Source organism: Arachis stenosperma, chromosome 4 (assembly GCF_014773155.1).
Source record: "Arachis stenosperma cultivar V10309 chromosome 4, arast.V10309.gnm1.PFL2, whole genome shotgun sequence".
NCBI classification, from domain to species: Eukaryota; Viridiplantae; Streptophyta; class Magnoliopsida; order Fabales; family Fabaceae; genus Arachis; species Arachis stenosperma.
In genome coordinates, this window is record NC_080380.1 from 125,263,530 (window position 1) to 125,335,618 (window position 72,089).

General features: G+C 35.6%; 1 protein-coding gene and 1 non-coding gene across 2 annotated transcripts; one reads left to right on the forward strand and one right to left on the reverse strand.

Annotated features, from left to right (window-relative positions):
• The first annotated feature begins 23,077 nt into the window (after window positions 1–23,077).
• Window positions 23,078–27,234, forward strand: LOC130977005 (protein LURP-one-related 10-like). Its single transcript, XM_057901991.1, has 4 exons — window positions 23,078–23,322; window positions 23,713–23,949; window positions 25,889–26,122; window positions 26,800–27,234. The coding sequence occupies exons 1-4, from the start codon at window positions 23,122–23,124 to the stop codon at window positions 26,812–26,814; spliced, it is 687 nt and encodes a 228-aa protein (XP_057757974.1). The 5' UTR covers window positions 23,078–23,121; the 3' UTR covers window positions 26,815–27,234.
• Window positions 27,235–67,378: 40,144 nt separating this feature from the next.
• On the reverse strand, window positions 67,379–67,486 carry LOC130977820 (small nucleolar RNA R71). The gene has a single exon (XR_009085495.1). It is a non-coding gene; the product is annotated as a small nucleolar RNA R71 (small nucleolar RNA).
• Window positions 67,487–72,089: the final 4,603 nt, after the last annotated feature.

Sequence of the window (72,089 nt, forward strand, 5' to 3'; positions counted from 1 at the left end):
TTCAAGGTCCTTTCAGGTTCAGGATCAGCCTCAACAAGAATACTTTTGTTTTTGCTCCTGCTCATATGAAAGAGAAAAGAACAAGAAAATGTGGAATCCTCTATGTCACAGTATAGAGATTCCTTTAGGTGTCAGAGGAAAAGAAAAGTAGAAGACAGAAGTAGAAAATTCGAACTTATCAAAGAAGATGAAGTTCGAATTTTGCATTAAGGAATAGTGTTAGTCCATAAATAGAAGGATGTGAGAAGAAGGGAAGTAATTTTCGAAAATTAAGTAAAAGATTTTGAAAACATTTTGAAAAACACTAATTAATTTTCGAAAATAAGAGTGGGAAAGAAATCAAGTGATTTTTGAAAAAGATTTTGAAATTAGAAGTCAAAAAGATTTGATTGAAAACTATTTTGAAAAAGATGAGGTTAAGAAGATATGATTGGTTTTAAAAAATATGTGATTGAGAAGATATGATTTGAAAACAATTCTAAAAAGATTTGATTTTAAAAATTAATAACTTGGCTATCAAGAAAAGATATGATTCAAATATTAAACCTTTCTCAACAGAAAAGGCAACATACTTGAAATGTTCAATCAAATCATTAATTGTTAGCAAGTATCTTTGAAAAAGGAAAGAAATTGATTTTGAAAACATTTGATTGAAAAGATATGATTTGAAAAAGATTTGATTTTGAAAAACTTTGAAAACTTGAAAAAAAAAATTGCATTAAAAACAAAATCTTCCCTCTTGTGCCATCCTGACGTTAAACGCCCAGAATGGTGCACATTCTGGCGTTTAACGCCCAAAACTATACCCTTTTGGGCGTTAAACGCCCAACCAGGTACCCTGGCTGGCGTTTAAACGCCAGTCTGTCCTTCTTCACTGGGCGTTTTGAACGCCCAGCTTTTTCTGTGCAATTCCTCTGCTGTATGTTCTGAATCTTCAATTCTCTGTATTATTGACTTGAGAAGACACAAATTAAAAATATTTTTGGATTTTTAATAATCAGAATGCAACTAAAATCAAATAACAATGCATGCAAGACACCAAACTTAGCAGTTTGTATACTACTGACACTAATGAGAATGCATATGAGATACACAAAACACTCAAGTCAAGAGAATTTAAAGATTAGAATAAGAAATCATCAATAACATCTTGAAGATCCTTAAGACACATGAATGAATGCATGCAATTGACACCAAACTTAAAATGAGACACTAGACTCAAACAAGAAATTTTTGGATTTTATGATTTTGTAATTTTTTTGTGTTTTTTTTTTCGAAAATTAAGTGGAAAAGAAAATAAAGGTATCAAAATTCTTAATGAGAATTCCAGGAATCATGCAATGTTAGTCTAAAGCTTCAGTCTAAAGGAATTAGACATGGCCAGCCAAGCTTCAGCAGGACATTGCATTCAAGAGCTAAATTGATGAAAATCAATCAGCTTTGGTGATGATAAGAACATCACCTTGAAACACTAGAATTCATTCTTAATAACTCTGAAGAAAAATACCTAATCTAAGCAACAAGATGAACCATCAGTTGTCCATACTCGAACAATCCCCGGCAACGGCGCCAAAAACTTGGTGCACGAAATTGTGGTCACTACAACTTCGCACAACTAACCAGCAAGTGCACTGGGTCGTCCAAGTAATAAACCTTACGCGAGTAAGGGTCGATCCCACGGAGATTGTTGGTATGAAGCAAGCTATGGTCACCTTGTAAATCTTAGTCAGGCAAACTCAAATGGGTATAGATGATGAATAAAACATAAAGATAAAGATAGAGATACTTATGTAATTCATTGGTGGGAACTTCAGATAAGCGTATGAAGATGCCTTCCCTTCCGTCTCTCTGCTTTTCTACTGTCTTCTTCCAATCCTTCTTACTCCTTTCCATGGCAAGCTTAAGCAAGGGTTTCACCGTTGTCAGTGGCTACCTCCCATCCTCTCAGTGGAAATGTTCAACGCACCCTGTCACGGCACGGCTATCCATCTGTCGGTTCTCGGTCAGGCCGGAATAGAATCTAGTGATTCTTTTGCGTCTGTCACTAACGCCCCGCCTGCTAGGAGTTTGAAGCACGTCACAGTCATTCAATCATTGAATCCTACTCAGAATACCACAGACAAGGTTAGACCTTCCGGATTCTCTTGAATGCCGCCATCAGTTCTAGCCTATACCACGAAGATTCCGGTTAAAGAATCCAAGAGATATTCACCCAATCTAAGGTAGAACGGAGGTGGTTGTCAGTCACACGTTCATAGGTGAGAATGATGATGAGTGTCACGGATCATCACATTCATCAAGTTGAAGAACAAGTGATATCTTGGACAAAGAACAAGCGGAATTGAATAGAAGAACAATAGTAATTGCATTAATACTCGAGGTACAGCAGAGCTCCACACCTTAATCTATGGTGTGTAGAAACTCCACCGTTGAAAATACATAAGAACAAAAGTGATCATTGGTTTCGGCCCCAGAGAGGGAACCAGAAGAACCAAGATGAAAATACAATAGTAAAAGGTCCTATTTATAGGAAACTAGTAGCCTAAGAATTACAAAGATGAGTAAATGACATAAAAATCCACTTCCGGGCCCACTTGGTGTGTGCTTGGGCTGAGCATTGAAGCATTTTCGTGTAGAGACTCTTCTTGGAGTTAAACGCCAGCTTTTATTCCAGTTTGGGCGTTTAACTCCCATTTTGGTGCCAGTTCTGGCGTTTAACGCTGGGATTTCTGAAGGTGACTTTGAACGCCTGTTTGGGTCATCAAATCTTGGGCAAAGTATGGACTATCATATATTGATGGAAAGCCCAGGATGTCTACTTTCCAACGCCGTTGAGAGCGCGCCAATTGAGCTTCTGTAGCTCCAGAAAATCCACTTCGAGTGCAGGGAGGTCAGAATCCAACAGCATCTGCAGTCCTTTTCAGTCTCTGAATCAGATTTCTGCTCAGGTCCCTCAATTTCAGCCAGAAAATACCTGAAATCACAGAAAAACACACAAACTCATAGTAAAGTCCAGAAAAGTGAATTTTAACTAAAAACTAATAAAAATATACTAAAAACTAAACCAAATATACTAAAAACATACTAAAAACAATGCCAAAAAGCGTACAAATTATCCGCTCATCATTAATCCTAAGCAAAACTTACTATTCAACAGGATAATCAGTTAATCCAAATCTAAAATATTAAAACCTCATTCAATAGAAATCTCAAATTACATAAAGCCACAGATAACCAACCCCTTATAATATGCTATTACTCTAAATTTTCCTCTAGCATGACAATATGGGGTTCTTTAACTAGGAAATAGTTTTCCATGTAAACCATAACTCATAACCAATATGTCAAAAGTAAAGTAGAATGCAGAGGAATAATGAAATCAAATTAAGTCAAAAATCACAATACGATATTAAATGGTAAATAACTTGAAATTGAAACAAATCATAATCAAGAGGACAAGGAAATTAAAATTGAAAATTACCTTTAGTCCTGCTAACAGAATGGAATCTAAGTGACCACCAGAAGCACCTATAATATATTCATAGCCAAAAATGAATAAGCTCTGTTGCTTGTAATATACAGAAAATAAGAAGTTCATCACAGCAACAAAATGAGAACATGGGATGAGATTGCCACCAACTACATTCTCACAAAACAAATGAAGATCTGAATGCTATTCATAGAATATACAACCTAAAACTATTTAGTGTCACAATAAGATCAATATGAAACTGTGAAAACTGTAGTGAAGACCAAAAAGTGAATCATAGATCATAAAAGCAACATTGGTAGAACTCAAAATTGTGAAATTTGTTACTATTATCTCTTTGGATTGAAGATCCATGAATTCAATGCTGAAACTATCTTCCCTCTTATATTCTAACTCCAATGTGCCCTAAGTTGCTAGCAACCGCAAATTTGAAATCCTATGACATTTGCAGAATTAACACAAGTATTCACAAAATTAAAAGCGAAACATTAGCAGTAGCATTTTCAAATTTGAAAGCAACAACACTTAAAATTGCTGATAAATAAAATTAAGCTAGAAAGAGAGAGAGGAAAATTGGTGAACCTTGTTGCAAACAGCGGCGGAGTTTAAGGAGAGTGAAGATATGCAGATAGGTTGAAGATTGGAGAGTAAGGGCTCAAGTTTGCAATCGTCGCAGAGAGCCAAATGAGTGAGCATCTGATCAAGAACCTCCTTAACCTCCATGTTGGACTTTCCTGCCACCATTAATGATGCTTTTAAGATAGGAACCGAACCTAGCAATGGAGATCTGAGACACGAACGAACAAAAATAGCGATGCGGATCTGAGGGGGGGGGGGGGATGGAAACATGAATAGTGATCAATTTGAATGAGTGTGAATGAGTGAAGGATGATGGATGATTGTCGGCGATGGTAAGGCCTGCGGCGGTGGAAAAAGCTTGAGGAGTTTCTCTTTAGGTTACTTGATTTAGGTAACAGAGTTAATGGTCATCTAAATTAAGAAGATGAGATAATAAATATATAATAATTCGCGGTAATATTGATAATTACCACTATTGATTTAGAGAAAGTAGGATTAAAAATATAAAAAGATAATAATTTAGTGGCAATAGTAATAATTACCATTATAACATATAGCAATAACGGTAAATGCCACAAAAAGATATCTTAAATAAAAGAAATAGCAGCTAGTATTATAGCCGTTAAAAGTTTGTCGCTAAAACTAATTTTTTTTTTGTAGTGTGTGTTTAAATATGCCTCTAGTACAATTTTATTATTCTAATATTTTCTAAGCTTTAATGTGTTATTAACATATTTATAACAATATTTTGCATCCACTTTTGTAAAGTTTTCTCACAAGAATTTTTTTATGTATATTTGCTTACTATGATACATAGATATTTATGAAGAAAGACATTGATAGGTTCCAATTTTCTTGACCATTTTTTTGGGCTAGTATGAGATCCACACAACCAAGTGAGAGCATGCATTCATATTTTGATAAATTTTTAAATAACAAGAAGTTGTTGATTCAATTTGTCAAACAATATGACAATTGCCTTGGATGGAAGGAGCAACAAGAAAGGGAGGCTGATGTTGAAGACTATAAATTAATAATACCTTATGCTACTAATTCCTCAATAGAGAAACAATTTTGAAGATGCCTATACTAATGCAAAGTTAAGGAAGTACAAAAGCAATTTAGAAAGAAAGTAAACTATATTTTGCACCTTATGAAAGTAGTTTCTACATCTAAAGTGTATTCTATTTTGGAATATGCATCTACTTCTAAAGAGAGGGTTTATAAAGTTAACTACAATGTAAAAACGAATGATATTATATGCAAGTGTCAAACATTTGAATCAAGAGGTATATTATGCCGTCATAGCTTAGTTGTCCTAGGGCATGAACGTGTAAAAGAAATTCCAAGAAGATATATTTTGGATCGTTGGAGCAAACTTGTGAAACGGAGACATAGTGATATTAAGAGCAGCCATGATCCAAGTTTGTTGAACCCAAAAACAGAGAAATTTGATGATTTATGTTCCCATTCGAACAATGTTACTCAATTTGCATCTCAATCAAAGAAAACAAGTGATATCCTACATCGTTATCTTGATATGGCTATGGCAAAATGTCAAAAATATGTTTCTAACTCATATCTAATGCCAATGAATTAGATAATGTTCTTACATTAGAAGATGGTGGTAAAGATGCATTGTTCATTTTTGTAGGAGGCTATATAATAAGCATTTAAGATATTAAAAGCCCTCCTTATGTATCTACTAAAGGTCCTCCAACAAATACACTTGGATCTGAAAAAGACAAAATGATAAAAAAAAAAAAGAAGACCAAAGCAAAGAAGAGAAAAAGTGAGATAACTGAAAAAGAGGTAAATACATAAATCCTCAGTGGTCTTTTTTCTTCACAAAATGAAAAAAATTAACACAAATATGAAATATAAAAATTAATACAAATACATAGAGAGTAGTTTTGGTTTTACTCACCTATCTATATTTTGAAATTTTCTTTTTCTCAAAGAAGTTGTCACCATTTTTCCCAAAATCAGTGGAAAGAGGTACATAATTTTTTTTTCTTTTGGCCAAGTGTCTCCAATGTAAGAATATCTCTTCCTATATATAAAGATAACATTAGATTATAAAGTTTAAACACTCCAATTATGAAACTGGAAAAGTAGTTTATATACACACTAAAACAAAAGCATTCATGCAACAGACATCCAAATTAGGTGACCTTAATTTGTTGAAAAAAAAAGACCATATAATTCCGAACATGCATGTTATAATATAATGTTAGTTCTAAAACATAATACACATAAAAATATAAAAAAAATAGAAACATGTAATAGTGAAGAAATTTAACCATACTGTTTATCTGATGTCTTGGCAACATTGACATGATATCCTCCTTAACAAGCATTGCTCTAGGTATGTCTTTTAAGATGCATAAAGTCTCATCTTTGTTCAACCTATCATCTGTTGCCCAAAAGTATATCTTATCCTTATCTACTTCTGTTAACTCAATTTCCTATGTCACCTGTTCTTCTCCCTTATTTTGTTTTTCTCATCTATTACCTTTTTTTTCTATTTTGTTTTTCTCATTTATCACCTTTTTTCTTCCCCTATTTGTTTTCTTCATCTATCCTTAAGGAGAATGATGGAATTGATGGTCGCACACGTTCTTGTGTCTTCTTGATTGGAGAAGGTATATAAATATTCGAGTTTTCTATTTCTAAGAATGCTTGGACTGCGCTTTGCACTATTTCTCTCTATTCAAGTTTTATTGCATTATCTAAAGCATAAAAATAGACACATAAATTATATTAACATATGCATACAAAAATGAGATTCAAAATAGAGAGAAAGAGGAATCTAAATAATAGGAATATGGGTGCAAACTATGCTAAGTCATGTATGCAGAATCTCATTAAGGTGGGTACAAATTGTTTGATGTGTTGAGTGAGGTGTGCAAAATCTCATTAAAGTGGGTACAAATTGTCTGACACATGTGTGCAAAATCTCATTAAATTGGGTACAAACTATGCTGAGTAAGGTATGCAACATCTCATTAAAGAAGTTACAAAATCCCATATATAATCGCATAATTCACAGTCAAAACAATGTGGAATGCTCATAATAACAAGTAGTATTACTTAACAAAAATTACACTGAAAAATCAAAATAAGAAACAACAAAAACTAAGAACTATAATTTATACCCCTATTGCTAGGCCTCATTAATTTGTTTGGTTCAGCTTCTTCCACTAATTTTATTAGCGATCTCGTGCTGTTTTCATCTTTTTTATTTTCTCTTACCTATTAAATCAATACAAATAATAATTAGATTTTCACGACAAATAAAAAAAGAAATCATAACTTTAAAGAAGCACATACACTATTTTTACCTTGTTTTGACATCCTTCTCCCCATCTTGCTTTGCATCACTATAAAGAAGCACACACTCTATATTTTACTTTACATTCTCTTTTATCACAAAAGATAAGTCAAAATTAATTTTTATCTTTCTTTATTTTTTTTCTCATTTGACACATTGCCTTCTTCCTTTAATATTTTATTGTCATTATTTTCTTCATCAAATCTATAAACAAGAAATCAAACCAATCTAAATCTATATAAACTTAAAGGTGGTCTTAGAACAAAAATTACTTAGCTTTGAAGCTAGCATAAAGATAATTGAAAAATATTAGGAAAATTTAGTAGTACGAAAGGTTTAATTAGTGGTAATTATAAAGAGTGTTTGTAAGCTTCTGTCCTTTCATTTATAATACCCCAAAACTTTATTTGTTTACCTTTCTTTTTTCTCCTTAATTGTGTTATCATCTTTATTAATCTCCTTCGTCCCTCTTTTCTTAGTGAAATTAGTTGGTACTCTTGTTGTGTTCTTTGTAAATTTAGCATCAACAACACTTAACTAAAAGGGTAACAATATCTGACAATAATAATCACACAAATAAATATTTTGTAAGAAAAGAGAAGAATGTGACAAGATAAAAAAAAAGCTATATTGAATTAACAAGATAAAATAGATAAAACAAGCCATTGGCCTTTGCTTTGATGACTCATGTATCAACTTTTTGTCAAGTTTTTCTTTATCCCAATAAACAATCCATGGTGGTGGAGACCCCATATAATTTTTCTTATTTTCAAATGCATCTTTGTGGTAATAGATAATTTACAAGCAAAATAGTAAATGTAATGATTATCATCAAAAGAGAAATCGAAAAAGGAAAAAAAAAGATAAGTACAATAGATTGATTACCATCAAAACATATAGACAACCATCAATACTTAATGTATTTTTTATCTTGAATTTTTCAACCCCTTTCAAAAGCTCATCATGCACAAATCTTGCCCAATCTTGTGATGCTCTCTACATCAACAATGGCACGTAAGTATTTTCAGATGTGACAGGGCTACTTCTTATGCTAAAATGAGTTAATAATTGTAACACCCTAATATTCAAATCCTTATGCTCGAGTCATAAGTCAATGATACTACAGTGGTACGACTCTCAGGTAGATTTTTAATATATAAATATAGGTAATTTCGGAAAAAGTATTAATCGAGAAGCCTGAAAAGAGTATAAATAAAATCGCGAAGACGTATCACTCACATTTCGACAGCAAAAAGATAAATCGTGAAGGCGAAAGCGATATACGGACAAGGCATAAAGGAGATTAAGAGATAGATAACAGATAGATATATATAACATAAGTAAATAGCCACTAGTCGCGACCCGCGAAGTTTAGGCCGGCTAGGGTACAGTATGAAAGTAGTTAACAACAGTATATCCTAATCTCTCCCAAAGGAAACATGAGAACCTCTATAGGCAAGTTCAAAAGAGTTTAATACATAATATAATCTTTTCAAGACAAAGGTGGAGAGATTCTAAGCAAAACACAAAGTAGAGAAAATAAGGATCTTCGCCGTCTCTCAGACGACCCACAACTCACTTCTGAGCACCTGGACCTGTATCTGAAAAATAAGAGATATATACGGAATGAGAACCTCGGGCCCATGGATTTTCAGTACGGTAAAAGTGCCAAATAAATACAATGCACTGCAATAAAAACTCACTAAGCATCCTAAACTTCTTCACCAATTATCCATCCTAGGTTCTCGCTAATCCATGAATAGAAAACTGTCATAAGGGAGTGCTAAATCTAATTCATGTTTCACATGTTTTCCAACTCGCTGACTCTTCCACGAATCAGACTCAGAATCATAAGCAAAACCATCACCAATTGTTCTTCGTCAGTAATTCTATATCAATACATCATACCCTCACCTAGAGCTAGTGAAACCACATCATTGTGTCTACCCAGGGAGCTCAAATTATCTCATATAATCATCTTTGATCATCATTGATCATAACTTTTCCCCTTGCTTCATTTGCAAGTTACCACGTCCCCTAGCTCATTTCTCATTGCTAGGCATATCAAAATGATTTAATACATAAGGAGTGAGATCAGAGGCTTAGAAGTATGAGATTTGGCTTTTAAAACTCAAAAATCAACTTTGGCATGAAAACAAGGCCACGCGTACGCGTCCTCCATGCGCACGCGTGGATGGAAAAACAGCAAAGGGACGCGCCCGCGTCACCCACGCGTACGCGTGGGTGCGTTTGTGCCCCCACGCACAAAACTGGCACAACTCTGGCACAACTCTCGGGAAAAATGGCTCGGCATTGGGTGCAGCGCATCGACGCGCACGCACACACCACGCGCTCGCGTGGATGGTGCCTTCTTGAAAAGCAACGCGTACGTGTCAAGCACGCCTACGCGTGGAGGGCATTCTGCTAAAAATTTTTCTAAGTTAAAAGCTGCAGAATTCACATATTAAACCCCCAATATTTCAACGGACATATCTTCCTCGTTTAAAATCATTTTTTGCCCCTTCTTCGAACGGCATGGACACCCCGGATCCAATTTTATTTCTAAACAAGTTTGGCACAAAACAGGGATCTGGAGTCCAAGTTATGTTCCGTCAAAGTATGCCCAAAAACCATATTTTCATACAAAACTACAAAGTGCCATTTTCAAAACAAGCCATTTTCAACCCTTTTCAAAATCAACCAAAGCATGCCAATTTCAACCCTTTTTGAAATCAATCAAAATATACCAAAATCAACATCAAGCCTCCTTAACTAATGCATTAACACCTTACCACACTTTACAAAACTGCCATATAACCATTTTTACCCATTTCAAATAAATTGCTAAATTACAAACACATTAACATGTCATACATCCTTCCTCATCCCAATTTCCAACAATACTATTTCCAATCAATCATCATTATACATAATCAATATCATACTCACTATCACATGGTTTCACCCACAAATAAACCTTAATCATTCCTCAAGCATATATCACAATATACATATCTCTCATGCATCATCATACCATCAAGACATCAATAATCATAATCACATATATGACCACATAATATATCTCAACCAAAACCAAACATACCTCATCTATATAATTTCACCCAAAATTACCAAATTCCACACTTCAACTCCTCAAACCTTATTATTCAATAACCAACCCAATCATTCATATATTCATTATCTGAGATTCATCCAATCACTTGTGTCATCATACAATGCACACATCAACTTACCTTCCTTACCTCTTTCCGGCCTCCGACCCAATTTCACAATTTAAATGCATAAACCACAAATCAATACTCATTACCCAATACATCAAATTCTCAATACACCAAGCATACAAGGCCACACAATTCTCAACCCAATCATTAATTCACATTACATACCAACTATGCATATTAGCACCAACCATTTACACAATCCAAACTTAATCCTAGGGGCATCTAGCCTAGGAATTCTCATCACACCACATGGTACTTAAATGAAATTTAAACCGTACCTCTTGTAGCCAAACCAATTGAGCCTCTTCTATGGAAGTCTCCACCAACCCTTAGCTCCAAGCCTCACCAAAGCTCCATAAACAACACTAACCCCCCAATTGTCATCAAAATCACCAAATACAGTAACATAGCCAATTTCACATATATACATCAACCTAGAGCTCATAAAAATGACAAATCACAAGGGTTTGAGCACTTCTTATCTCAGTCCATATGAAGTAGGGATAGAACCCACTAAGAATCCATGTTGGAGTATCCCTAAACACCCAAAATCACAAGATTTCAACACTAACTACCCAAAAATGTGTAACAGTGGGGAATTTCAAAAACTGAAAAGAGATGAATGGAATACTCACCATAAAACTTAGATAGAATTGTAGAGGATGAGAAGAGCGATGCGTGGCCGCAAATGGCTCATCAATCGGAGCTTCGTAGCTTAAGTTATGGTGGTTTGAAGATCAAAGAGAGTTAGGTTTCCTCTCTTCTCTTCTCTCTTCTCAATTCAGCGCCCTTCTTCTTATTTTTAGGGTAAAATAAGTTGAAATACTCATAACTAATGTTTATATATGTTGGGACTTAGGCCTGGTTCACTTATTTTGTCCGTTGGTACAATTTTTTGGCCAAAACCCTTTAATATTAGCGCTCTAAATCGCACTTTAAATATTTTTACCTCCCCTAATTATAATTCCTCATTTCTTAATCTTATTTACTCATACTCAATTTTCTCAGCTGCAGTACCAAACAGATCTTAGCCAGTACTGCCGGTCAAAATTTCACTGCGCGCTTTTACGCAGAAAACTATGTTTTTCGACTCGAAAAAATTTACTGAATTCAAATATCATATTTAAATCATCAAATTCCAATTGTCAAATCTTCCAACCATATTCACTCCTATTTAATGTATTATTTAATTAATTTTAGTTAGATCAAGTATTACAATAAAAAACATTATAAATACTCTCCTAAAGTAATCTCTCTCGTTAGATGTTAAAATATTACATTCTCTTGAATGTAATATTTCTTGTAGCCATGGGCTTCTCACATACTTGAACAAGGAAATCAATCTTTCTGGCTCTGAAGTACATTCTTCTTCTTTCGGAAAGCTTTTACTAATTGAAGGTAATCCTAGAGCTATCCCAATTTTATTTGTTGTCACATTGATATCCCCCACCACTAATTCTAGTTTGCTTGTTGTTGTGTTATATGCTTTAGCAAGTGCGAGGAATAATCGTCTATCAACTTTTCAATCTTGAATAGTCTTCAAGGATGAGAATCACATTTTATCAACTTCAAGTTTTTGCTCTTTTGTAAGTGAATTTATTGTTGTGAAAACAAAATTGGAAGAACGACATTTTATCAATTTCTACAAATATAAAGTAAAAATTCTTCACCCAATTTAACCATGGGTTGTTTGAAAAATAATAACAATAATAATGACAACAATAATAATAATAATCATAATCATAATAACAGTAATACTCGTATTCAGATACAGATACAGATGGGTGCAAACTATGTTAAGTCATGTCTGCAAAATCTCATTAAACTAGGTGCAAACTATATGATACATGTCTGCAAAATTTCTTTACATTGGGAGCAAACTGTGATGAATAAGGTGATGTGCAAAATCTCATTAAAGTGGGTGCACACTGTCTGATTCATGTGTACAAAATCTGATTAAAATGGTTGCAAACTATCTAATTCATGTGTGCAAAATTTCATTAAGATAGGTGCAAAATGTGCTAGGTAAAGTGTGAAAAATCTCATTAAAGTGGGTGCAAAAGTATGAGCAATGAACTACTTCAAAAGTTATGAATATCACATATGCACGGATGAATTCCACATACACACTATCCAACATACATATAATTACATGTCAAAACCAAATAATTGAAACTTAAACCAACGAATTTACCTATCTAATTTTTTAATGTAATTCAAGATTGTACTCAGTTACACCAGACATAGATTAAGGGCCTTTGGTTTGCTTCCTTTCACAAAAACTCAGCTTTTTTTTAACTGACAAAAAAATTAGTTCTCACTTTTCACATTTTTGTGTAAATTTTATAAGTAGCAAGACAACTTGAGCCAGCAATAGCAGAAACAACAAAACTGGACTACAACCAATAATCAAGATCTTAATTATGAGAAATCTAAACATATCTAAAGACACAAGTTTACTGTAAAATTACTTTTCAAATAATAAGAAGCAAGCGCACCCTAAATAAGTCTAAGAATGGTTGCATATCATGCACCAAAGCTTCATTATTATAAATTGTCTGATAGATAAGTACAAATTGAAGAGAACAAAAAAGTAAAGAAATGTTATAAAATTAGATAGATAAAATTCAGTAGGTGCTAAAACAATAACTTTGCAAGTAATAAACACACAATATACCCGAGATGCTAGTTCTTCAAGAGTTTTCTTCTGTGCATTTTTCTTCTTATTCCTGTTTCGAATTTCTTTGTATTTATACTTCTTCGTGACATCTTAATATCTGGATCTTTTTTCATTTCAAATAATCACTATATATTAATCATGTTTTATGAAAGCACATAAGTCAATTGATTGGATGCAAAAAAGATTAATAGTCAATTGATGTATTGCTTGATTAACCAATAAAATGTATTATTAACACAAACACAAATAAAAAACCTAGTTACATTACAAATCAATTGTACATTTCCGACCAGAAGCATAACGCATCAGTAACAATTGCCAGTATTGCCACAACAAAGCTCTGCCAACAATAGCCATTGTCAAAAGTCAATTACCAGTTAAGTAATTGAGATAATGACATAATGAATTTTTTCAAAGATTTATAAATTAAAAGTACCTAAGTTTTATAAACAAGATATGATGAATCAAAATCAAAAGATATTTTTTATTATAGAATACTTAAAGATTTTCATGAATAGACAGGAAACGTTGAGCCATATTTTTTGGTGCAATTATGAGTTTTTCCTTGCATGTTTTGAATGGATACAAAATAATAACACCAATAATGAACAGATTATTTAGGATAGAGATTCAGAATTAAATACACAATAGAACTATATATATGTTAGTTTACAGCTGCCAAGTTTAAAGAGCAGTTCTATGACAATTCAAATTTGAGTTAAACAAAGAGATCAATATTACAATGATGCTAAGCCAGTCTGTTTTGGTTGTAGAATCCAACTTCCTGATGCAGTTTTTTCAGTTAGTTTACTGCATATAAAACATATGTCAAAGCTCAGATACACTAGAAATCAAAGTGAAAAGTAAAGAGTTGCAGAAAGCAATAATGAACAAAAATGAAAACTAATTAACCTTCACATTAAATATTTTCAGTAATACAAATTTTAACCTTGTAGAAGCATAATGCATTAGTAAAAACGAAAGAAAATGTATAGAGAGCTGAAAGATGCCACCAGAGAGAGTAATGCTGCAACTATTGAAGACGCTATTGGCGATGGACAGCGAACTCAAGAAGGCTAATTCATGTTGAGAACAAGAAAGAGGGCGCACTGCAAGAGTGTCAAGAGAGAGTGTGTGGGATTTTGCGAAGAAGAAGAGCGTGTGAGGTAAAGAGCGTGTATTCACGTTTTTTATATGCTGATGAAAAATACCAATGTTGATTGTTTGCAGGCTCAAAAATTAAAAATTTGCTGACCCTAAGCACTACTCTAGGAGCAATTCTAAAGACCTCTAAAAAATCTGTCTCGATAATATCCTTAAGTCGCACTCCCACGCTAAGATCAAACCCTTCCGTAACACAGAGCTCACAGTGGAAGATACTTCAAAACGGCAAGCATCTAGTACAAGCCTTTACTCACGTCCCCGCAGAACTCCTGATGATGCATCCATAACCCGCTTTACCCATCTCAGAATATACTTGAGTTCCCTCAAGAGGAGGTTTACAATTTATTGAAGTTGTATTTCTCTTGTGCCAAATTTCTAGCTTTAGTAACTACTTTCTCATCAGACAGGCATCTATTGGATTGAAAATATCATTTCTGTGTCTCCAGATCCAGCATAAGTCTGCGAAGATCAGAAAATTTTTCAGACAATAAAATTTCTTTGGCATCTGCTCCAACTATTTGCATTCCGAGCCATCTCTCTAATATGCTTTCACTTTCTTGCAATTAAAAAGGGCATGCAATACAGTCTCTCTATCCTCATAACACCTGATGGGGCAGATATATATCATAGTTCGTTAGACCCCTTCTAGCATGAAAAACAGCCATAGGTAGAGCTTAATGGATACAAAGTTAGACCGTAAATTTTATCTTCTCTGAAAATTTTGAGTGCCAGAGCCAATTCCAATTATAAGAACATCTCAAAAGTCAAAGATAGTCATCTCTAGCATTATAGCTCTTACTGGAATTAGAGTTTCATCGCCAAATATATATCACACAAAGGGAACCTCTAATTTCAAGTCCATCCACTTTCTTTGGAGAAATAAGATTTAAGAATTTTTATTCACTACTTGGTCTTGGACAAATTCTAAATCCGACTATAATTACTTATGAAGACAAAATTAATTACCATTGCACCATGACCTTAACCACTTATTTAGAATTCTATGATTCGTGTATTTCTGCCATCAGTTAGTTAGGGTTTTCCTTCCTGCGTATCCCAAGTTTGTGCCATCTATAAGAAGAGAAGAGGACGTAACACTTTATTAGCATTTTTTGTTTAAGAATAGCTGTTTATTTCAAAGTATTTCTTAAAGTATGTTTTTAAGCAATTTTATATGTATGTGTGAAATTATAGATATTACATTAAATATGTGTTCGGTTATTCGGGATCCGGACGGGTCGGGAGTGTCTCCTGAGTAGGAAGATGAGGATCAGTCTTGACCTGGGTCTGTGGAGTGAGTTGCGGGCGTAGCCGACTTCACGAGCTCTTGGTGATGCGAGGGGGTGCTACCTGCAAGGACACTCCGACGCTCAAGTCAAAAAATGTGCAGGCGATTATGAAGGAAAGAGTTATGGTGACGTACCTTGGGGGAGGGGTAGGACCCTCCCCTTATATACCCTATCAGTAAGGCGGGTCCCACAGGAGGAGGCCTCCTTTCTAGAAACTTCATTCCCCACAGCTGTCATGCAACTGGTAGCGGAGTTGTGTGTCCGAGTCACAGACCAGACAAGTTATGCGCGCTAACCCGACTGCACAGATCGAGTGGGCCACTGACCGCGTCGGTCATCGTGCCCAGCTGGACTGAACCGTAACAATATGTATAATAATTTTTTTTTATAATCAATACATGTACAATGATACAATGCTATGACTAAGTATTTTTTTTAATACAACAGATATTTGCTTAAAAAGCAAAACTATTTTTATTATTGCCCCTTTGACACCAATTATTTATATATAATTTATAAAAAAATTAACAATGCATAACAGGCAAATTAAAGTATCTAGCATGTATTAGTTTTTTTCTTAGAAAAATATCTTAATTGAAACCAAAATGAACACACATCTTAGAGAAAAGTAAAGATTTATTTAGAAAATTAATATTTAAATATCATTTAGAATATGTGCATTAATATAGATATACAATAAGTTTTAAATTGAATCATGTATATAAAGCTACAGTGATGAGAGAAAAAGAAAAGTAAATGGAATTGATTTTGAGTGATAAAATCAAATAAAAAGAGAAGTAAATAAATTGATAATTAAAACCAATAGATGAAAAATGTCTATCACTCATTGCAGCTTGTTGTTATTGTATATTCACAAATGACTCATGGAAACTAATTTAAATTGGTAGAGTAGTTAGTTTACTTGTCTGCTTAAATACGTGGTAAGAGTTTAAATTTTGACTTTTGCATGCAGTAACTTATTAGTGATGGACAAATTCTTATATGGAGTTCTGATCTGTAACAAATTAGTTCTTGACCAACTTAGGTTGATCGAGTAATAATTCACTCATCCACTTAAACAAGTGTCAGAAGTTCAAATTTCACCTTATACATTCAGTAATCCATTGACCGGCACATGATAAATGGTTAAATAGAGTTCAGATATGTAGTAGATTGATTTTTGACGTACTGGGTTGGGAGAGGAAAATAAAAACAAATAACACATTCTTAATGCATTTCTTTTACATTTTAGAAATTACATCATCTGTATTAGGGGTATAAAAGAAAATCAGTTATAAGTTAGTTAGACTGTTAGAGTGTAGTTAAGAGTTTAATTTGTTAGAATGGTTGTTAGTAGTTACATTGGATCTGTTGTGTATATATACCCTTGTATCTACTCTACATAATTTACATTCACTGACTCATTCAGTTTCTTAGCTCACAAGCTACAATAATTTTCAGTGAGCACACAATTCAAGAACAAGGTTCTTAACTGTGCAAGATTCTGAGAAGCATGGACGAGTATAATTTCAAAAGCAAGAGTGCAAAACTTGAAGTCACAATTGAAATAAGTAAGAAAGACAGGTACAATTACTGATTATCTAGCAAGAATCTATAAATTAGTAGATTCACTTTTTGCAATTAGTTATTAAATGCAAGAATCTAATGAATTCTAGATCTAGCTATAGGTTATACATCTATTTTGTGAATGTATATACAAAGTATTCTTATTTGATTTTACTTATTACTAACATGTATCAAGCATTAATCATGGTATGGAATTTAAATCCAAGGCCTTCACTACATTTTTATAACAACATGCTATAAGACAGAGAATGTCTTATCCATATAACTATCATCAACGAGGAAAGAAGACACAAAAGCATTGTTGAGATATGCCTTTCACTTCTAGCTACTGCCACTCTACCTATGATATTTAGGAAGACTCTTTTGTTATTTATCTTTTAAATAGATTACCTACTGCATCTCTTAATTTTCTTTCACTTTTGAAAAGTTATACAACAAGAAACCTGATTATAAACTTCTAAAGATTTTTTGTTGCAGTTGTTTTCCCTTTTTAAGGCCTTATAATATGCACAAATTAGAGTATAAATCAGAAAAGTGTCTCTTTCTTAGCTATGATAATGGCCATCATGGATACAAGTGTATGTTAAAGACTGAAAGAGTTTTTCAATCAAGATATGTCTATTTTAACGAAAATCACTTCCCTTATAATGAATTATTTCATACTGACAATCTAACTAGCAAACCCATATCTGCTAGTTGGTAAGGGATTTCATCAAATTGAAGGAGTAGACGATGATCAAATCCACTCACTAGTCATTAGACCATCTATAGTTCGAATTGTGTTAACAATTGTTATTACTCAAGGTTGGATAATGAGGTAATTTAATTTTAATAATGTCTTTCTGAATGGCATTCTTCAAGAGCAAGTTTTCATGAAACAAGTACAAGACTATGAGCATTTTGATAAATCTTTGGTATGTAAACTAAATCGTGCCCTATATGTCCTAAAACAAGCTCCAATAGCTTGGTTCATGACACTTAAAGCCACTCTACAGAGGTTTGGATTTACTAATACAAAGTCAGATATCTCTCTTTTTTTTAAACATAGTGATACATCAATTATATATATGCTTGTATATGTGGATGACATTGTTGTGACAGAAAACAATGCTCAAGAAATTGAAGAACTCAATGTTAAATTAAGCCCAGGTTTCATTTGAAGGATCTTGGAAAGTTTAATTATTTCTTAGGTCTTGAAGCAGCATATCAGCAAGATGGTAATGTAGTTTTATCACAAGAAAAATACGCTATTGAATTATTACTTATTAGAGAGCCAACATGTTGGGGCGGTGCTTAGTTAAGATAAGGAGAGGCTATGTCCCAAACTTTTATTAAAAAAAAATAGTAATAGTTGTTCAGAAAATCAAAAATAGTTCAGTTGGCTCAAATATTTTACTATGATTTAAAATATTAAAATTCAATATTCATCTCTTGCTTTTATTGTATAATAGTTTTTAGTTTTAAACATTCAAATCTTGTTGGATTTGGACTTCGCATTTCGCAGCTCTACTCTATTTAATAAGTAACATTCTTTCTACCTTTGAGCTCAAATATAAAAAATTAGGTATTTTTTATTTGTGTAATTTAATATTATTTTATATTTTACTGTTTATTTAATTTAATTATTTATATGATAAAAAAATATTAGAATATTCAATAAATATTGATATTATTGTATTTGTATAAATTGATAAAAAAATTCAATAAATATTATAAATTTTAATATTTATCCTTCTAATTTCTTTTTTACATATTTCACAGGATATATATTCAAATTTTTATATAAAATAATCATGAAAAATCAAAGAATTGATACATTTTTAAAAGGAAGACTAATATTCAAAAAGGAGAACATATAATTTTTACAATATCAACGCCTGTAAATAGTTCTTCTACTTTAATGAATCACGAAGAAAGTGAGATGCAACCTTCAAAAGTTCAAAAAGTTGCATCTAATGAGTTTGACCTTAATTGTTTAGAACGAGACACTGGACAACGGTTTTAAATTTGGCAATATCATCCAAATTAAAGAGATAAAATTAGACGAGCTTATCTTAAACGAGTCCATATCAAAAGCATCTTGACCATTATCTTCTATCTGGCTCCCCAAATTTTTATTTCAAGTTTCGCCACTGCCAACATGCTTGATGCGAATCCAATGCCAACTCCTACGATAGCCTCTCTAAAGATTCACAAGAATGACTCAAAATCGTTTAAAGATCCCAGGTTGTATAAGTCAATTATGGGGGCGTTGCAGTACCTCACAACAACTAGACCTGATCTTTCTTATTTAGTGAATTATGTCTCACAGTTTATGCAAGAGCCTACATTGCAACAATGAAAGGAAGTGAAGAGGATCTTAAGATTCCTCAAAGATACAATTTCACATGGTCTTGTGTTTACAAAAAATACTAATTAAGAAAAAAATCAGTTATAAATTAGTTATAGTGTAGTTAAGATTTTGTTAGAATTGTTGTTAGTAGTTACATTGCATCTGCTGTGTATATATACCCTTGTATCTACTCTGCATAATACATATTCAATGACTTTCAATTTCTTGCTACAATACTTTTCATTCCTTTCTATCTTCATCTCTTGCTGCTAATAATACGTATAACTAATGATTTGCTGGATTGAATTTAAAAACGTAAAATTGCTTAGAATTGATAACATTATTAAATAAAATCTGATAATAGATGATTATGTACATGTAACCGTAATAGCAATAAGTGGAAAAATTGTGGATTCAATTATTACAAGCGTGAAGCATCACGAGTTAAATATTAAAATAGATTATTGGAAAAATTACTCACTCTACATAATCATTAGGAAGATTTAATTACTAAAAAAAATTTTTAATATCAAAATTATTAAAAAAATTAATATTTGTAATATTTAAGAAAAAACTCAAACTTTTTTATAAAAAAAATAAATATATTTTTAATTATTTTTATTTATTTTTTATAATCTTTATATTTATGATTTTTATTTCTCCTAAAATTTTGTTCATTTTCATAATCATTTATTTTATTCGTTTGTTTTTTCATTTATATAATCTTTTATTTTTTTCTTTCTCATTAAAAATAAAAATTTAATATACAAACTCAACAGTTATGAACATCTCAGCAAAATAAAAATTATTATGAAGATTTACATCACTGAAAAATTAAACATGTTCCCTAGAAATAAAATTTTTTTGGGATATTTATTCTTCACCTTGATTGACAACACCAAATGATGGATCATTCTTATAAAATCTTATGGTTTTATTAATATACTAGAGTGAACCAAGAATTTCATGCATATGAGTCATGTGACTTTTGTCTTTTGATTTATGTTCGGTGTTCGCACCAATAACGTATCCAAGCATGATTTGTATATTAAATTTTTATTGTTGTATCTAATAAAAATAAAGATGAAAGATCACAAAAATAAGAGAATAAAAAATTAATAAAAATGACTAAAATTAAAAAAAAAATAAAAATTATTAATATAAAAATTAAAAAAATAAATAAAAAATAATTAAAGTAATATTTTTTATAAAGAAAATTAATTCTTTTTTTAAATATTATTAATATCAATTTTTTTAATAGTTTTATTATTAAAAATCTTTTAATAATTAAATCTTCGTCACCATCTTTTAAGTAAGTTTTTTTAAGATTATTACAGTTGATTGAGTCTATTCAAGTATTGACTTTATTGGCCAATAATATTATTGTCTTCCAAAATTTTTCCATAAGATAGCGACTCAGTTTTTAAAGTATATATCCGTAAGGGTAGGGCCTATTATAGGGTAAAAAATTTTAGATCTCCTATACATTTAAGTATTATTATTATTCAAGTTTAACTAAATTAATTTTACACCAACAAAAATCACTCTTACTAAAAAAAATATAATTATATGCACAAGATATGCCATTCTCTTCCTCCTCTTTGGCGTTCTTTCGTATTCGCATATTTTTTCTTTATCGTCATTTTCTTGTTGTTGCATTTTTTCTTTTCTTCCTCCTCTCCTTGATGATTTTGTAGTATTATGTGTTTTTAATTGTGCGAGACCAAATGCACCTTAACTTACTTAGAAATAAACTGAAATTACATTTAAAATGAACCAAAAATTAAATTTCGAATAAACCAAAATTACTTAATGATGACGATATACAAGCAAACTCATTTCAAAGCAAGCACAGACTAAATCAATTTTGAACAAAAATATATCCAAATCAATTTTGGATTAGACAATGTTATCAATATGACAAAAGTTCGATGATAATAATAACAATAACGACGATAACCATAACGACGATACGTAGTAAAAGAAGACAATGACGATAATGATGATGATCATAATGATGATGATAGAGGAGAAGGATGAAAACGAAAAAGGAAAAGAAATTCCAATAAAAAAAGAAGGAGGAGGAGGTGCTGTTGGTGCCAACAGTAATAAAATTGAAAAAAAAAATAAAAAATAAGGAGAAGAAGAAGATGACGTAGCATCAAGGTGGAGATGACGTAGCATCAAGGTGGAGAAGAATGTGCATGCGTAAATTTGAAACAAGAAGAAAAAGAGGAAGAAGAAGAAGACGTAGCATCAGCGTGTGAATCTAAAAGATTTAGATGGACTTGGTTAAATTACTTGGATGTGGAGCTTTATTGAAAAAATTTAAAAATTTTTTTATATATAAATTAAATAAATGTATTATTTACGGATATAAAAAATTTGCAGCGTTTTTACGAAATCGTATCATATTACTTATTTCGTTTACGGTGTAAACGAAATAATTTTGAATGTATTTTATTTACGCTGTAAACGAAATATGTGAAAATTTTTAAACACAAATTACGCGTACATACGTAATATGTGAAAGTTGACGTATTTCATGTATTTTATTTACAATATAAACGAAATAATTTTAAACGTATTTTGTTTACATTATAAACGAAATACGAATATCTGTAATTATAAAAAATTTAATTTTTATAGGTATAAAAATATCATTTTTAAAATAATAAAACAGTATTAAAAATATAATTTTGACCGATTTAAAAAATAAAATTTGACATATATTTATTAATGTTTAGATTTACCTTAATTAATTTATATTTTATATATATTTTAAAATTTATAATAATAATTTTCTCACGTTGTTACTCTATAAATAGAAACGTTTTAATTTATATACAAATAAGTGATAGATATGCTTTAACATTATATTTTTTCCATAATTTTTAAAATTATGACAGATACACAAATCAAATCCTCCGATTTGTATTTTAAAAAATTAAAAAAATTTGAGCACAAATCAAATTTTTCAATTTGTTTACCTCAAATATTTTTTAATTTTTAAACACAAATTGAACCTATGAAATTCTTTTAATTTTTTAAACATAAATATACAAAAATTAGAGGATTCGATTTTTGTATCAAAATTTTGGACGATTCGATTTTTATACTTTAAAAAGATCAAATAATTTGATTTCTACTATCTAAATTAAATCATTCCACATTTCAAAAAAAAAATATGCCACAACAATCCACAATTTAAAAATATACCATTATTAATCCAATATAAAAAATAAAAAGTGCCTATTATACCCGGATTTCCATTCAATTTCCTTGAATGTGACACTATTTTGGACTATTACCGTTTAGCAAGTAATATTTAATAACTAACTGGTAAGAACATTATTGTACACTCAAATCAAAAGGATTTACGCACTACTCATCATCACAGTAATTCTTCCCTTTTGATACAAAAATGGGAACTGAGCTCATCTCAATTATCAACACTAAGTATTGCAAACCTGCTCCTATCAATATAAAGATTGAAACTGACAAGGGTGTCGCATACATCAACAACGAAGTCATTTTTCGTATTCATGAACCTTCTTTCTCACTCGAGGACCGTCGTGTTATATACGATGTTTCTGGAAACCCTGTTTTCACTCTATCAAAGAAGGTTTATTTCAAAAATTTTAGACATAAAAGCTCCTTCAATTCATCAGCTATATATATTTTCTATATTTTAGCAATATATAGTTTACTTCAATAGTTCAATCTTCTCAAAAATGATCTTTTGTTATATCTACCATATAGTTTTACACAACTATATATTTAAACATTTTAATAGACATTTAAAATAGTACTTATTCATCAAATCTATTACATACATATTTACATGAATTCACTAATTAAATAGTAATCCCACATATTAATTCATTTCTGTATTGAAACGTGATACGTATATTTTTCACATAAAATATTTTACATATAACGGTATTATATATTTGTTTGTTTCTGTATCAAGTCGTATTATGTTCCATGTAACTATGATGTATTATTTTTGCAGATAATATCGATGCATGATAGATGGAGAGTTTTCAAAGGCCAAAGCACAAATTCCAGTGATTTGCTGTTTTCAGCGAAGCGATCAACGTTTTTAATCCCAGAAAAGAAGAATATTGATCTTAATGTGTATCTGGCTAAAAATACCAAAGAAAGCGTGTGGGACTTTAAGGTTTGCGCTGGTGCTGAGAAAAGGTCTTGCGATATTTGTGCTCATGGATCGTCTACCCTTCTTGCCAAGGTTAGTCAAAACTTGTTTAGAATTTATCAAAATAATTTTCTGGATAATTCCTGTTATGCTTGCTTACCGTCGAAACTCAGGCTTCGTTTCAGTGGGAACACATGACCATATCAGCAAGTTGTTAATTAATAGGTTGCTATAGACAATAGTAACAGTTAAGATCATCAACTCAGCACTTTGTTAACGCAAAATTATCAATGAATATAACAGCCACTAATATTATGTATTTTACTTTAGGTATCTTTAATTTCTAACAAAATAATCTTCTATTATTAGAATAATCAAATATTTTATTAGTAAAATAATTAAATTTATTACAATATGATAATTTAGGATAATTTTATGATAAAGAGTTTTTGTGTTGAAAGATTGAAAAATATATAGTATATAATTTATTTTAAGAAATTAATAAAAATAAAAATTATATTTTTGTAAATAAAAATTTAATTATTTATCAAAGAGAATCTTTATCTCTTTATCATAATATATATATGGTAAATTCTACCAAATTCTCTCCATTTTAAAAGACAAGTTATCCCTTATTATATGTCATAATATTATTAATTAAAATAAATTAATTTATTATGATTAAATTTAATTTTTTATTTAATCTAAATTTTGACAATCTAACTAATTAACTATGGTATATTTTTTTTGTAATTTATAAAAATTATTAAAAAATCATATTTTATAATTTATTTTTTCAAATCACATATTTATTAATCATTTTTAAAAAAAATCTCAAAAGATTAAAAAAACAAATAAAAAAATCAAGAGAAATAAAAAAAATTAAAAAAAGCTATATCTTGATAATTCTCTCTTACTTTTTTTCATATTTTTTAAAAAATCTTCTTCATATATAGTATATTTAGTAGTTAATTATTAAAAAAAATTTCCTTACAATAAAATTTATTTTTAACTACAGTTCAATTAGAATCTTATATGTTAAAAGAACTTATTGAATAAATAAATTGAGATATGTACAAGTACATAAAATCATAAAAAAATTTTAAAATAATAACACATTTTATAAAATAAACCCCTTTAATTTTATCCAATTAAATTTGAATTTTAAATCACGTGCAGATGGTATAATTTTTTTTTTCTTTTTTTTTCTGCCATCAACAATCCCGAGTTTAACACTTTCTTTTCTGAAATTGTCATTATTTTTATATAAAGAAGTTCTATACGAAAAATGATTTTTTTTTTTAAATACGAAGGAAGATAGAATTATCAAACAATTGCGATATGAGAATGTTTTTTATGTTTTGTAAGTTATTTATTTATTTATTTTATTTTTGAAATTTTTTTATTAAAATTTATTAATAAATATTTTTTTATGTTTTGTAAGTTTTTTATTTATTTATTTTAATTTTTGAAATTTTTTTATTGAAATTTATTAATAAATATGTGATTCAAAAAAATTATAAAATAGAACTTCTTAATTATTTTTTATAAATTGTAAAAAAAATTATACTGCTAGTTATCAAAATTTAAGTTAGAAGAATAATTAAATTTAATCATGATTAATCAATCTATTTCAACCAATAATACTGTAATATCTAATAAGGGATAATTTAATTTACTCTTTAAAATAATTTTATATTATTATAATAGTATAAATAAATTATACTAAATATATCTTTCTATAGTTGATTTTTTTATATATCTATATAAGATAATTATTGTTAATGCGAGATTAATCAAAGTATCAAACTGACAATGATAAATTCGATCCACTGTTATCAAGTTTAGAAGTCAAATTAGATAAGTTACAATAATTATTCTTAACACACGTACGTCATATGAATAATTATCTAAAAAGTTATTGAATAATTATATAAAATGCACGGTGTACAGAGTCAATACTTTAAAGTTGTTTCTGTCTTAGGTCGTTGTATATATCCAATTTTGTATGTGTTTATGCATATGCGTGTAGATGACGAAGAATAAAGAGGCCTTCGAGGTAGAGGTTCAACCAAACGTGGATTATGGCTTCATAGTTGCACTGCTTACCATTGTTGATGAGATCAAACACACTGAGTCTTCGTCTACCAATTATAATGATGAAGTCAAGGTTGCGGAAGCAGCTCTGAATACCATATCTGTGGGTGCAAACACTTATAATAATAACAACGTAGTAACTACTTTAGATGATGACACAAATGGAGAGGTACAATGCTATTTCAACAACTTAAGTTTATTGGGAGAACCCATCACAAAATTTTTTTGCTAAGATTACTCATATTTAAAATTGTCAAATAATTTTGAGTAGTTGAAATAATACTGGAGAAAATTTAGAGGTCAGCATTTTTATTAAAATTTGGCCAGCACGTATTTAACCAGTTAAAGAAAAATGAATAATTTCACATCAATAATAACTAATTAATGACTAAAAATAAAATGTATACAACCTCCACTATTCTGAGCAGAACACATCATTTCCTACATTATTAATCCAAAAAAGATGAATAGCACTAAAAAAAACTATAACATATATCTAAGTCTCAAGTCTTAAAATAATATGTTGATATTTTTTATAGAATACAAATTTTGATAAAAAAAATTCTTGTGTATACTGTTTTAAATAGGCTGGTTAATCGTCTAAAAATAGACTTGTTCATCCGGTTTATCAACCTTTTTTATTGATATTTTTTTATATAAAATGGACAATAAGATGTATGAACACTTAAAGATAAAAACAAAAGATAATGTGCAAATAATATTATTGAAACTGATGAACTGTCTCTTTAATTTTTTCCTTATTATTATTAATAATTTAATTATTTTGATGTATGTATTATGTTGAGTGAGAATGGTGATGATGGAGGTTTAATCTGCATTCTGCAGAGTGATGACTGGTGATTGGTGAGCCTCTTCTGTTCCAGGGTTTGTGTTTTGGGAGATTTTCATGGCGACGGCCCTCTAGTTAGTTGTGGCAAGGTTTTCTTTCCTCTATGTATTTTTAGATCTTTGTGTTTGACATGTGAAACTATATGTTTGTTTTTACTTTTAGTGTTTTTTAGAATTTTGTGAATAATAATAAATAAACATAACAAAAATATTTTTACCGTTTTTATTTTATTCACAAAATTTTTGAAGTAATAAATACTAAAAATAAAAATAATAAATATTTTCACATAAGGATCAAGGTGCAGCATCCATTGCATGGTTCGCTGATCATCTCTTGTATAGTTGTATTATATTGTATTATTTTTATATGTTGTATTTTTTCGTGTGTGTAGAAAATTCTAATAAGCACTACCCCAAGTGCATGTAATAAGGTTCCTCGCTTAATATTATACCTTGCTTGGGTTGTACTTGTCCCCAGGTGTAACCTTCCAGTTAGTACTTCCCGAGCTATTTAAATATCTATGCTTTGGATAATGTTGGATGAAAATTATATATATAATTGTTGTTGTAAATTGATAGAAAAATGTGACAGAGTAATAAAAAATGTGTTTCTGTATGCTATGTCATTCATTGATACAAGAAGCTAATTTATACACATATTTTCAATAATCTTAACAATTCAATTAATTTTATACTTAAATTATTTATTAATACTAACAACTTCTTAATAACTCTATTAACCTTATACCTAATAATTTATTAATCATATTTTAATATTCTTCTTAAATTCAAGTGAAAATTAAAAAATCATCTTGAGTTTAGACATTAAATTTCAAAAATGAGTAGAATGATGAACTTTGATAAAAAATACTAGTGGTCTAATTCATAGTCCCAACAATGATTAGATAAATAACACTAATGAAAAGATATTATTGTACAACATAACAGCCATTCTCAATATATTTAGTTCGCTCATAAAAAGCATTATTATGGACAATTTGAATAGCACTTTTGTTATCACAATAGAGATCAATAAGAGAAGATTGAGGAGTTTCCAAATCTTCAAGAAGCCAGCGAATTACAATAATTTCAATAGAAGTACCAACCAGAGCATGATATTCTGCTTCGGTGCTTGATTGAGCTGTAAAAGTTTGTTTCTTGGCATGCCGGGAAATAAGAGAGTCACCAAGAAATAAACAATAACGGATACTACAACAACGATCAGTGGGGTCACCAGCCCAACAAGTATCAAAATATGCTTGAAGGATTAAAGAAGATTAAGCGGAAAAATGAAGACCTTCAATACAAGAAAAATCACTTTTAGCGGCTATTTATTTTGCTTTTAGTAGCAAAAAAAATAACCACTAATACATTTACCGGCAGTTAGATATTAACCGTCTTATACTTTGTCACTAAAAAGTTTTAGCGGCAATCATAACATTTGTCAATAGAGACCTTTTTAATGGCTACAAAAAATATATAATTTTTAGTGACCATTTTCTTGACAATTTATATGGCCACCAAAAGTAATTCTAAAATTTCAATGTTATTCACTTTTAGTGGTCATTACTATTGCCGCCAAAACTCAGTTTACCGGCAATTTATATGGCCACTAAAAATAATTCTAAAATTGTAATGTTATTCACTTTTAGTTGCCATTACTATAGCCGCTAAAATCTTAAGACTTTTTTTAGTTATATTATACTCATTTTATTAGAAGCAACAACCTATCCTTTTTTCTAGAATCTCAATTATTTTTTCTAACAATTATTATTATTATGCATAATATATATAAATATACTGAAATTAATTACTACAAAATGAGATATTTCATTAAATTCAAAATATTGATGCACAAATTTCTCTTGAAAAGTAATCAATCATGTTACAAATCTAAACAAAAAAATGCTACAAGCCTATAACTATGTTACATCAATGTAGCAATTAAACGTATTATCAATTTGAATAGTGAGAACAAAGAGAGTGTGCATTTTCACTTCAAACAGATACAGAGACACAAATCAAATCATAGGCAAAAGTAAAATAAAAACAAAAAGAGATGGATCAAAGTAAAAAGAATGCGCATAAGAGTTACTTGCTAAAACGAATTGTTGCGGTGGCATCAATGGAGTCAATGAAGGGCAAATATGACAACGGAAGCAACAAAGGTTGGCGACTACGAGGCAAGGGCAACAACGACTGCAACGGCAACAGCAACACTGTTCGGTGTCTAGAGCAGCGACGCAGATCAGAGTGGATCTAGCGCAGATTTAACCTAGATCTAAGGCAGAGCATGGAAACAAGAAGACAGATGTGCGTGTAGGACGATAAACAGCGATTGTCGGTGATGGCAAGGTCTATGACGGCGATGGTGGGTGGTTGTCAGTGGAGAAAGTTGAGATGGAGTGGGTTTTCAGGGAGTGGCTTATTGGAGACAAGGGTTCTCTCTTTTTTTGATGGGTTTGCAATTTAAGAAATTAAATAAAATATTATAATAAAATTTTAGTGGCAATTAAATAATTGTCGGTATTAATTTAAAAAAACTTAAAACTAAAAGTAAAAATAAATAACAATTTAGTGGCAACAATAATTGCCATTATAATATATAATAATAGTGTCAAATATATAATTGCTACTAAAATTTAGTTTTAAAACTTTTTTCATGTATTTTTTAGCAGCAATAATAATAATTGCCATTATAATATATAGTATTAATGGCAAATATATAATGACCATAAAAACATAACTTAAATAAAAGAAACAGTGGCCATTATGTTATTGCCGCTAAAAATTTGTCGCTAAAACTCATTTTTCTTGTAGTGCTTGAAGCATAGTGCCTTTGATGTAGTGAAAAATCTGAAGAACAACAACATAATGAGTAGTGTGGATATTGATAAGAACTGGCTAACAACATGAATAGGACATGCAATATTCAATCGAGTGACAGTTAGTGAGTGGCATTATCCAAAGCAGTGTCATCGATAGGAGTGAAGCAAGCATTAGACTCAAGAGGAGTAGATTCTATACAATTGTCAGTAATCCCAGTCTGAGGAAGAAGATCAGATGCATACTTTGCTTGAGAAAGATAGACGCTATCTTTTAAGGAGATAACTTCAAAACTAAGAAAATAATTAAGAGATCCAATGTCTTCATCTCAAAGTGTTGGTGAAGGCTTGCTTTGAGGTTAGTGATGCTATTAATATCATTGCCAGTAATGATCATGTCATCAACATGCAATAGTAGGAGAACCACATCCTTGTTACTTTTGCGAATGAAAATAGCATTCTCATGAGGACTGCAAGTAAAACCGAGTTACAGACAGTATGACTGAACTTTTCAAACCATTCTCGAGGAGCTTGCTTAAGACCATAGAGTGTCTTGTGAAGAAGAAAAACTCTGTCAGGAGAACAAGAATATCCTAGAGGAGGTTTCATGTAGACTTTCTTTTACAAGTCACTGTTGAGAAAATCATTTTTCACATTCATTCGACTTAGAGACCATTTGCAGACTGCAGCATCAATTTCCAGAAGAGCTAGAACATATGTGAGTCAAATAATAGGAGAAAAAGTCTCTTTGTAATCGGTACCATATTCTCGAGTAACCAAACAAGCCTTATACCTATCAATAGAACCATCGGAGTAAGTCGTGATTTTGCATACTCATCTGTTGCTCACAACTTTCTAATCAAAAGGAGGATCAACCAAGTTCTAAATATGTGCTTAATCTAATACTTGAATTTCTTCATGCATTGCTTGTTTCCAATTTGGATATGTGGAGACTTTTTTATATGACCTAGGTTCATGGACGTGAAGGGCAGTACAAAAACAATGATAATCCAAAAGACGTGGAGATGGATTTCTTATCCTAGTACTGTGAGTAGGCAGAGGAGGAAGTACCATAGGAACAGGATCATCGTTTGGGCTTGGATAATTGGGAATAGAAAGAGGGGCAAGAATAGGAGGCTCAGGAGGTGGTCTTGTAAGAGAATAATAAAAAATGTGATTTTGTATGATGTATCATTCATTGATACAAGAATCTAATTTATACACATGTTATCAATAATAATCTTAACAACTCTACTAACCTTATACCTAAATATCTACTAACACTGACAACTTTTTAACAATTCTACTAACCTTATACCTAATTCAATAATCATATTCGAATAGAGATTAAGTTTATTATGTTCATGGGCTTGAAGGAGAACAAAACAAATACAACCAAACACTTTAAGAAAAGTATAGTTGATGAGCGGATAATTTGTATGCTTTTTGGCATTGTTTTTAGTATGTTTTTAGTATCTTTTAGTTAGTTTTTAGTATATTTTTATTAGTTTTTAATTAAAATTCACTTTTCTGGACTTTACTATGAGTTTGTGTGTTTTTCTGTGATTTCAGGTATTTTCTGACTGAAATTGAAGGGTCTGAGCAAAAATCTGATCCAGAGACTGAAAAGGACTGCAGATGCTGTTGGATTCTGACCTCCCTGCACTCGAAGTGGATTTTCTGGAGCTACAGAAGCCCAATTGGCGCGCTCTCAACGGCATTGGAAAGTAGACATCCTGGGCTTTCCAGCAATATATAATAGTCCATACTTTGCCCAAGATTTGATGTCCCAAACCGGCGCTCAAAGTCACCTACAGAAATTCCAGCGTTAAACGCCGGAACTGGCATAAAATTTGGAGTTAAACGCCCAAACTGGCATGAAAGCTGGTGTTTAACTCCAGAAAACGTCTCTACACATAAAAGCTTCAATGCTCAGCCCAAGCACACACCAAGTGGGCCCGGAAGTGGATTTTTCTGTCATTTACTCATTTCTGTAAACCTTAGGACACTAGTTTACTACTTATAGGATCTTTTGACATTGTAATCGGTACTTTATGACCTCATAACATTTTGTATACGTTTCTTTCCACAGTATGAGCCTCTAAACCCCATGGTTGGGGGTGAGGAGCTCTGCTGTGTCTTGATGGATTAATGCAATTACTACTGTTTCTTATTCAATCATGCTTGCTTCGATTCTAAGATAACACTTGTTCTTAATCCGGATGAATGTGATGATCCGTGACAATCATCATCATTCTCAACTATGAACACGTGCCTGACAACCACCTCTGTTCTATCTTAGATTGAGTAGTTATCTCTTGGGTTCTTTAATCGGAATCTTCGTGGTATAGGCAGGACCTGATGGCAGCATTCAAGAGAATCCGGAAGGTCTAAACCTTGTCTGTGGTATTCTGAGTAGGATTCAATGATTGAATGACTGTGACGTGCTTCAAACCTGTAACCTACTGGGCGTTAGTGACAGACGCAAAAGAGGGATTCTATTCCGGTAGGGGAAACCAAACCGGTGATTGGCAGTACTGTGACAGAGTGCGTGCATTAGCTTTCACTGCGAGGATGGGAGGTAGCTGCTGACAACAGTGAAACCCTACACGAGCTTGCCATGGAAGGAGACTGGCGTGTTTGATGAAGAAGACAGTAGGAAAGCAGAGATTCAGAAGATGGAGCATCTCCAAAACCCCAACCTATTCTCCATTACTGCAAAACAAGTAACCATTTCATGTTCTTTCACCTTTTACAATCAATCCTGATAATTTCTGATCTCCTGACTAAGATTTACAAGATAACCATAGCTTGCTTCAAGCCGACAATCTCCGTGGGATCGACCCTTGCTCACGCAAGGTATTACTTGGACGACCCAGTGCACTTGCTGGTTAGTTGTGCGGGATTGCAAAAGTGTTATTGCAATTTCGTGCACCAAGTTTTTGGCGCCGTTGCCGGGGATTGTTCGAGTTTGGACAACTGACGGCTTATCTTGTTGCTTAGATTAGGACTGTTTTCCTTTTTTTGGTTTAGAGTCTTTTAGTTGAGTCTAGTTTCATATTTTAAGTTTGGTGTCAATTGCATGCTGTTGTTTTTCTTGTGATTTTCGAATTTTTTTTTCTTGTTCTTAGTCCCTTTTTGATTCACAAAAGTTCTAAGTTTGGTGTCCTCTTTGTGTTTCTCCTTTAAAATTTTCGAAAAAAATTAGTGTTTGATTTTCTAAAATTTTAAGTTTGGTGTCTTTTTGTGTTTTTCTCTTTCCTCTTTTTAAGAATCAAATCTTTTTCATAAACATTTTTTAATCATATTTTCTTAATTGCTGTTTTCAAAATCTTTTTTTTTACTAATTGATTCAGTTCTCAATTTGCTTTGATCTTATTTTATTTTTCTTTTTTTATTATTTTCGAATTTTAATTTTATTTTCCTTTTGTTTTATTTTATTGAATTCTTTTTTTCGGTTATTTCAAAAAAAAAAAAAACAAAATTTATCTCTTTGCAATTATTATCATTTCCCTTTTGTCCATCATGGACTTAAGTGGAATTAATCAGTCCAAGAGGACTCTGGGGTCTTATGCTAACCCCATTACAGCTGCATATGGGAGTAGTATCTGTATACCTCCCATCAAAGCAAGCAGCTTTGAGCTAAATCCTCAACTCATTATCATAGTGCAGCAAAATTGCCAGTATTCCGGTCTTCCACAGGAAGAACCTACTGAGTTTCTGGCACAGTTCTTACAAATTGCTGACACAGTACATGATAAAGAGGTAGATCAGGATGTCTACAGACTATTACTGTTTCCATTTGCTGTAAAAGATCAAGCTAAAAGGTGGTTAAATAACCAACCTACAGCAAGCATAAAGACATGGAAACAGTTATCAGACAAATTCCTGAATCATTTTTACCCTCCAAAAAGGATGACACAGCTAAGGCTGGACATCCAAGGCTTTAAACAAGAGGATAATGAATCCCTTTATAATGCCTGGGAGAGGTATAGATGTATGCTAAGAAAATGTCCCTCTGAAATGTTTTCAGAGTGGGTACAGTTAGACATTTTCTACTATGGGCTTACAGAAAAAGCTCAGATGTCTTTAGACCACTCAGCTGGTGGATCTATACACATGAGGAAGATAATTGAAGAAGCTCAAGAGCTTATAGACACTGTTGCTAGAAACCAATCTTACTCTAGCAATGATTCGTTCCAAAGGAGGAGGTCATGGCATTAGTCACTGATCCTAATCCTCAAGACAGATGAATGAGCTTAATCAACAATTGCTCCTGACTGAACAGTTAGCAGAATTTAAAGAAATGCTCCATGATACTAAGGTTGCTAACAAGAGCATAGAACTACAGTTGAATCAAGCAAAACAGCAAATATCTAAACAGATCACAGAGGAATGCCAAGCAGTTCAATTGAGGAGTGGAAAGACCTTGAATAACACTGTTCAAAGAGCAAAAAGCCAAATAAGGAACAAATGACAGAGGACAACCACCCACTGTTCAAAATCCCTCTGAGGACAGTAAGAGCCCAGAGAGGAATATTGGCGTTCAAACGCCAGAAAGGGAAGGAAAGCTGGCGTTAAACGCCCATTCCTTGCCCAATTCTGGCGTTCAAACGCCAGAAAAGGGGAAAAAGTTGACGTTAAACGCCCATTTTCCACCCATTCCTGGCGTCCAAACGCCAAGGGAAAATCAGACACCTGAGAGTGCTGACAGTAATCACTCTAACAAGGCTTCTTCAACCACTTCTGTAAGGAATAAACCTGCAGCACGGTTGAAGAATATCAAGCCAAGATGCCTTCCTCAGAAACTCTTCCACCCATTCCTGGCGTCCAAACGCCAAGGGAAAATCAGACACCTGAGAGTGCTGACAGTAATCACTCTAACAAGGCTTCTTCAACCACTTCTGTAAGGAATAAACCTGCAGCATCTAAGGTTGAAGAATATCAAGCCAAGATGCCTTATCCTCAGAAACTCCGCAAGGCGGAACAGGATAAGCAATTTGCCCGCTTTGCAGATTATTTAAGGACTCTTGAAATAAAGATTCCTTTTGCAGAGGCACTTGAGCAAATACCTTCTTATTCTAAGTTCATGAAGGAAATCTTAAGCCATAAGAAGGATTGGAGAGAAACTGAAAAAGTGTTTCTCACTGAAGAATGCAGTGCAGTCATTCTAAAAAGCTTACCAGAAAAGCTTCAAGATCCTGGAAGCTTTCTGATACCATGCACATTAGAAGGCACTTGCACCAAGATAGCTTTATGTGATCTTGGAGCAAGCATCAATCTAATACCTGCATCCACTATCAGAAAGCTTGGGTTGATTGGAGAAGTCAAACCAACCAGGATATGCCTCCAACTTGCTGATGGCTCCATTAAACACCCATCAGGCATAATAGAGGACATGATTGTAAAGGTTGGGCCATTTGCCTTTCCAACTGACTTTGTGGTGCTGGAAATGGAGGAGCACAAAAGTGCAACTCTCATTCTAGGGAGACCATTCCTAGCAACTGGACGAACTCTCATTGATGTTCAAAAGGGGGAAGTAACCTTGAGAGTCAATGAGGATGAGTTCAAGTTGAATGCTGTAAAAGCAATGCAGCATCCAGACACACCAGAGGACTGCATGGGCGCTGACATTATTGACTCTCTGGTAGAAGAGATCAATATGGCTGAAAGCCTAGAATCAGAGCTTGAGGACATCTTCAAAGATGCTCAAACTGATCAGGAAGAGCCAGAGGAGGCAAAGGAATTTTCGAAAATTCCTCAGGAGGAGGATAAACCTCCTAAGCCTGAACTCAAACCATTACCACCATCCCTGAAATATGCATTTCTGGGAGAGGGTGACACTTTTCCAGTGATTATAAGCTCTGCTTTAAATCCACAGGAAGAGGAAGCACTGATTAAAGTGCTAAGGACACACAAGACAGCTCTTGGGTGGTCCATAAGTGATCTCAAGGGTATTAGCCCAGCTAGATGCATGCACAAGATCCTATTGGAGGATAATGCCAAACCAGTGGTCCAGCCACAGAGGAGGCTAAATCCTGCCATGAAGGAGGTGGTGTAGAAAGAGGTCACTAAATTACTGGAGGCTGGGATTATTTATCCTATTTCTGATAGCCCCTGGGTGAGCCCTGTCCAAGTTGTTCCCAAAAAGGGAGGCATGACAGTGGTTCATAATGAAAAAAATGAACTGGTTCCTACAAGGACAGTCACAGGGTGGCGCATGTGTATTGACTACAGAAGACTCAATACAGCCACCAGAAAGGATCATTTTCCTTTACCATTCATAGACCAAATGCTAGAAAGACTGGCTGGTCATGATTACTACTGCTTTTTGGATGGCTACTCAGGCTACAACCAAATTGCAGTAGATCCTCAAGACCAAGAGAAAACAGCATTCACTTGCCCTTCTGGCGTGTTTGCCTACAGAAGGATGCCTTTTGGTCTGTGCAATGCACCTGCAACCTTTCAGAGGTGCATGCTCTCTATCTTCTCAGATATGGTAGAGAAATTCCTGGAAGTTTTCATGGATGACTTTTCAGTATATGGAGACTCATTTAGCTCCTGTCTTAACCACCTATCACTTGTCCTGAAAAGATGCCAAGAGACTAACCTGGTTTTAAACTGGGAGAAATGTCACTTTATGGTGACTGAAGGAATTGTCCTTGGGCACAAAATTTCAAGCAGGGGAATAGAGGTGGATAAGGCAAAGGTAGAGGTAATTGAAAAATTACCACCACCTGCCAATGTTAAGGCAATCAGAAGCTTTCTGGGGCATGCAGGGTTCTATAGAAGGTTTATCAAGGATTTTTCGAAAATTGCAAAACCTTTAAGTAACCTGCTAGCTGCTGACACGCCATTTGTGTTTGACACACAGTGTTTGCAGGCATTTGAGACCCTGAAAGCTAAGCTGGTCACAGCACCAGTCATCTCTGCACCAGATTGGACATTACCATTTGAATTAATGTGTGATGCCAGTGATCATGCCATTGGTGCAGTGTTAGGACAGAGGCATAACAAACTTCTGCATGTCATTTATTATGCTAGCCGTGTTCTAAATGATGCACAGAAGAATTACACAACCACAGAAAAAGAGTTACTTGCAGTGGTCTATGCCATTGACAAGTTTAGATCCTACTTAGTGGGATCAAAGGTGATTGTGTACACTGACCATGCTGCTCTTAAATACTTACTCACAAAGCAGGATTCAAAACCCAGGCTTATAAGATGGGTGTTGCTTCTGCAAGAGTTTGATATAGAAATAAGAGACAGAAAAGGGACAGAGAACCAAGTAGCTGATCATCTGTCCAGAATAGAACCAGTAGCTGGGGCGTCCCTCCCTTCTACTGAGATCTCTGAGACTTTCCCAGATGAGCAACTCTTCGCCATTTAGGAAGCTCCATGGTTTGCAGATATTGCAAACTATAAAGCTGTGGGGTTCATACCCAAAGAGTACAGTTATGTGCAGAGAAAGAAACTAATTTCAGATGCCAAGTACTACCTTTGGGATGAACCATATCTCTTTAAGAGATGTGCTGACGGAGTGATCCGCAGGTGTATACCCAGAGAAGAAGCACGAAGGATCCTATGGCACTGCCATGGATCACAGTATGGAGGACATTTTGGAAGTGAGCGAACAGCCACTAAAGTTCTCCAGTGTGGCTTCTACTGGCCTACTCTCTATAAAGATTCCCGAGAGTTTGTGCGTAACTGTGACAGTTGCCAAAGAGCTGGTAACCTGCCTCACGGATATGCCATGCCTCAGCAAGGGATATTAGAGATAGAACTGTTTGATGTATGGGGAATTGATTTCATGGGACCATTCCCACCATCATACTCAAACACTTACATTCTGGTGGCAGTGGACTATGTATCTAAGTGGGTAGAAGCAATTGCTACACCCACTAATGATACCAAGACCGTGCTAAAATTCCTCCAGAAAAATATTTTCAGCAGGTTTGGCGTCCCCAGAGTGCTAATCAGTGATGGGGGCACTCATTTCTGCAATAAACAGCTATACTCTGCTATGGTTAGATATGGGATTAGCCATAAAGTGGCAACTCCGTATCATCCACAGACAAATGGGCAAGCTGAAGTCTCTAACAGAGAGCTAAAAAGAATCCTGGAACGGACTGTAATAGCCCGAAGAAAGGATTGGGCAAAGAGCTTGGATGATGCTCTGTGGGCATACAGAACAGCATTCAAGACTCCTATAGGCACCTCTCCATACCAACTGGTGTATGGGAAGGCCTGTCATTTGCCTGTGGAACTGGAACATAAAGCCTACTGGACAACCAGATTCCTAAACATGGATGCACAGTTAGCTGGTGAAAAAAGACTGCTCCAGCTAAATGAGCTAGAGGAGTTCAGACTCAATGCCTTTGAAAATGCAAAAATTTATAAGGAAAAGGCAAAGAAGTGGCATGACAAGAGATTGTCAACCAGAGTCTTTGAGCCAGGACAAAAAGTTCTGCTCTTCAACTCCAGGCTCAAACTGTTTCCAGGAAAACTCAAGTCCCGTTGGAGGGGTCCGTATGTGATTACAGGAGTATCACCATATGGATATGTTGAGCTTCAGGATATTGATTCTGACAAGAAGTTCATTGTTAATGGACAGAGAATCAAGCACTATCTTGAAGGAAATTTTGAGCAGGAATGCTCAAAACTGAGGCTTGAGTGATTCTCAGTGAAAGTCCAGCTAAAGACAGTAAAGAAGCGCTTGCTGGGAGGCAACCCAGTCATTAGGAAGTTGTATGAATTGTTCTTACAGAGGCAAGTATCAAAAATGAAGGAATTCATAGAGTTACAGAAGGATTCAGCTCAAAAAGCAGAGAAAATGAGCTTACTGGCAAAAAAACGCCAGTAAGGGGCATTTTGGGCGTTAAACGCCAGAATGGGCACCATTCTGGGCGTTTAACGCCAGGAATGGTGCCATTTTGGGCGTTAAACGCCAGAATGGGCACCATTCTGGGCGTTTAACGCCAGGTGTGCAGCATCCTGGGCGTTTTAGAAAAACGCCCAGTGAGGAAGAATTTCTGGCGTTTAACGCCAGCCAGGGTACCTGGCTGGGCGTTAAACGCCCAAGTGGGGCAACAAATGGGCGTTAAACGCCAGAATGAGTGCCATTCTGGGCGTTTAACGCCAGCTTGGTGGGGGGACCACAATTTTGTTTCCAAATCAGATTTTTTCAAACTTTCCCTTTCTCACCCATACTTTTCTACAAAATCACACTTCAATCATTCATCATTCACTTTCAAATCTTCAAAAATCAAAACCTTTTTTTTCAAATTTATTTCAAATCAATTACAAACATTGTTCAAAAATTTCACCCTTTTCTCAATTTCTTCTCATATCTTCTCAAATCTCCTTTCAAAGTCCTATTTTTTTTGAAAACTCCCCTCCCCACCTTATAAATACACGTTTGTTCCCCTCTTCCAACCACACCATTCGAATTTTCTCTTCCTCCCCCTCTCTCCTCTCTTTCCTTTTGCTTGAGGACAAGCAAACCTCTAAGTTTGGTGTGCTTTTCCGTGATCATTAAGCCAAGATTCATCAATATCATGGCTCCTAAGGGAAAACAAACCAATTTAAGAGGCAAGAAAGAGAATAATCCAAAGAATCTTTGGAATGAAGAGAAGTTCTTAACCAAAGAACATGAAGACCATTATCATAAAATAATGGGTCTGAGGTCAGTGATCCCGGAAGTTAAATTTGATCTGAAAGAAGATAAATATCCGGGGATCCAAGAGCAAATTCGAAACAGAGGATGGGAAGTTCTAACCAATCCTGAAACAAAGGTTGGAAGGAACATGGTTCAGGAATTCTACTCAAATCTGTGGCTAACAGATAAGCAGAGAATGACTGGAACTGCTTACCATACCTATAGAACCATGGTCAGAGGGAAAGTTATATACTTCCATCTGGACAAAATAAGAGAAATCTTCAAGTTGCCTCAACTGCAAGATGATCCTGATTCCTTTAATAGGAGGATGGTGAGAGTAGATAAGGGGTTGGATCAAGTTCTAGAGGACATATGCCTCCCTGGAACTAAGTGGATAACCAATTCTAAGGGTGTCCCAAACCAACTCAAGAGGGGAGACCTCAAGCCAATTGCAAGAGGTTGGCTAGACTTTATTGGGCGTTCCATATTGCCCACTAGCAACCGTTCTGAGGTCACCATCAAGAGAGCAGTGATGATTCATTGCATTATGCTTGGAAAAGAAGTGGAGGTGCATCATGTGATTGCTTGTGAGATCTACACAATTGCAAATAAGAATTCCACTGAAGCCAAATTGGCTTATCCAAGCTTGATTTCCTTGCTCTGTAAAGAGGCTGGAGTGAAGATGGGAGTGGATGAGTTCATACCCATTGAACACCCAATCACTAAGAAGTCAATGGAAGGACAAGTGCAAGACAACTCCATCAAGAGGAGGGCGCAGGAATTCCTCCCTGAATTCCCAAGAATTGACTACTGGTCCAACCTGGAAGCATCTATTAACAAGTTGCAAGAGACTATGGAGCAACTGAAGGAAGAACAGCAGAATCAGAACTGCATGCTCTGCAAATTGCTGAAGGAACAAGAGAAGCAGGGGCGTGAAATTCAAGAGATGAAGCGCCAAAAGCTCTCCTCTCAAGCTGAGGGAGCATCCACTTCTCAAAATCAAGGTTGTTGAGTCCTAACTCTGTGAAAACCTCTATCATTAGGAGCCTATTATTTTTCGTTTTTTTTATTTATTATTTTTAGTCTCATCTTATATCTATATTTGAGTCTTGTTCTTAATTAATAAAATTAATAAAGTTTATGCCTTAAAGCTATGAATGTCCTATGAATCCATCACCTCTCTTAAAAGAAAAATGCTTTAATCACAAAAGAACAAGAAGTACAGGGTTTCGAAATTTATCTCTGAAACTAGTTGAATTAGTTTGATGTGGTGACAATACTTTTTGTTTTCTGAATGAATGCTTGAACAGTGCATATGTCTTTTGAATTTGTTGTTTTAAGAATGTTAAAATTGTTGGCTCTTGAAAGAATGAGGAGAAAGAGAACTGTTATTGAGGATCTGAAAAATCATCAAATTGATTCTTGAAGCAAGAAAAGCAGTGAAAAAAAAAAGAAAGAAAAAGAAAAAGAAAAGAAAAAAAAAGAGAAGGAAATAAAGTTGTGATCCAAGGCAGCAAGAGTGTGCTTAAGAACCCTGGACACCTCTAATTGGGGACTTTAGCAAAGCTGAGTCACAATCTAAAGAGGTTCACCCAATTATGTGTCTGTGGCATGTATGTATCCGGTGGTAATACTGGAAGACAGAGTGCTTTGGGCCACAGCCAAGACTCATACACTAGCTATGTTCAAGAATCAATATACTTAACTAGGGGAATCAATAACACTATCTAAGTTCTGAGTTCTTATAGACGCCAATCATTCTGAACTTCAAAGGATAGAGTGAGATGCCAAAACTGTTCGGAGGCAAAAAGCTACTAGTCCCGCTCATCTAATTGGAGCTGTGTTTCTTTGATATTTTGGAGTCTATAGTATATTCTCTTCTTTTTATCCTATTTTGATTTTCAGTTGCTTGGGGACAAGCAACAATTTAAGTTTGGTGTTGTGATGAGCGGATAATTTGTATGCTTTTTGGCATTGTTTTTAGTATGTTTTTAGTATCTTTTAGTTAGTTTTTAGTATATTTTTATTAGTTTTTAATTAAAATTCACTTTTCTGGACTTTACTATGATTTTGTGTGTTTTTCTATGATTTCAGGTATTTTCTGACTGAAATTGAGGGGTCTGAGCAAAAATCTGATCCAGAGACTGAAAAGGACTGCAGATGCTGTTGGATTCTGACCTCCCTTCACTCGAAGTGGATTTTCTGGAGCTACAGAAGCCCAATTGGCGCGCTCTCAACGGCATTGGAAAGTAGACATCCTGGGCTTTCCAGCAATATAATAGTCCATACTTTGCCCAAGATTTGATGGCCCAAACCGGCGCTCAAAGTCACCTACAGAAATTCCAGCGTTAAACGCCGGAACTGGCATAAAATTTGGAGTTAAACGCCCAAACTGGCATGAAAGCTGGCGTTTAACTCCAGAAAACGTCTCTACACATAAAAGCTTCAATGCTCAGCCCAAGCACACACCAAGTGGGCCCGGAAGTGGATTTTTCTGTCATTTACTCATTTCTGTAAACCTTAGGACACTAGTTTACTACTTATAGGATCTTTTGACATTGTAATCGGTACTTTATGACCTCATAACATTTTGTATACGTTTCTTTCCACAGTATGAGCCTCTAAACCCCATGGTTGGGGGTGAGGAGCTCTGCTGTGTCTTGATGGATTAATGCAATTACTACTGTTTCTTATTCAATCATGCTTGCTTCGATTCTAAGATAACACTTGTTCTTAATCCGGATGAATGTGATGATCCGTGACAATCATCATCATTCTCAACTATGAACACGTGCCTGACAACCACCTCTGTTCTATCTTAGATTGAGTAGTTATCTCTTGGGTTCTTTAATCGGAATCTTCGTGGTATAGGCAGGACCTGATGGCAGCATTCAAGAGAATCCGGAAGGTCTAAACCTTGTCTGTGGTATTCTGAGTAGGATTCAATGATTGAATGACTGTGACGTGCTTCAAACCTGTAACCTACTGGGCGTTAGTGACAGACGCAAAAGGGATTCTATTCCGGTAGGGGGGGAACCAAACCGGTGATTGGCAGTACTGTGACAGAGTGCGTGCATTAGCTTTCACTGCGAGGATGGGAGGTAGCTGCTGACAACAGTGAAACCCTACACGAGCTTGCCATGGAAGGAGACTGGCGTGTTTGATGAAGAAGACAGTAGGAAAGCAGAGATTCAGAAGATGGAGCATCTCCAAAACCCCAACCTATTCTCCATTACTGCAAAACAAGTAACCATTTCATGTTCTTTCACCTTTTACAATCAATCCTGATAATTTCTGATCTCCTGACTAAGATTTACAAGATAACCATAGCTTGCTTCAAGCCGACAATCTCCGTGGGATCGACCCTTGCTCACGCAAGGTATTACTTGGACGACCCAGTGCACTTGCTGGTTAGTTGTGCGGGATTGCAAAAGTGTTATTGCAATTTCGTGCACCAATAGTCTAGTAAAGTATTATAGAGACGCTCAAAAGGAATGACTTTGGAAAATTCTATTTTAATCATAGTAGAAAAATTGATGTAAATTTGAGGCAATTCATGTCTATTAGACGTTACATAAACTTAAGTAAAACGTGAATAATCATCAATAAATATAACAAAATATTGAGCTTCCCTCGTAGAAATTTTTGAAGGAAGCGCCTAAACATCAAAGTATATAAGATCAAAAGAAGAACAAATAAGAGATGAACTATTATGAAAAAATAAAGTTGGTTGTTTTACAGTTTGACAAGAAATGCAATCAAAAGACTCATTATTGACTAATCCTAATACTCCCTTAGACACAAGAGGACTGATGCGTGAGCATCTTATCTATATTTTCTATTTATTTTAGATATAAATTAAGTGAGTTTTAAGTAAATTTTAGTGTTTGAAATATCTTTGGATGCTACTTTGAGTTGCTTTGGTGTTTTAATTATTTCAGGTAAAGTTCGGATCAGTTTGACAGAGTTAGTGTGCAAGAAAAGAGAAGAGTCAATGATCCGGACCACATTCTCACTAATGAAGCATCTATAGTTGGATTTAGCTTTTAATTATTCTATTTTATTTTATTTTGGTTATTTTTAATTACAAACAAAATCTTTTAGGTTTAAAATTTATTATCTTATTTTAGTTTCAAATCAAATTAGGTTAGATATAAAAGGGAAAAGATTCAGCCCTTCAATAGGATCTTTTCTCTTACGAACTTTCACAATTTCTGAACCCTAGTTTTCTCTCGGAGTCATGAGCCACTAAAACTCTTTGGTTAAGGTTTGGAGCTTTGTTTATTTCTATGGATTATGACTATTATTATTCTATTTTAATTAATGTATTGATTCAGTTTCAAGGATTATTTTCGTTCTTCATCTTATGAATCTGGGTGGTGGACGAAATTGTGATTTCTATCTTTTGATCTTTAGTATGTCCACAATTCCGTTCAACTAACCAGCAAGTGCACTGGGTCGTCCAAGTAATACCTTACGTGAGTAAGGGTCGATCCCACGGAGATTATTGGCTTGAAGCAATCAATGTTATTTTATTAATCTTAGTCAGGAGGCTAATGAAGTTATTTGGATTTATTTGTAAAAGGCCAAACTACAAACTACTTAAAATTGTAAGTTGGAATAATAAAGAATACTAGCGTTACTTGTTGTGCAGTAATGGAGAATATGTTGGAGTTTTGGAGATGCTTTGTCCTTTGACTTCAACTCTTCCTTGAAATCCTCTTCTCACACGCAAGTTCCTTCCATGGCAAGCTCTATGTAGGGTGTCACCGTTGTCAGTGGCTACTTCCCATCCTCTCAGTGAAACGTTCCTATGCTCTGTCACAGCACGGCTAATCATCTGTCGGTTCTCAATCAGGTTGGAATAGAATCCATTGATTCTTTTGCGTCTGTCACTAACGCCCAGCCCTCAGGAGTTTGAAGCACGTCACAGTCATTCAATCCCGGAATCCTACTCGGAATACCACAGACAAGGTTTAGACTTTCTGGATTCTCATGAATGCCGCCATCAATCCAGCTTATACCACGAAGATTCTGATTAGGGAAGCTAAGAGACATTCATTCAATCTGATGTAGAACGGAGGTGGTTGTCAGGCACACGTTCATGGGTTGAGGAAGGTGATGAGTGTCACGGATCATCACATTCTTCACAATTAAGCGCGAATAAACATTTTAGATAAGAACAAGCGTGTTTGAATGGAAAACAAAGGAATTGTATTAAATCATCGAGACGCTGCAGAGCTCCTCACCCCCAACAATGGAGTTTAGAGACTCATGCCGTCAAAAGTATGTAATTCAGATCTGAAAATGTCATGAGGTACAAGATAAGTCTATAAAAGTTGTTTAAATAGTAAACTAGTAGCCTAGGTTTACAGAAAATGAGTAAACTAAGATAATTGGTGCAGAAATCCACTTCTGGAGCCCACTTGGTGTGTGCTGGGGCTGAGAATAAAGCTATCCACGAGTAGAGGCCTTTCTTGGCGTTAAACTCCAGGTTATGACGTTTTTCTGGCGTTTAACTCCAGACAGCAGCGTGTACTTGGCGTTCAACGCTAAGTTACGTCGTCAATCTTTGCGCAAAGTATGGACTATTATATATTGCTGGAAAGCCCTGGATGTCTACTTTCCAACGCCGTTGAGAGCGCATCAATTGGACTCCTGTAGCTCCAGAAAATCCATTTCGAGTGCAGGGAGGTCAGGATCCAACAGCATCAGCAGTCCTTTTTCAGCCTAAGTCAGATTTTGCTCAGCTTCCTCAATTTCAGTCAGAAAATACCTGAAATCACAGAAAATACACACACTCATAGTAAGTCCAGAAATATGATTTTTGCTTAAAAACTAATAATATTTAACTAAAAACTAATTAAACATGCTAAATCTACAAGAAATTACCCCCAAAAGCGTATAAATATCCGCTCATCACAACACCAAACTTAAACTGTTGCTTGTCCTCAAGCAACTAGATGAATAAAATAGGTTCTAACAGAAATTAAGAAGTAATGATATTTAGAGTTTTAAATGAAGCTCAGATTCTTATTAGATGAGCGGGGCTTGTAGCTTTTTGTTTCTGAACAGTTTTGGCATCTCCCTGTATCTTTTGAATTTCAGAATGATTGGCATCCTTAGGAACTCAGAATTCAGATAGTATTATTGACTCTCCTAGTGTAGTATGTTGATTCTTGAACACAGTTATTTATGAGTCTTGGCCGTGGCCCTAAGCACTTTGTTTTCCAGTATTACCACCGGATACATAAATGCCACAGACACATGACTGGGTGAACCTTTACAGATTGTGACTTAGCTTTGCTAAAGTCCCCAGTCAGAGGTGTCCAGAGCTCTTAAGCACACTCTGTTTGCCTTGGATCACGACTTTAACCACTCAGTCTCAAGTTTGTAACTTGGACCTGCATGCCACAAGCACATGGTTAGGGACAGCTTGGTTTAGCCGCTTAGGCCTGGATTTTATTTCCTTGGGCCCTCCTCTCCATTGATGCTCAAGCCTTGGATCCTTTTACCCTTGCCTTTTGGTTTTAAGGGCTGCTTGGCTTTATTCCTTTTGATTGTATATATATATATATATATATATATATAAATCTCTTCTTTTTTTTTTTGACTGCTTTTTCTTGCTTCAAGAATCAATTTCATGATTTTCAGATCATCAATAATATTTTTCGTGTTCCTCATCCTTTCAGGAGCCAATTCATCAAATTCAAAGTACAATTTATGCACTGTTCAAGCATTCATTCAGAGAACAAAAAGTATTGCCACCACACATAATTAATTATAATTTTTATATTAAGAACTCGAAAATATAAATTACTTCTTTATTCTAAAAAAAATCTACTACTTTATTCATGCTGCTGATGATGAGAAAAATAAATTATAGCTTGATTGGAAATAAAATCAAATAGATAAACTAATTACTACTACTCCTATATAACTTCTAAGGTAAAATCCTATAATAATACTATCACAGAGTTAAAGCTGGAATTAGAACTTAACAACCTGTATTTGGGAAGTGGATGTTCCTCTAGTCTGTGGGGTGCCTTCCAGAATTAATTTCTGACGCTTCAGCTCCCTTAAGTTCACATCCTTGCTCTTCCTGTTCTCTAGGTGCCATGATCTTAATGAGTTTTAGCTCAGTGATCATGGCAAATCACACCAACTTAGAGGTTTGCTTGTCCTCAAGCAAAAGAAAGGAAAGGAGAGGAGTAGAAGGAAAGGCATTTCAAATAAAGATAAGAGAGTTGAAAAAGATATGAGAAGAAATTAAAAATATTTGAAAAAGAATTGGATTGGAAAAAGATTGTGTTTATGAATGAAGATACATTTGATATTTTTGAAAAAGGGATTTTAGAAATTAGGGTTCTTAGAAAACCAATTTGATTTTGAAGGATGACATTTTGAAACATTTATGCAAGAAATCATGAATTAAACTTAAAAATTAGAAAAATTGTTAAAGAAAAAACGAAAATACCTCCTCCCCACCATCCTGGCATTAAAGCCCAACTGCTGCATGGTTTGGGCGTTTAACACCCACATGTTGCTTCTCCTGGGCGTTCAACGCCCAGTTGATGCATCTTTCTGGCGTTGAACGCCAGGAAGTCCTTTGTTACTGGGCGTTTTTTAAACGCCCAGGATGCTCCCAAACTGGCGTTAAACGCCCAGAAGGTGCTTCTTTCTGGCGTTTAACGCCCAGAGATGCTCCTTTCAGAGATTTGGACCTATACCTGTAAAAAAGAAAATTATATAATTAGTAAATATACTTTGTAATGCTGGTTGCCTCCCAGCAAGCGCTTCTTTATGTCATTAGCTGGACTATTACTGAGTTTTTAATCGAGTCTCAGCTTTGAGCAGTCTTGCTCAAAATTGCCTCAAGATAATGTTTGACTCTTTGTCCATTAACAATGAACTTTTTGTTAGAGTCATTATCCTGAAGCTCAATGTATCCATATGGTGATACGTTTGTAATGACATATGGACCTCTCCACCGGGATTTTAATTTCCCGGGAATAATTTGAGCCTAGAGTTAATAGCAGAACTTTCTGCCCCGGCTCAAAGACTCTGATGACAATTTCTTATCATGCCATTTTTTCGCTTTCTCTTTGTAAATCTTTGCATTTTCGAAAGCATTGAGTCTAAATTCCTCTAGCATTTAACTGGAGCAATCGTTTTTCTCCAGCTAGCTTGGCATCAAGGTTCAGGATCTGGTTGCCCAATAGGCCTTATGTTCCAGTTCCACTGGCAAGTGACATGCCTTTCCATACACAAGCTGGTATGGAGAGGTCCCTATGGGGGTCTTGAATGCTGTTCTGTTGCCCACAGAGCATCATCCAAGCTTCTTGCCCAATCCTTTCTACGGTTAATTACAGTCTGTTCCAGGATTCCTTTTGAGCTCTCTATTTGAGACTTCAGCTTGCCCATTAGTTTGTGGAGATAGGAGTAGCTACCCTGTGGCTAACTCCATAACGAACCAGAGCAGCATAAAGCTGTTTATTGCAGAAATGATGCCCCCATCACTAATTAACACTCTAGGGATACCAAATCTGCTGAAGATGTGTTTCTGGAGGAATTTTAACACTGTTTTAGTGTCATTGGTGGGTGTTGCAATAGCTTCCACCCATTTGGATACATAATCCACTGCCACCAGAATATAAGTGTTTGAGTATGATGGTGGGAAGAGTCCCAATGAATCAATGCCCCATACATCAAACAACTCAATCTCCAAGATTCCTTGTTGAGGCATGGCATAACTGTGAGGTAGGTTGCCTGATCTTTGGCAACTGTCCAGTTAAGCACAAATGCTCGGAATCTTTATAGAGAGTAGGCCAGTAGAAGCCACTTTGGAGGACTCTTGTGGCTGTTCGCTCACTTCCAAATGTCCTCCATACTGTGATCCATGGCAATGCCAAAGGATCTTCTGTGCTTCCTCTTTAGGCACACATCTACGGATTACTCCGTTTGCACATCTCTTGAAGAGATATGGTTCATCCCAAAGGTAGTACTTTGCATCTGTGATTAATTTCTTTGATTGCACCCTACTGTACTCTTTGGGTATGAATCTCACTGCCTTGTAGTTTGCAATGTCTGCAAACCATGGCACTTCCTGGATGGCAAACAGTTGCTCATCCGGAAAGGTTTCAGAGATTTCAGTGAGAGGGAGGGACGCCCCTTCTACTGGTTCTATTCGGGACAGGTGATCTGCTACTTGATTTTCTGTCTCTTATTTCTATATCAAACTCTTGCAGAAGCAACACCCATCTTATAAGTCTGGGTTTTGAATCCTGCTTTGTGAGTAGATATTTAAGAGCAGCATGATCAGTGTACACAATCCTTTGATCCTACTAAATAGGATCTAATTTGTCAATGGCGTAAACCACTGCAAGCAGTTCTTTTTCTGTGGTTGTGTAATTCTCTGTGCGTCATTTAGAACACGGCTGGCATAGTAAATGACGTGCAGAAGCTTGTCCTGCCTTTGTCCAACACTGCACCAATGGCATGGTCACTGGCATCACACATTAATTCAAATGGTAATGTCCAGTCTGGTGCAGAGATGATTGGTGCTGAGACCAATTAGCTTTCAGAGTCTCAAATGCCTGCAAACACTCTTATCAAGATAAATGGCGTGTCAAGCTAGCAGGTTTGCTCAGAGGTTTGGCGATTTTTGAAAAATCCTTTATAAACCTCCTATAGAATCCTGCATGCCCCAGAAAGCTTCTGATTGCCTTAACATTAGCAGGTGGTGGCAATTTTTCAATTACTTCTACCTTAGCTTGGTCCACCTCTATTCCCTTGTTCGAAATTTTGTGCCCAAGGACAATTCCTTCAGTCACCATAAAGTGGCATTTTTTCCCAGTTTAAAACCAGGTTAGTCTCTTGGCATCTTTTCAGAACAAGTGCTAAATGGTTAAGGCAGGAGCTGAATGAGTCTCCAAATACTGAAAAGTCATCCATGAAGACTTCCAGGAATTTTTCCACCATATCAGAGAAAATTGAGAGCATGCACCTCTGTAGTATTCATGACCTGCTAGTCTTTCTAGCATCTGGTCTATGAATGGTAAAGGAAAATGATCCTTTCTGTGCTGTATTGAGCCTTCTGTAATCAATGCACATACGCCACCCTGTAACTGTTCTTGTAGGAACCAGTTCATTTTTTTCATTATGACCCTGTCATGCCACCTTTCTTAGGGACAACTTGGACAGGGCTCACCCAGGGGCTGTCAGAAATAGGAAATAATCCCAGCCTCTAGTAATTTAGTGACCTCCTTCTGCACCACTCCTTCATGGCTGGGTTCAGCCGCCTCTGTGGTTGGACCACAGGCTTGGCGTCACCTTCCAATAGGATCTTATGCATGCATCTGGCTGGGCTAATGCCCTTAAGATCACTGATGGACCACCCAAGAGCTGTCTTGTGTGTCCTTAGCACTTGAATTAGTGCCTCCTCTTCCTGTGGCTCTAAGGTAGAGCTATAATTAAGGAAAGTATCACCTTCTCCCAGAAATGCATATTTTAGGGATGGTGGTAATGGTTTGAGTTCGGGTTTTGGAGGTTTCTCCTCTTCTTGAGGGATTTTTAGAGGTTCTATTATCTTCTGTGACTCCTCCAAATCAGCTGAACATCTTTAAAGATGTCCTCTAGCTCTGATTCCAAACTCTCAGCCATATTGACCTCTCTTACCAGAGAATCAATAATATCAACACTCATGCAGTCATTTGGGGTGTCTGGATGTTCATTGCTTTGACAACATTCAACTTGAACTCACCTCATTGACTCTCAAGGTTACTTCCCCTTTTTGGACAATCATGTCTTCAATCACGCCTGATGGGTACTTAATGGAACCATCAGCAAGTTGAAGACATATCCTGGTTGGTTTAATTTCTTCAGTTAAACCAAGCTTTCTGATGGTAGATGCAGGTATTAGGTTGATACTTGCCCCAAGATCACATAAAGCTTGCTTGGTACAATTACCCTCTAATGTGCATGGTATCATAAAGCTCCCAGGATCTTTAAGCTTCTCAGGTAAGCTTCTCAGAATGACTGCACTGCATTCTTCAGTGAGGTAGACTTTTTCAGTTTCCCTCCAATCCTTCTTATGACTTAAGATTTCTTTCATGAACTTAGCATAAGAGGGTATTTGCTCAAGTGCTTCTGCAAATGGAATCTTTATTTCAAGAGTCCTGAGATAGTCTGCAAAGCGAGCAAATTGCTTATCCTGTTCCGCTTGGCGGAGTTTTTGAGGATAAGGCATTTTGGCTTTGTATTCCTCAACCTTAGTTGCTGCAGGTTTATTACCTACAGAAGTGGGTTGGGAAGCCTTTTTAGAAGGATTGTTATCAGCACTTGTATGTGACTGATCACCCACTGGCGTTTGAATACCAGGGGTGGAAGCTGGGGTGGCGTTAAACGCCACCTCCTTGCTTGTTATTGGCGTTTGAACGCCAGAACCATGTTCCTTTTGGGCGTTCAACGCCAGATCCATGCTTGTTTCTGGCGTTGAACGCCAGGAATGAGCATGGTTTGGGCGTTCAGCGCCAGCTTTATCCCTTTCTGGGCTCTGCCTGTCCTCAGAGGGATTTTGAGTAGCTATTTGTTCATTTCCTGTCTTCTTGCTGCTTTGAAGTGAGGTATTTAATGTTTTCCCACTTCTTAATTGAACTGCTTGCATTCTTCTGTTATTTTTTTTGACAGTTGCTTTTCTGTCTGCTTTAATTGCACTTTCATGTTCCTGTTAGCCATTCTTGTTTCCTGTAATATTTCCTTGAATTCGGCTAGTTGCTGAGTTAGAAAATCTAATTGCTGATTGAATTCATTAGCCTGATCCACTGGACTGAGTTCTGCAGTTACTGTTTTAGCTTCTTCTTTCATAGAGGATTCACTGCTTAGGTACAGATGCTGATTTCTGGCAACTGTATCAATAAGCTCTTGAGCTTCTTCAATTGTTTTTCTCATGTGTATAGATCCACCAGCTGAGTGGTCTAGAGAAATCTGAGCTTTTTCTGTAAGCCCATAGTAGAAGATGTCTAATTGCACCCATTCTGAAAACATTTCAGAGGGGCATTTTCTTAGCATCTCTCTGTATCTCTCCCAAGCATCATAAAGGGATTCATTATCTCCTTGTTTGAAGCCTTGGATATTTAGCCTTAGCTGTGTCATCCGTTTGGGAGGGAAATAGTGATTCAGGAATTTTTCTGACAGCTGTTTCCATGTTTTTATGCTGCTCTTAGGCTGGTTATTTAACCACCTCTTAGCTTGATCTTTTACAGCAAATGGAAACAGTAATAATCTGTAGACATCCTGATCTACTTCCTTATCATGTACTGTATCAGCAATTTGCAGAAATTGTGCCAGAAACTCTGTAGGTTCTTCATGTGGAAGACCAGAATACTGGCAGTTTTGCTGCACCATGATAATGAGCTGAGGATTCAGCTCAAAGCTACTAACTCCAATGGAGGGTATACAGATACTACTCCCATATGAAGCAGTAGTGGGGTTGGCATATGACCCCAGAGTCCTCTTGGACTGTTCATTCATACTTACTTCCATAATGGAATATAAGTTGAGAATTTATATGTTGAGAATTATTTATTTTATAGTAATGGAATAACAAAAATGGGATATAGATATAAAAAAAATATTTTGAAGATATTTTGTGAAAGAAAATTATTTATTATTTATTATTATTATTTTTTTTTATAAAATAAAAACGAAATAAATAAATGAAAGTGAAAATATTTTGAAATTGAAAATTGAATTTTTAATATAAAATTTTCGAAAAATGTAGTTCAAAATTAGTTAGAAAATAAAATTTTTTGAATTTTGAATTTTATGATGAAAGAGAAAAACACACAAAAGACACAAGATTTAAAATTTTTAGATCTAATGTTCCTTGTTTTCGAAAATTTTTGGAGGGAAAACACCAAGGAACACCAAACTTAAAAATTTTAAGATCAAGACACAAGAAAAACCCAAGAACACCTTGAAGGTTCACAAGAACACCAAGAACAAAAGAAAGAACACCAAACTTAAAATTTTTAGAAAATCAAGACAAGTTTTCGAAAATTTAAAGGAAGATTAACAAGAAAACACCAAACTTAAAGTTTGGCACAAGATTAAATTAAGAAAAATTATTTTTGAAAAAGATTTTCAAAAGTACTGGTGCTCCCTTATCAAGAATATAAACCAATGCTTTAGCCAATTGGGAATAAATATGACACTTGATGCAGATATTCCAATTAGTGCTTTAAAAGGAACACAAGTGAAACAAGAAAAGACACAAAGCAAGAAAAACTCAAGATCAAACACGAAAAATAAGCAAGAACAACTTGAAGATTAATAAAGAACAAAAATCACAAGTCGAAATTTTTAAAGAAAAATATGAGATATGCAATTGACACCAAACTTAGAACAAGACACTAAAACTCACGAAAATTAGCAATTAATTAAGAGAAAAATAATAAATTTTGAAAAGAAATTTTTGAAAAGAAACTATCCTATCAAGATTTAATGACTCTATAACAATAAAAACAAGAATAAAAATAAAAACAAATTTTCTAATCTAAGAATAAAATAGCCTTTAATTGTCCAAACTCAATAATCCCCGGCAACGGCGCCAAAAAACTTGGTGGACGAAATTGTGATTTCTATCTTTTGATCTTTAGTATGTCCACAATTCCGTTCAACTAACCAGCAAGTGCACTGGGTCGTCCAGTAATACCTTACGTGAGTAAGGGTCGATCCCACGGAGATTATTGGCTTGAAGCAATCAATGTTATTTTATTAATCTTAGTCAGGAGGCTAATGAAGTTATTTGGATTTATTTGTAAAAGGCCAAACTACAAACTACTTAAAATTGTAAGTTGGAATAATAAAGAATACTAGCGTTACTTGTTGTGCAGTAATGGAGAATATGTTGGAGTTTTGGAGATGATTTGTCCTTTGACTTCAACTCTTCCTTGAAATCCTCTTCTCACACGCAAGTTCCTTCCATGGCAAGCTCTATGTAGGGTGTCACCGTTGTCAGTGGCTACTTCCCATCCTCTCAGTGAAAACGTTCCTATGCTCTGTCACAGCACGGCTAATCATCTGTCGGTTCTCAATCAGGTTGGAATAGAATCCATTGATTCTTTTACGTCTGTCACTAACGCCCAGCCCTCAGGAGTTTGAAGCACGTCACAGTCATTCAATCCCGGAATCCTACTCGGAATACCACAGACAAGGTTTAGACTTTCCGGATTCTCATGAATGCCGCCATCAATCCAGCTTATACCACGAAGATTCTGATTAGGGAAGCTAAGAGACATTCATTCAATCTGATGTAGAACGGAGGTGGTTGTCAGGCACACGTTCATGGGTTGAGGAAGGTGATGAGTGTCACGGATCATCACCTTCTTCACAATTAAGCGCGAATAAACATCTTAGATAAGAACAAGCGTGTTTGAATGGAAAACAAAGGAATTGTATTAAATCATCGAGACGCTGCAGAGCTCCTCACCCCCAACAATGGAGTTTAGAGACTCATGCCGTCAAAAGTATGTAATTCAGATCTGAAAATGTCATGAGGTACAAGATAAGTCTATAAAAGTTGTTTAAATAGTAAACTAGTAGCCTAGGTTTACAGAAAATGAGTAAACTAAGATAATTGGTGCAGAAATCCACTTCTGGAGCCCACTTGGTGTGTGCTGGGGCTGAGAATAAAGCTATCCACGAGTAGAGGCCTTTCTTGGCGTTAAACTCCAGGTTATGACGTTTTTCTGGCATTTAACTCCAGACAGCAGCGTGTACTTGGCGTTCAACGCTAAGTTACGTCGTCAATCTTCGCGCAAAGTATGGACTATTATATATTGCTGGAAAGCCCTGGATGTCTACTTTCCAACGCCGTTGAGAGCGCATCAATTGGACTCCTGTAGCTCCAGAAAATCCATTTCGAGTGCAGGGAGGTCAGGATCCAACAGCATCAGCAGTCCTTTTTCAGCCTAAGTCAGATTTTTGCTCAGCTTCCTCAATTTCAGTCAGAAAATACCTGAAATCACAGAAAAATACACACACTCATAGTAAAGTCCAGAAATATGATTTTTGCTTAAAAACTAATAATATTTAACTAAAAACTAATTAAAACATGCTAAAATCTACAAGAAATTACCCCCAAAAAGCGTATAAAATATCCGCTCATCACTGGGTAGATTGGAATAATAACCCTTATTCTATATGCGTTATTGTGATTCTTGGAAGAGTTATCTCACTTGAACACTAGCTTGAAAGTAAATTCCTCCTAAATTGCTAATTATTTGGATTTAACGGGATACGTGACATATAATCCTCTTATATCTGGGTAATTAGGGTTTTTGTGGCTAATAAACTAGAAATGAACCTAACCTTCTAATCGAAATTAAGTGACCAAGACATTGGGGGTTAACTAGGTTAGAGGAGACTAAATCACTAAGGAATTAGGGTTTAGTTACTCACAGTTTGCCATGAAATAAATCTTACATGATTAAAATAGTTACTAAAAAAAACTTAATAAATAATTCTGAATCCTTAACTATTTTCTCACATATATTTCACACTAATTCTATTGTTTGCTTTCTTACTCTCTGAAATATTGTTTGATGCGATTTACAACTTGATGAGCGGATATTTTATACGCCTTTTGGGGGGTAATTTCATGTAGATTTTAGTATGTTTTAGTTAGTTTTTAGTAGATTTTTTTAGTTTTTAGGCAAAAATCATATTTCTGGACTTTACTATGAGTTTATGTGTTTTTTTGTGATTTCAGGTATTTTCTGACTGAAATTGAGGGAACTGAGCAAAAATCTGATTCAGGCTGAAAAAGGACTGCTTATTCTGTTGGATTCTGACCTCCCTGAACTCGGAATGGATTTTTTGGAGTTACAGGAGTCTAATTGGCGCGCTCTCAATTTGGTTAGAAAGTAGACATCCAGGCTTTCCAGCAATATATAATAGTCCATACTTTTCGCGAAGATAGATGACGTAAACTGGCGTTCAACGCTAGTTCCATATTGCAGTCTGGCGTTCAGCGCCAGAAACAGGTTGCAAGTTGGAGTTCAACGCCAGAAACAGGTTACAACCTGGCGTTCAACTCCAGAAACAGCCCAGGCACGTGAGAAGCTTAAGTCTCAGCCCCAGCACACATCAAGTGGGCCCCAGAAGTGGATTTCTGCACTATCCATCTTAGTTTACTCATTTTCTGTAAACCTAGGTTACTAGTTTAGTATTTAAACAACTTTTAGAGACTTATTTTGTATCTCATGACATTTTTAGATCTGAACTTTATACTTTTTGACGGCATGAGTCTCTAAACTCCATTGTTGGGGGTGAGGAGCTCTGCAGCGTCTCGATGAATTAATGCAATTATTTCTGTTTTCCATTCAAACACGCTTGTTCCCGTCTAAGATGTTCATTCGCGCTTCACTATGAAGAAGGTGATGATCCGTGACACTCATCACCTTCCTCAATCCATGAACGTGTACCTAACAACCACCTCCGTTCTACATCAGATTGAATGAGTATCTCTTAGAATCCTTAATCAGAATCTTCGTGGTATAAGCTAGAATTGATGGCGGCATTCATGAGAATCCGGAAAGTCTAAACCTTGTCTGTGGTATTCCGAGTAGGATTCAAGGATTGGATGACTGTGACGAGCTTTAAACTCGCGAGTGTTGGGCGTAGTGACAGATGCAAAAGGATCAATGGATCTTATTTCGACATGATCGAGAACCAACAGATGATTAGCCATGCTGTGACAGAGCATTTGGACCATTTTCACTGAGAGAATGGGAAGTAGCCATTGACAACGGTGACACCCTACATATAGCTTGCCATGGAAGGAGCCTTGCTGTTTGAAAGTGAGGAAGCATTATGTTACAGGAATTCAGAAGACAAAGCATCTCCAAAACTCCAACATATTCTCCATTACTGCATAATAAGTATTTATTTTATGCCCTTTCACTTTTTACAATTGAACTTAAAAAAACACTATTGTTGGTATCTTGACTAAGAATAATAAGATAACCATAGCCTGCTTCAAACCAACAATCTCTGTGGGATTCGACCCTTACTCACGTAAGGTATTACTTGGACGACCTAGTGCACTTGTTGGTTAGTTGTGCGGATTGCAAAAGTATGATTACAATTTTCGTGCACCAAGTTTTTGGCGCCGTTGCCGAGGATTGTTTGAGTTTGAACAACTGACGGTGAATCCTTGTTGCTTAGATTAGGAAAAATTTATCTTTTTTACTAGAATTGCATCTTTTATTATCCCTTCTAAAATTTTTTTTTCAAAAATATTAGTTTTCTTTATTAATTTTTAGTTTTTCTGTGAATTTAGTGTCATGTTTTAAGTTTGGTGTCAATTGCATGCTCTTCTTTGTCTTTCAATTTTCGAATTGCATGTTCTTTATTTTTCCTTGATCTTCAAATTGTTCTTGTCAAATTTTCTTGTTTGATCTTTGGTTTTTCCTATTTTGTGTATTTTTCGTGTTTTCCTTGTGCAAGTTCAAAATATTAGTTTTTCAAAAAATTTTATTTTCATTTATTAAAAATACCTCTTTAAAACACGTTACATTTATAGCTCAACTGGCTAGAGCGTTGGTTTATGTTCTTGGTAATTGGGTATCTTCTTTTTAAAATCTCTTTCAAAAATAATTTTTCTTTGATTGAATCTTGTGCCAAACTTTAAGTTTGGTGTTTTCTTGTTAATTTTCTTTAATTTTCGAAAATTTATTTTGGTTTTCTAAAAATTTTAAGTTTGGTATTCTTTCTTTTGTTCTTGTTGTTCTTGAGTCTTTCTTGTGTTTTGATCTTAAAATTTTTAAGTTTGGTGTTCCTTGGTGTTTTCCCTCCAAAATTTTCGAAAACAAGGAGCATTAGATCTAAAATTTTTTAAGTCTTGTGTCTTTTGTGTATTTTTCTCTTTCATCATAAAATTCAAAATTCAAAAGAATATATTTTCTAACTATTTTTAAGCCATATTTTCAAATTTTTTTTATATAAAAATTCAGATTTCAATTTGAAATTTTTTCAAATCTTATCCTTTTAAGATTTTAAAAAAATTATATCTTTTTCGAAAATATCCTAACTACTTTTCTCTCCTCACTTTTTCGAAAATCTTCATAAAATATTTTTAAATTCTTATTTTACTTTTATTTTTATTTTTATTTATTTTTAATTTTATTGTCGTCTTTATTTTATTTTATTTTATTTTATTATTTCAAAATTTTTATATATAATAAAATAAATAAAATAAATTCACATCATCTCCCTTTCTCCATTATGGATTTATGTGGAAATAAACAGTCCAGAAGGACTCTGGGGTCATATTCTAACCCCACTACTTCTTCATATGGGAGTAGTATATGTATACCCTCCATTGGAGTTAGTAGTTTTGAGTTGAACCCTCAGCTCATTATCATGGTGCAGCAAAGTTGCCAGTATTCCGGTTTTCCACAGGAAGAACCTACATAGTTTCTGGCACAGTTTTTACAAATTGCTGACACAGTACATGATAAGAAAGTAGATCAGGATGTCTACAGATTGTTACTATTTTCATTTGCTGTAAAAGACCAAGCTAAGAGGTGGTTAAATAACCAATCTAAGGACGGCATAAAGACATTGAAACAGCTGTCAGAAAAATTCCTGAATCACTATTTTCCTCCAAAACGGATGACACAGCTAAGGCTGAGCATCCAAGGCTTCAAACAAGGAGATAATGAATCCTTTTATGATGCCTGGGAGAGATACAGAGAGATGCTGAGAAAATGCTCCTCTGAAATATTTTCAGAGTGGGTGTAGTTAGACATCTTCTATTATGGGCTTACAGAGAGAGCTCAGACTTCTCTAGACCACTCAGCTGGTAGATCTATACACATGAGAAAGACAATAGAAGAAGCTCAAGAGCTTATTGATACAGTTGCCAAAAATAAGCATCTGTACCTAAGTAGTGAACCTTCCATCAACGAAGAGGCTAAAGCAGTAACTGCTGAACTCAGTCATGCAGAACAAGCTACTGAATTCAATCAGCAATTAGATTTTCTAACAAAACAGCTAGCCGAATTCAAGAAAATATTGCAAGAAACAAGAATGGCTAATATGAATATGGAAGTGCAGTTGAAGCAAACAGAACAGCAGTTATCAAAACAAACAACAGAAGAATGCCAAGTAGTTCAATTAAGAAGTGGAAAAATATTAAATACCCCACTTCAAGGCAGCAGAAAGCCAAGAAATGAACAGACTGCTACACAAAATCCCTCTGAGGATAGTCAGAGCCCAGAGAGGAATAATTCTGGCACTTAAACGCCAGATAATGGGTGGAAAGCTGGCGTTGAATGCCCAAACCATGCTCAGTCCTGGCGTCCAACGCCAGAAACAAGCAAGGAACTGGCGTTGAACGCCCAAAGGAAGCCCAGTTTTGGCGTTCAGACGCCAGAAACAGATAAAGAGTTGGCGTCTAATGCCACTCCAGCTTCCACCCCTGGTATTCAAGCACCAGTAGGGGATCAGACACATACAAGTACTGATAGAAACTCCTCTAAAAAGGCTTCTCAACCCATGACTATAAGTAATAAACCTGCAGCAACTAAGGTTGATGAATACAAAGCCAAAATGCCTTATCCTCAAAAACTCCGTCAAGCGGAACAGGATAAGCAATTTGCTCACTTTGCAGACTATCTCAAGACTCTTGAAATAAAGATTCCGTTTGCAGAAGCACTTGAGCAAATATCCTCTTATGCTCAGTTCATGAAAGAGATCTTAAGTCATAAGAAGGATTGGAGGGAAACTGAAAAAGTTTACCTCACTAAAGAATGCAGTGCAGTCATTCTGAAAAGCTTACCTGAGAAGCTTAAAGATCCCGGAAGCTTTATGATACCATGCACATTAGAAGGTACTTATACCAAGCAAGCTCTATGTGATCTTGGGGCAAGTATCAACCTAATACCTGCATCTACTATCAAAAAGCTTGGATTGACTGATGAAGTCAAACCAACACGGATATGTCTCCAACTTGCTGATGGTTCCATTAAACACCAATCAGGCGTGATTGAAGACATGATTATCAAGGTTGGGCCATTTGCCTTTCCCACTGACTTTGTGGTGCTGGCAATGGAGGAGCACAATAGTGCAACTCTCATTCTAGGAAGACCGTTCCTAGTAACTGGCCGAACCCTTATTGACGTCCAAAAAGGGGAAGTAACCCTGAGAGTCAATGAGGATGAGTTTAAGTTAAATTTTGTCAAAGCTATGCAGCATCCAGACACCCCAAATGACTGCATGAGCATTGATATTATTGATTCTCTGGTAAAAGAGGTCAATATGACTGAGAGTCTTGAATCAGAGCTAGAAGATATCTTTAAAGATGTTCAACCTGATATGGAGGAACCAGAGAGAATAATAGAATCTCTGAAAATCCCTCAGGGAGAGGAGAAACCTCCCAAACCCGAGCTCAAACCATTACCACCATCCCTGAAATATGCATTTCTGGGAGAAGGTGATACCTTTCCTATAATCATAAGCTATACCTCAGAGTCACAGGAAGAGGAAGCACTAATTCAAGTGCTAAGGACACACAAGACAGCTCTTGGATGGTCCATCAGTGATCTTAAGGGCATTAGCCCAGCCAGATGCATGCACAAGATCCTATTGGAGGGTGACGCTAAGCCAGTGGTTCAACCACAGAGGCGGCTGAATCCAGCCATGAAGGAGGTGGTGCAGAAAGAGGTCACTAAATTACTAGAGGCTGGGATTATTTATCCCATTTCTAATAGCCCCTGGGTAAGCCCTGTTCAAGTCGTCCCTAAGAAGGGTGGCATGACAGTGGTTCATAATGAAAAAAATGAACTGGTTCCTACAAGAACAGTTACAGGGTGGCGTATGTGTATTGATTACAGAAGGCTCAATACAGCTACCAAAAAGGATCATTTTCCTTTACCATTCATAGACCAGATGCTAGAAAGACTAGCAGGTCATGAATACTACTGCTTCCTGATGGATATTCAGGTTATAATCAAATTGCAGTAGATCCCCAAGATCAAGAGAAAACAGCATTCACATGCCCATCTGGAGTATTTGCATACAGAAGGATGCCATTTGGTCTGTGCAATGCACCTGCAACCTTTCAAAGATGCATGCTCTCTATTTTCTCTGATATGGTGGAAAAATTTCTAGAAGTCTTCATGAATGACTTTTCAGTGTTTGGAGACTCATTTAGCTCCTGTCTTGATCATTTAACACTTGTTCTAAAGAGATTCCAAGAGACTAATCTGGTTTTAAACTGGGAGAAATGTCACTTTATGGTGACTGAAAGAATTGTCCTTGGGCACAAAATTTCGAACAAGGGAATAGAGGTGGATCAAGCTAAGGTGGAGGTAATTGAAAAATTACCACCACCTGCTAATGTTAAGGCAATCAGAAGCTTTCTAGGGCATGCAGGATTCTATAGGAGGTTTATAAAAGATTTTTCAAAAATTGCCAAACCTCTGAGTAATCTGCTAGCTGCTGACATGCCATTTATCTTTGATAAGGAGTGTCTGCAGGCGTTTGAGACTCTGAAAGCTAAGCTAGTCACAGCACCAGTCATCTCTGCACCAGACTAGACATTACCATTTGAACTGATGTGTGATGCCAGTGACCATGCCATTGGTGCAGTGTTGGGACAAAGGCATGACATGCTTCTGCACATTATTTACTATGCCAGTCGTGTTTTAAATGACGCACAGAAGAACTACACAACCACAGAAAAAGAGTTACTTACAGTGGTTTACGCCATTGACAAGTTCAGATCTTATTTAGTAGGATCAAAAGTGATTATGTACACTGACCATGCTGCTCTTAAATATCTACTCACAAAGCAGGATTCAAAACCCAGACTCATCAGATGGGTATTGCTTCTGCAGGAGTTTGATATAGAAATAAGAGACAGAAAAGAGACAGAGAACCAAGTAGCAGATCATCTGTCCTGAATAGAACCAGTAGAAGGGGCGTCCCTCCCTCTTACTGAAATCCCTGAAAACTTTCTGGATGAGCACCTCTTTTTCATCCAGGAAGTGCCATGGTTTGCAGACATTGCAAACTACAAGGCAGTGAGATTCATCCCCAAAGAGTACAGTAGGCAGCAAACAAAGAAATTGATCACGGATGCAAAGTACTATCTTTGGGATGAACCATATCTCTTCAAGAGATGTTCAGACGGAGTAATCCGTAGATGTGTGCCTAAAGAAGAAGCATAGAAGATCCTCTGGCACTGCCATGGATCACAGTATAGAGGACATTTTGGAAGTGAGCGAACAGCTACAAGAGTACTCCAATGTGGCTTCTACTGGCCTACTCTCTATAAAGACTCCCGAGTGTTTGTACTTAATTGTGACAGTTGCCACAGATCTGCAATCTGCCTCACAGTTATGCCATGCCTCAACAAGGGATCTTGGAGATTGAGTTGTTTGATGTATGGGGTATTGACTTCATGGGACCTTTTCTACCATCATACTCAAACACTTATATTCTGGTGGCAGTGGATTATGTATCCAAATGGGTGGAAGCTATTGCAACACCCACTAATAATACTAAAACAGTGCTGAAATTCCTCCAGAAACACATCTTCAGCAGATTTGGTATCCCTAGAGTACTAATCAGTGATGGGGGCACTCATTTCTGCAATAAACAGCTTTACTCTGCTTTGGTTCGATATGGAGTTAGCCACAGGGTAGCTACTCCATATCATCCACAGATAAATGGTCAAGCTGAAGTCTCTAATAGAGAACTTAAAAGAATCCTGGAATAGACTGTGATTAACCGTAGAAGGGATTGGGCAAGAAGCTTGGATGATGCTCTGTGGGCATATAGAACAGCATTCAAGACACCTATAGGAATTTTTCCATACCAGCTGGTGTATGGAAAAGCCTGTCACTTGCCAGTGGAACTGGAACATAAGGCCTATTGGGCAACCAAATTCCTAAACTTTGATGCCAAGTTAGCTGGAGAAAAATGATTGCTCAAGTTAAATGAGCTAGAGGAATTCAGACTCAATGCTTTCGAAAATGCAAAAATTTACAAAGAGAAAGCAAAAAGATGGCATGATAAGAAACTGTCATCCAGAGTCTTTGAGCCAGGGCAGAAAGTTCTGCTATTTAATTCTAGGTTCAAATTATTCCCCGGGAAATTAAAATCCCGGTGGAGAGGTCCATATGTGATTACAAGTGTGTCACCGTATGGATACGTGGAGCTTCAGGATAATGATTCTAACAAAAAATTCATTGTTAATAGACAGAGAGTCAAACATTATCTTGAAAGCAATTTTGAGAAAGAATGCTCAAAACTGATACTTGATTAAAGCTCAATAATAGTCCAGCTAAAGACAATAAAGAAGCGCTTGCTGGGAGGCAACCCAGCCATTTACAAAGTTTATTTGTTAATTAATTAATTTTTACAGGTTTATGTCAATTATCTTCAAGGTAAAATAGCAATTGCTTGAGTTCACAAAGTTACAGAAGGATCCGCAGGATAAAACAGCAAAAAGGAAGCTCACTGGTGCGAAAAAGCCAATAAGAGCTGTTTTGGGCGCTGAACGCCCAAAAGAAGCATCTACTGGGCATTCAACGCCAGTAAGGATAGCCATCTGGGTGTTGAATGCCAGAAAGAAGCACCTTCTGGACGTTTAACGCCAGATTTATAGCGTCCTGGGCGTTCAGAAAAATGGCCAGTGACAAAGGAGTTCCTGGCGTTCAACGCCAGCTAGAAGCAACAGCTGGGCGTTGAACGCCCAGGAGAAGCTGCAAATGGGCGTTAAACTCCCAAAACATGCAGCATTTGGGCGTTTAACGCCAGGATTGTGGGGAGGAGGTAAATTCGTTTTCAGTTCACATTTTTTCAAATTTTTTATGTTCCAATTCATGATTTCTTATATAAACATGTTACAAACTCTCATCCTTCAATTCCAAAAATTTTAATCCTAATTTCTAAAATCTCTTTTTCAAAAATATCAAATGTATCTTAATTCATAAATACAAATCCTTTTTCAAATCCCATCCAACTTCTTTTCAAATATTTTTCAAAAAAAAATCAATTATCCTTTCAAATTAATCCCAAATCCTTTTTTTAAAAAATTTAGATTTATCTTTTTCAAATATCTTCTATATCTTTTCAATTTTCAATTATATCTTTTTTCTGTCATATTTATCTTTTACAAATCATATCTTCTATCCTATCTTTCTTCAAAATTTTCGAAAACCCACCCCCTCCCTTTAAATCCACTTTCGGCCTCTCTCCTCTCCTCAATAATTCGAAAACTAGCTCTCCTTCTATCCCTCTCCTTTCTTTTCTTTTGCTTGAGGACAAGTGATGAGCAGATAATTTATACGCTTTTTGGCATTGTTTTCAGTATGTTTTTAGTATGTTTTAGTTAGTTTTTATGATATTTTTATTAGTTTTTAGTTAAAATTCACTTTTCTGGACTTTACTATGAGTTTGTGTGTTTTTCTGTGATTTCAGGTACTTTCTGGCTGAAATTGAGGGACCTGAGCAAAAATCTAATTCAGAGGCTGAAAAGGACTGCAGATGCTGTTGGATTCTGACCTCCCTGCACTCGAAGTGAATTCTCTAGAGCTACAGAAGCCCAATTGGTGCGCTCTTAATTGCGTTGGAAAGTAGACATCCTGGGCTTTCCAGCAATGTATAATAGTCCATACTTTACCCGAGATTTGATGGCCCAAACAGGCGTTCCAAGTCAGCTCAAGAATTCTGGCGTTTAACGCCGGAACTGCCACAAGAATGGGAGTTAAACGCCCAACTGGCACAAAAGCTGGCGTTTAACTCCAAGAAAAGTCTCTACACATGAAAGCTTCAATGCTCAGCCCAAGCACACACCAAGTTGGCCCGGAAGTGGATTTTTATGTCATTTACTCATCTTTGTAAACCCTAAGCTACTAGTTCTCTACAAATAGGACCTTTTACTATTGTATTCTCATCTGGATAGCTATCTTGGAGAGTTTTATGCTATCTTAGATCACGTTTTGGGGGCTGGCCTCACGGCTATGCCTAGACCTTGTTCTTATGTATTTTCAACGGTGGAGTTTCTACACACCATAGATTAAGGTGTGGAGCTCTGCTGTACCTCGAGTATCAATGCAATTACTATTGTTCTTCTATTCAATTCGGCTTATTCTTGTTCTAAGATATCACTTGTTCCTCAACTTGATGAATGTGATGATCCGTGACACTCATCATCATTCTCACCTATGAACGTGTGCCTGACAACCACCTCCGTTCTACCTTCGATTGAGTGGATATCTCTTGGATCCCTTAATTGGAATCTTCGTGGTATAAGCTAGAATTGATGGCGGCATTAAAGAGAATTCGGAAGGTCTAAACCTTGTCTGTGGTATTCTGAGTAGGATTCAAGGATTGAATGACTGTGACGAGCTTCAAACTCCTGAAGGCTGGGCGTTAGTGACAGACGCAAAAGAATCACTGGATTCTATTCCAACCTGATTGAGAACCGATAGATGATTAGCCATGCTGTGACAGAGCGCGTTGAACATTTTCACTGAGAGGACGGGACTATAGCCATTGACAACGGTGATGCCCAACATACAGCTTGCCATGGAAAGGAGTAAGAAGGATTGGATGAAGACAGTAGGAAAGCAGAGAGACGGAAGGGACAAAGCATCTCCATACGCTTATCTGAAATTCTCACCAATGAATTACATAAGTATCTCTATCCTTATTTTATGCTTTAATCATTAATCCTCCATAACCATTTGAATCTGCCTGACTGAGATTTACAAGGTGACCATAGCTTGCTTCATACCAACAATCTCCGTGGGATCGACCCTTACTCGCGTAAGGTTTATTACTTGGACGACCCAGTGCACTTGCTGGTTAATTGTGCGAAGTTGTGATAAAGAGTTGAGATTGCAATTTAGCGTACCATGTTGATGGCGCCATTGATGATCACAATTTCGTGCACCAAGTTTTTGGCGCCGTTGCCAGGGATTGTTTGAGTTTGGACAACTGACGGTTCATCTTGTTGCTTAGCTTAGGTATTTTTCTTCAGAGTTCTTAAGAATGACTTCTAGTGTTTCAAGGTGATGTTCTTATCATCACCAAAGCTGATTGATTCTCATCAATTTAGCTCTTGAATGCAATGTCCTGCTGAAGCTTGGCTAGCCATGTCTAATTTCTTTAGACTAAAGCTTTAGACTAACATTGCATGATTTCTGGAATTCTCATTAAGAATTTTGATATCCTTATTTTCTTTTTCACTCAATTTTCGAAAAAAAATCCAAAAAAATACAAAATCATAAAAACCAAAAATAATTTTATGTTTCTTGTTGAGTCTAGTGTCTCATTTTAAGTTTGGTGTCAATTGCATGTTTCTGTTCTTCTTGCATTTTTCGAATTCATTCATGTGTCTTAATTGATCTTCAAGTTATTCTTGATGATTTCCTTGTTCTGATCTTTAAATTCTCTTGTCCTGAGTGTTTTGTTGTTTTTCATATGCATTCTCATTTTGTTAGTGTCAATAGTATACAAACTTCTAAGTTTGGTGTCTTGCATGCATTGTTTATTTGATCTTAGTTTCATTTTGATTATTCCTTATTATTAAAAATCCAAAAAAAAATTTTTAATTTGTGTCTTTTCAAGTCAATAATACAGAGAATTGAAGATTCAGAACATTCAGCAGAGGAATTACACAGAAAAAGCTGGGCGTTCAAAACGCCCAGTGAGGAAGGAAAACTGGCATTTAAATGCCAGCCAGGGTACCTGGCTGGGCGTTTAACGCCCAAAAGGGGTGAGTTTTGGGCGTTAAACGCCAGAATGTATACCATTCTGGGCGTTTAACACCAGGATGGCACAAGAGGGAAGATTTTGTTTTTAATTCAAATTTTTTTTCAAGTTTTTAAAATTTTTTTCAAAATCAAATCTTTTTCAAATCATATCTTTTCAATCATATATTTTCAAAATCAATTTCTTTCCATTTTCAAAAATACTTGCTAACAATTAATGATTTGATTCAACATTTCAAGTATGTTGCCTTTTCTGTTGAGAAAGGTTTAATGTCTGAATCATATCTTTCTTGTTAGGCAGGTTATCAATTTTTAAAATCAAATCTTTTTAAATTGTTTTTCAAATCATATTTTCTCAATCATATCTTTTTAAAACTATATCTTTTCAATCATATCTTATTAATCACATCTTTTTCAAAATAGTTTTCAATCATATCTTTTTGATTTCTAATTTCAAAATCTTTTTCAAAAATCACTTTATTTCTTTCCCAATCATATTTTTCGAAAATCATTCTTCATTTTTTCAAAATGTTTTTAAAATCTTTTTAATTTATTTTCGAAAATTTCTTCCCTTCTTCTCACATCCTTCTATTTATGGACTAACACTCCTCCTCAATGCACAATTCAAACTCCATCTTTCTTGATAAGTTCGAATTCTTCTACCTCTTCCTTCTATTTTTCTTTTCCTCTGACACCTCAAGGAATCTCTATACTGTGACATAGAGGATTCCATATTTTCTTGTTTTCTTCTCTTTCATATGAGCAGGAGCAAAGACAAAAGCATTCTTGTTGAGGCTGACCCTGAACCTAAAAGGACCTTGAAGCGAAAGCTAAGAAAAGCTAAAGCACAACTTTCTGTAGAGGACCTAACAGAAATCTTCAAAGAAGAAGAACCCATGGCAGCCGAAAACAACAACAATGCCAACAATGCAAGGAAGGTGCTGGGTGACTTTACTGCACCTACTCCCAACTTCTATGGGAGAAGCATCTCTATCCCTGCCATTGGAGCAAACAACTTTGAGCTTAAGGCTCAATTAGTTTCTCTAATGCAACAGAATTGCAAGTTCCATGGACTTCCATTGGAAGATCCTCATCAGTTTTTAGCTAAATTCTTGTAAATCTGTGACACTGTCAAGACCAATGGGGTTGACCCTGAGGTCTACAGACTTATGCTATTCCCTTTTGCTGTAAGAGACAGAGCTAGGATTTGGTTGGACTCACAACCTAAAGAAAGCATGAACTCTTGGAGAAAGCTAGTCAATGCCTTCTTGGCAAAGTTCTTTCCACCTCAAAAATTGAGTAAGCTTAGAGTGGAAGTCCAAACCTTCAGACAGAAGGAAGGTGAATCCCTCTATGAAGCTTGGGAAAGATACAAACAATTGATCAGAAAGTGTCCTTCTGACATGCTTTCTGAATGGAGCATCATAGGTATCTTCTATGATGGTCTGTCTGAACTGTCCAAGATGTCATTGGACAGCTCTGCTGGAGGATCTCTTCATCTGAAGAAGACGCCTGCAGAAGCTCAAGAACTCATTGAAATGGTTGCAAATAACCAATTCATGTACACTTCTGAAAGGAATCCTGTGAACAATGGGACGAATCAGAAGAAAGGAGTTCTTGAGATTGATACTCTGAATGCCATATTGGCTCAGAACAAAATATTGACTCAACAAGTCAATATGATTTCTCAAAGTCTGTCTGGAATGCAAGCTGCACCAGGCAGCACTATAGATGCTTCATCTGAAGAAGAAGCTTATGATCCTAAGAACCCTTCAATGGAAGAGGTGAACTACATGGGAGAACCCTATGGAAACACCTATAATCCTTCATGGAGAAATCATCCAAATATCTCATGGAAGGATCAACAGAGACCTCAACAAGGTTTCAACAACAATAATGGTGGAAGAAACAGGTTTAGCAATGGCAAGCCTTTTCCATCATCTTTTCAGCAACAGACAGAGAATTCTAAGCAGAGCCACTCTGACTTAGCAACCACGGTCTCTGATCTAATCAAAACCACTCAAAGTTTCATGACTGAAACAAGGTCCTCCATTAGGAATTTGGAGGCACAAGTGAGACAGCTGAGCAAGAAAATTACTGAACTCCCTCCTAGTACTCTTCCAAGCAATACAGAAGAGAATCCAAAAGGAGAATGCAAGGCCATTAACATGACCCACATGGCCGAACTTGGAGAGGAGGAAGAGGCAGTGAGCGCCACTGAGGAAAACCTCAATGGACGTCCACTGGCCTCCAATGAGTTCCCTAATGAGGAACCATGGGAATCTGAGGCTCACACTGAGACCATAGAGATTCTATTGGATTTACTCCTGCCATTCATGAGCTCTGATGAGTATTCTTCCTCTGAAGAGGATGAAGATGTCACTGAAGAGCAAGTTGCCAAGTACCTTGGAGCAATCATGAAGTTAAATGACAAGTTATTTGGTAATGAGACTTGGGAGGATGAACCCCCTTTGCTCACCAAAGAACTGAATAACTTGACTAGGCAGAGATTACCTCAAAAGAGACAGGATCCTGGGAAGTTTTCAATACATTGTACCATAGGCTCTATGACCTTTAAGAAGGCTCTGTGTGACTTAAGGGTCAAGTATAAACCTCATGCCTCTCTCTGTAATAGAGAAGCTAGGGATCTTTGAGGTACAAGCTGCAAGAATCTCACTAGAGATGGCAGACAATTCAAGAAAATAAGCTTATGGACTTGTAGAGGATGTTCTGGTGAAGGTTGAAGACCATTACATCCCTGCTGATTTCATAGTCCTAGAGACTGGAAAGTGCATGGATGAATCTATCATCCTTGGCAGACCCTTCCTAGCCACAGCAAAGGCTGTGATTGATGTGGACAGAGGAGAATTGATCATTCAAGTGAATGAAGAATCCTTTGTGTTTAAGGCTCAAGGATATCCCTCTGTTACCATGGAGAGGAAGCATGAAGAGCTTCTCTCAAAACAGAGTCAAACAGAGCCTATGGTGTTGGGAGGCCACAACCAACTTCTAAGTTTGGTGTTGAACCCCTACATTCAAACTCTAAGTTTGGTGTTGGGAGGTTCCAACAGTGCTCTGAACATCTGTAAGGCTCCATGAGAGCCCACTGTCAAGCTACTGAAATTAAAGAAGCGCTTGTTGGGAGGCAACCCAATGTTATATTTATCTATTTTCCTTTGTTATTTTATGTTTTCTGTAGGTTGATGATCATAGGAAGTAACAAAATCAATTGAAAAAGCAAAAAAAGAATGAAAAACAGAAAGAAAAATAGCACACCCTGGAGGAAAACCTTGCTGGCGTTTAAACGCCAGTAAGGGCAGCAAATGGGCATTTAACGCCCAGTCTGGCACCATTATGGGCGTTTAACGCCAGAAAGGGGCACCAGACTGGCGTTTAATGCCAGGAATGGGCATCAAGCTTGCGTTAAACGCCAGAAATGGGCACCAGCCCGGCGTTTAACGCCAGGATTGGCAGAAAGAGCAATTTTGCTCGCCACTTGGTGTAGGGATGAATTATCCTTGACACCTCAGGATCTGTGGACCCCACAGGATCCCCACCTATCCCACCACTCTCTCTCCTCTTCACCCATTCACCAATCACCTTAACACCTCTTCCCCAAAAAACCCTCACCTATCAAATCCTACCATTCTCTTCACCACTAACATCCATCCTTCATAAAACCCCACCTACCTTACCATTCAAATTCAAACCACTTTCCCTCCCAAACCCACCCATACGTGACCGAACCCTACCCCTCTCTCCACCCCTATATAAACCCATCTTCACCACCTCATTTTCACACAACCTAAACACTACTTCTCCCCCTTGGCCGAACCACAAGGCCCCCTCCATCTCCTCCAATTTTTCTTCTTCTACTCTCTTCTTTCTTCTTTAGCTCGAGGACGAGCAAACCTTCTAAGTTTGGTGTGGTAAAAGCATCGCTTTTTGTTTTTCCATAACCATTTATGGCACCTAAGGCCGGAGAAACCTCTAGAAAGAGGAAAGGGAAGGCAAAAGCTTCCACCTCCGAGTCATGGGAGATGGAGAGATTCATCTCAAGGGTGCATCAAGACCACTTCTATGAAGTTGTGGCCATGAAGAAGGTGATCCCCGAGGTCCCTTTCAAACTTAAAAAGAGTGAATATCCAGAGATCCGACATGAGATCCGAAGAAGAGGTTGGGAAGTTCTTACCAACCCCATTCAACAAGTCGAAATCCTAATGGTTCAAGAGTTCTATGCCAATGCATGGATCACCAAGAACCATGATCAAAGTGTGAACCCAGACCCAAAGAATTGGCTTACAATGGTTCGGGGGAAATGCTTAGATTTTAGTCCGGAAAATGTAAGGTTGGCATTCAACTTGCCCATGATGCAAGGAGATGAACACCCTTACACTAGAAGGGTCAACTTTGATCAAAGGTTGGATCAAGTCCTCATAGACATTTGTGAAGAGGGCGCTCAATGGAAGAGAGATTCAAGAGGGAAGCCGGTTCAACTGAGAAGGCATGACCTCAAGCCCGTGGCTAGGGGATGGTTGGAGTTTATCCAATGCTCAATCATTCCCACTAGCAACCGGTCCGAAGTTACTATAGACCGGGCTATCATGATTCATAGCATGATGATTGGAGAGGAAGTAGAAGTTCATGAGGTTATAGCCCAAGAACTTTATAAGGTGGCGGACAAGTCCTCTACCTTGGCAAGGTTAGCCTTTCCTCATCTCATTTGTCACCTCTGTTATTCAGTTGGAATTGACATAGAGGGAGACATCCTCATTGATGAGGACAAGCCCATCACTAAGAAAAGGATGGAGCAAACAAGAGATCCCACTCATCATGAAATCCCTGAGATTTCTCAAGGGATGCACTTTCCTCCACAAAACTATTGGGAGCAAATCAACACCTCCCTAGGAGAATTGAGTTCCAACATGGGACAATTAAGGGTGGAGCACCAAGAACATTCCATTCTCCTCCATGAAATTAGAGAAGATCAAAGAATCATGAGAGAGGAGCAACAAAGGCAAGGAAGAGACATTGAGGAGCTCAAGCACTCCATAAGATCTTCAAGAGGAAGAACAAGCTGCCATCACTAAGGTGGACCCATTCTTTAATTTCTTTGTTCTTTATTTTCCTATTTTTCGAATTTTATGCTTATGTTTATCTATGTTTGTGTCTTATGATCATTAGTGTCTTAGTGTCTATGCCTTAAAGTTATGAATGTCCTATGAATCCATCACCTTTCTTAAATGGAAAATATTCTTAATTGAAAAGAGAAGAATTGCATGAATTTTAAATTTTATAACAGATTAATTATTTTGATGTGGTAGCAATACTTTTGGTTTCTGAATGTATGCTTGAACAGTGCATACGTCTTTTGAATTTGTTGTTCATGAATGTTGGCTCTTGAAAGAATGATGAAAAAGGAGACATGTTACTGAGGATCTGAAAAATCATAAAAATGATTCTTGAAGCAAGAAAAAGCAGTGAATACAAAAAAAAAACGAAAAAAATGGGAGGAAAAAGAAAAAAAAGAAAAAAAATAATGAAGTTGTGATCCAAGGCAAAAAGAGTGTGCTTAAGAACCCTGGACACCTCTAATTGGGGACTCTAGCAAAGCTGAGTCACAATCTGAAAAGGTTCACCCAATTATGTGTTTGTGGCATGTATGTATCCGGTGGTAATATTGGAATACAGAGTGCCTTGGGCCACGGCCAAGACTCATAGAGTAGCTGTGCTCAAGAATCATCATACTTAACTAGGAGAATCAATAACACTATCTAGATTCTGAGTTCCCACAGAAGTCAATCATTCTGAATTTCAAAGGATAGAGTGAGATGCCAAAACTGTTCAGAGGCAAAAAGCTAAAAGTCCCGCTCATCTAATTAATACTGATCTTCATAGATGTTTTGGGAATTCATTGCATATTCTCTTCTTTTTATCTTATTTGATTTTCAGTTGCTTGGGGACAAGCAACAATTTAAGTTTGGTGTTGTGATGAGCGGATAATTTATACGC

What these genes read in the sequence shown, in the direction of transcription:
- LOC130977005 (XM_057901991.1), top strand. Translation starts at nt 23,122, where the DNA reads ATGGGAACTGAGCTCATCTCAATTATCAACACTAAGTATTGCAAACCT. An exon ending in TTTTCACTCTATCAAAGAAG is followed by an intron (nt 23,323 to 23,712) that starts GTTTATTTCAAA and finishes TTATTTTTGCAG; the next exon opens with ATAATATCGATGCATGATAG. An exon ending in CGTCTACCCTTCTTGCCAAG is followed by an intron (nt 23,950 to 25,888) that starts GTTAGTCAAAAC and finishes ATATGCGTGTAG; the next exon opens with ATGACGAAGAATAAAGAGGC.